Source organism: Lolium perenne, chromosome 6, assembly GCF_019359855.2.
Source record: "Lolium perenne isolate Kyuss_39 chromosome 6, Kyuss_2.0, whole genome shotgun sequence".
Classification (NCBI taxonomy): domain Eukaryota; kingdom Viridiplantae; phylum Streptophyta; class Magnoliopsida; order Poales; family Poaceae; genus Lolium; species Lolium perenne.
In genome coordinates, this window is record NC_067249.2 from 34,699,664 (window position 1) to 34,771,752 (window position 72,089).

General features: G+C 45.2%; 4 protein-coding genes and 1 pseudogene across 4 annotated transcripts; 2 read left to right on the top strand and 3 right to left on the bottom strand.

Annotated features, from left to right (window-relative positions):
* Positions 1 to 22,535: 22,535 nt before the first annotated feature.
* On the top strand, positions 22,536 to 25,570 carry LOC127308365 (eukaryotic translation initiation factor 5). The gene is made up of 2 exons (XM_051339168.2): positions 22,536 to 22,665; positions 23,652 to 25,570. Exon 2 carries the CDS (start codon positions 23,958 to 23,960, stop codon positions 25,302 to 25,304), a length of 1,347 nt encoding a protein of 448 aa, XP_051195128.1. The 5' UTR covers positions 22,536 to 22,665; positions 23,652 to 23,957; the 3' UTR covers positions 25,305 to 25,570.
* Positions 25,571 to 29,573: 4,003 nt separating this feature from the next.
* On the bottom strand, positions 29,574 to 30,692 carry LOC139832342 (protein ALP1-like; annotated as a pseudogene).
* Positions 30,693 to 36,276: 5,584 nt separating this feature from the next.
* On the bottom strand, positions 36,277 to 38,915 carry LOC127308364 (exocyst complex component EXO70A1). Its single transcript, XM_051339167.2, has one exon. It carries the CDS (start codon positions 38,725 to 38,727, stop codon positions 36,718 to 36,720), a length of 2,010 nt encoding a protein of 669 aa, XP_051195127.1. The 5' UTR covers positions 38,728 to 38,915; the 3' UTR covers positions 36,277 to 36,717.
* Positions 38,916 to 42,894: 3,979 nt separating this feature from the next.
* Positions 42,895 to 44,704, top strand: LOC127308363 (AAA-ATPase ASD, mitochondrial). The gene has a single exon (XM_051339166.2). It carries the CDS (start codon positions 42,973 to 42,975, stop codon positions 44,548 to 44,550), a length of 1,578 nt encoding a protein of 525 aa, XP_051195126.1. The 5' UTR covers positions 42,895 to 42,972; the 3' UTR covers positions 44,551 to 44,704.
* Positions 44,705 to 44,766: 62 nt separating this feature from the next.
* Positions 44,767 to 48,653, bottom strand: LOC127308362 (protein NUCLEAR FUSION DEFECTIVE 4). Its single transcript, XM_051339165.2, has 2 exons — positions 48,132 to 48,653; positions 44,767 to 45,966 (listed from the first exon to the last, which is right to left on the bottom strand). Exons 1-2 carry the CDS (start codon positions 48,573 to 48,575, stop codon positions 44,815 to 44,817), a joined length of 1,596 nt encoding a protein of 531 aa, XP_051195125.1. The 5' UTR covers positions 48,576 to 48,653; the 3' UTR covers positions 44,767 to 44,814.
* Positions 48,654 to 72,089: the final 23,436 nt, after the last annotated feature.

Genomic DNA, 72,089 nt, shown 5'->3' on the forward strand with positions numbered 1-72,089 from the left:
GCCACCGCCAACTTCAGATAACAATGAATCTCTTCGAATCTTAGTGCAGAACTGCCAAACTGAGAAGCTGAAGCTGAAGGAGATCTGTAAGAATCGCGGGAGGAATTCATCACCACCATCACCGAAGGAGTAATTCATCATCGGTATTGGCATCCCCTTGGTTTGTTCCAAGCTCGGGGGAGTGCCGCGGTATCACATCATCACTACCTTTTACTTTTTACTATCAAGTAGTGTCATATCATGAGTAGGGAAGTTATCATATAAGATGGGTTGCAGTGTGGAAGTATCTCTCCTTTAGTTGATTGTCTATGTATCCCTTGGTGTGAGTTATCGTTATGGAATATTAATGAGAAGTCTTATCATTTACATATTGCACATCTTATTTTAGTTTGCAATCCCTATTATATGATTGATCTTGTTATTAGTATTGGTATCACTTTGGGAGCATTGAGTAAATCTATTTGGTTTTGGCAAACTTAGCATTGGTCAATAGCAATAACACTATGAGGATTAAGTAGAAAAAAGAAATACATGTACTTGTTTCATTGTCTTCCTTTCTTGTTAGCTCATAGCTTATTATTCTGAAGTTAAAATTGTTTGTGCTTACAAGGAAGATGCATGATTGTTTCTATCACATGTATATTTGTTTGTTTCCCTCAACTCTTGTGCTTGCTAATTAACCTTGCTAGCCAAAAACCTGTACTGAGAGGGAATACTTCTCGTGCATCCAAACCTTAACCCAAACCTATGTCATTTGTGTCCACCATAACTACCTACTACATGGTATTTCTTGCCATTCCAAGTAAATACTTCGTGTGCTACCTTTAAACAATTCAAAATTTACTATCTCTTATTTGTGTCAATGTTTTATAGCTCATGAGGAAGTATGTGGTGTTTTATCTTTCAATCTTGTTGGGCAACTTTCACCAATGGACTAGTGGCTTCATCCACTTATCCAATAATTTTGCAAAAAGAGCTGGCAATGGGGTTCCCAGCCCCGATTAATTAACCTTCATACAAATAGACACTCCTCCATGGTATGTGATTGTTGGACGGCACCCAAGGATTCGGTTAGCCATGGCTTGAGAAAGCAAAGGTGGGGAGGAGTGTCATCTAAATAAAACTAAAATAAAAAGGCACTCCTTCATGGTATGAGATTGTTGGCAGGCACCCGAGGATTCGGTTAGCCATGGTTTGTGAAAGCAAAGGTTGGGAGGAGTGCCAACCTAAAATAAAACCTTATGGGAGCCGCTCTTCGAGAGTTTGTCTGGCAAGGGGGTTAGAGTACCCGCTACCATTCGTTGACAACAACAAACACCTCTCAAAATGTTACTTTTATTCTCTTTATATGATTTCAAAATTGAAAAAGCTCTAGCACATGATTTAATCCCTGCTTCCCTCTGCGAAGGGACTGTCTTTCACTTTATGTTGAGTCAGTAAACCTATTTCCTTCCATCTTAAGCAAGCATTTGAGTTGTTGTGATCAAACCATATATATTGTGATTTAATTCATCATGTCTCTTACTCTTCCTTGTTTAGTACAAGTTTTATCCGAATGAATATAGCTTTGAAAGTTATCAATGATTATGAGGAGATTATTATGATTGAGTATGCAAGTTGTGCCATATAAACTTTAACATGAGAGCGCTGCTCGATAGATAAGTATAACCTGTTAATTGTTCTCTGACCAAGAACGAAGTTTGCCATCACCAATTATGATTTCTTATGCACCTTTATTTGTGATTACCTTCTACTTGTTTCAAGTTGAATTATATGAGGAAGTTGTTTACTAGAATGTCTTGTGTTATATATTTCATATTTGGGGATGATACTTATGTTATTTCATCTATTTTGCATGTTTCATGATTATTGGAGGATCGCGCACCGGAGTCAGGATTCTGCTGGAAAAAGCGCCGTCAGAATGCAATATTTCGGAAGATCAACAATTGACGGAAATTATATGAAAATTCCTATTTTTCCAGAAGACGAAGGGAGCCAGAAGGGGGAGCCGAGGAGGGCCGCCATGGGCCCACCTCACAGGCCGGCGCGGGCCAAGGCCTGGCCGCGCCGTCTTGTGGGGAGGGGGCCCACAGCCCCCTCTGGCCTCCTCTCCTTCGCGTATTTCTTCGTCCCGAAAACCTAAGCTCCAGGGAGACAGTCGCGAAGAGTCACAGCCGCCTCTACGGGGCGAAGAACACCAGAGAGGAAAGAGATCTCCGGCAGGCTGAGATCCGCCGGGGAAATTCCCTCCCGGAGGGGGAAATCGACGCCATCGTCACCGTCATCGAGCTGGTGATGTCTACGGGAGCTTCTATTCTTGTAGACAGTGTTGGGCCTCCAAGAGCAGAGGTTTGTAGAACAGCAGCAAGTTTCCCTTAAGTGGATCACCCAAGGTTTATCGATCTCAGGGAGGAAGAGGTCAAAGATATCCCTCTCATGCAACCCTGCAACCACAAAGCAAGAAGTCTCTTGTGTCCCCAACACACCTAATAGGTGCACTAGTTCGGCGAAGAGATAGTGAAATACAGGTGGTATGAATAAGTATGAGCAGTAGTATCGGTGCCAGAAAAGTGCTTGCTGGCGTGTAGTTGATGGTGGTAATATTGCAGACAGTACAAATGCAGTAGAACAGTAAACAAGCAGCGATAGCAGTATTTAGGAACAAGGCCTAGGGATCATACTTTCACTAGTGGACACTCTCAACATTGATCACATAACAGAATAGATAAATGCTAGACTCTACACCCTCTTGTTGGATGATGAGCACCATTGCGTAGGATTACACGAACCCTCAATGCCGGAGTTAACAAGCTCCAGAATATTCAATGTTCATATTTAAATAACCTTAGAGTGCAAGATAGATCAACATAATCAAATAGATCACATCAATACCATCATAGTAATAGTTAACTTCACAATCTACAAGAGATCACGATCATAAACTACGCCAAGTACTACATGATGCACACACTGCCCCTTTACACCATGCAGGAGGAATAGAGTACTTTAATAACATCACTAGAGTAGCACATAGATGAATAGTGATACAAAACTCATATGAATCTCAATCATGTAAGGCAGCTCATGAGATCATTGTATTGAAGTACATAGGAGAGAGATTAACCACATAGCTACCGGTACAGCCCCGAGCCTCGATGGAGAACTACTCCCTCCTCATGGGAGACAGCAGCGTTGATGAAGATGGCGGTGGTGTCGATGGAGAAGCCTTCCGGGGGCACTTCCCCGTCTCGGCGGCGTGCCGGAACAGAGACTCCTGTCCCCCAGATCTTGGCTTCGCGATGGCGGCGGCTCTGGATGGTTTCTCGTACCGTGGCTTTTCCGTCTCGAGGTTTTAGGTCGAGGACCTTTATATAGGCGAAGAGGCGGAGTCGGAGGGGCGACGACGCGATGAGGGGGTATGGCGGCGCGGCCAGGGCTTGGGCCACGCCAGCCACCCTCCTGGGGCCCCTGTGGCCCACCTCTGGTCCTTCCCGGGTGTTCTGGAAGCTTCGTGTATTTCTAAGATGCTGGGCGTTGATTTCGTCCGATTCCGAGAATATTTCCTTACTAGGATTTCTGAAACCAAAAGCAGAAACAACAAGCGGCCCTTCGGCATCTCGTCAATAGGTTAGTTAGGAAACGCATAAATATGACAGAAAGTATGCCTAAAACAGGTAGATCTCATCAATACTGTGGCAGGGACCATGAGAAAGTATCGATACGTCGGAGACGTATCAGCATCCCCAAGCTTAGTTTGCTCGTCCCGAAAAGTGGTAAACGATAACAAAGATAATTTCTGGAGTGACATGCCATCATAACCTTGATCATACTATTGTAAGCATATGTAATGAATGCAGCAATCAAAACAATGGTAATGACATGAGTAAACAACTGAATCATAAAGCAATGACTTTTCATGAATAGTACTTTCAAGACAAGCATCAATAAGTCTTGCATAAGAGTTAACTCATAAAGCAATAATTCAAAGTAAAGGCATTGAATCAACACAAAGGAAGATTAAGTTTCAGCGGTTGCTTTCAACTTATAACATGTATATCTCATGGATAGTTGTCAATGTAAAGTAATATAACAAGTGCAATATGCAAGTATGTAGGAATCAATGCACAATTCACACAAGTGTTTGCTTCTTGAGGTGGAGAGAAATAGGTGAACTGACTCAACAATAAAAGTAAAAGAAAGGTCCTTCAAAGAGGAAAGCATCGATTGTTATATTTGTGCTAGAGCTTTGGTTTTGAAAACATATAGAGATCATAAAAGTAAAATTTTGAGAGGTGTTTATTGTTGTCAACGAATGGTAGTGGGCACTCTAACCCCCTTGCCAGACAAACCTTCAAAGAGCGGCTCCCATTTTATTTTTATTTTTGTGTGGCACTCCTTCCAACCTTTCTTTCACAAACCATGGCTAACCGAATCCTTCGGGTGCCTGCCAACAATCTCATACCATGAAGGAGTGCCTTTTTATTTTAGTTTTATTATGATGACACTCCTCCCCACCTTTGCTTTCTCAAGCCATGGCTAACCGAGTCCTTCGGGTGCCGTCCAACAATCACATACCATGGAGGAGTGTCTATTTTTATTAATTAATTTGGGACTGGGAATCCCATTGCCAGCTCTTTTTGCAAATTTATTGGATAAGCGGATGAAGCCACTAGTCCATTGGTGAAAGTTGCCCAATCAAGATTGAAAGATAAACACCACATACTTCCTCATGAGCTATAAAGCATTGACACAAATCAGAGGTGATAAATTTTGAATTGTTTAAAGGTAGCACTCAAGCAATTTACTTTGGAATGGTGGAGAAATACCATGTAGTAGGTAGGTATGGCGGACACAAATGGCATAGTGGTTGGCTCAAGGATTTTGGATGCATGAGAAGTATTCCCTCTCGATACAAGGTTTAGGTTAGCAAGGCTATTTGAAACAAACACAAGGATGAAGCGGTGCAGCAAAACTCACATAAAAGACATATTGTAAACATTATAAGACTCTACACCGTCTTCCTTGTTGTTCAAACTCAATACAAGAAATTATCTAGACCTTAGAGAGACCAAATATGCAAACCAAATTTTAGCATGCTCTATGTATTTCTTCATTAATAGGTGCAAAGTATATGATGCAAGAGCTTAAACATGAGCATAACAATTGCCAAGTATCACATTGTTCAAGACATTATACCAATTACCACATGTAGCATTTCCCGTTTCCAACCATATAACAATTAACGAAGCAGTTTCAACCTTCGCCATGAAAATTAAAAGCTCATGTGTTCATATGAACCAGCGGAGCGTGTCTCTCTCCCACACAAGCATTTATTCAAACAAAAACAAAAACAAAAACATACAGAAGCTCCAAGTAAAGTACATAAGATGTGACCGAATAAAAATATAGTTTCAGGGGAGGAACCTGATAATGTTGTCGATGAAGAAGGGGATGCCTTGGGCATCCCCAAGCTTAGACGCTTGAGTCTTCTTGAAACATGCAGGGGTGAACCACCGGGGTATCCCCAAGCTTAGAGCTTTCACTCTCCTTGATCATAGTATATCATCCTCCTCTCTTGACCCTTGAAAACTTCCTTCACACCAAACTCGAAACAAACTCATTAGAGGATTAGTGCATAATCAAAAACTCACATGTTTAGAGGTGACACAATCATTCTTAACACTTCTGGACATTGCCCAAAGCTACTGGAAGTTAATGGAACAAAGAAATCCATCCCACATAGCAAAAGAGGCAATGCGAAATAAAAGGCAGAATCTGTCAAAACAAGACAGTCCGTAAAGACGAATTTTATTGAGGCGCCAGACTTGCTCAAATGAAAATGCTCAAATTTAATGAAAGTTGCGTACATATCTGAGGATCACTCACGTAAATTGGCATAATTTTCTGAGTTACCTACATAGAATTTTGCCCAGATTAGTGACAGCAAAGAAATCTGTTTCTGCGCAGTAATCCAAATCTAGTATGAACCTTACTATCAACGACTTTACTTGACACAACAAAACACAAAACTAAGATAAGGAGAGGTTGCTACAGTAGTAAACAACTTCCAAGACACAAATATAAAACAAAGTACTTTAGCAAAATAACACATGGGTTATCTCCCAAGAAGTTATTTCTTTATAGCCATTAAGATGGGCTCAGCAGTTTTAATGATGCACTCGCAAGAATTGTAGTTGAAGCAAAATAGAGCATCAAGAGGCAAGTTCAAAACACATTTAAGTCTAACATGCTTCCTATGAAAAGGAATCTTGTAAGTAAACAAGTTCATGAAGCATAATGCAACAAGCATATAAAGATAAAACAAGTGCAACTTCAAGATTTTAAGCATATAGAGAGGTGTTTTAGTAACATGAAAATGTCTACAACCATATTTTCCTCTCTCATAATAACTTTCAGTGGTATCATGAGCAAACTCAACAATATAACTATCACATAAAGCATTCTTATCATGAGTCTCATGCATAAAATTATTACTCTCCACATAATCATAGTCAATTTTAATAGTTGTAGTGGGAGCAAATTCAACAAAGTAGCTATCATTATTATTCTCATCATCAAATATAGGAGGCATATTGTAATCATAATCAAATTTATCCTCCATAACAGGCGGTACTAAAAGACTACTATCATTATAATCATCATAAATAGGAGGCAAAGTATCATCAAAGTAAATTTCCTCCTCAATGCTTGGGGGACTAAAAAGATCATGCTCATCAAAACCAGCTTCCCCAAGCTTAGAATCTTCCATAGCATTAGCAACAATAGTGTTCAAAACATTCATATTAATAACATTCCCATTAGCATGCATATAAAGTTCCATGGGTTTTTAAATTCTCTCTTCAAACACATCATGTCCTAATTCAAGATAAAGTTCATAAAGATCTCTCATATTTTTGTTGTTTTCCATTATGCCTTACTAGTGTAAACAAGAAACAAAAAGATGCAATTGCAGGATCTAAAGGAAATAGCTTCGAGCACAAACACAATGGCGCCAGAAAAGTATGTTACACTGAACCGGAGTATGAGTGCCTTTTACCTTTCCTCCCCGGCAACGGCGCCAGAAAAGTGCTTGATGTCTACGGGAGCTTCTATTCTTGTAGACAGTGTTGGGCCTCCAAGAGCAGAGGTTTGTAGAACAGCAGCAAGTTTCCCTTAAGTGGATCACCCAAGGTTTATCGATCTCAGGGAGGAAGAGGTCAAAGATATCCCTCTCATGCAACCCTGCAACCACAAAGCAAGAAGTCTCTTGTGTCCTCAACACACCTAATAGGTGCACTAGTTCGGCGAAGAGATAGTGAAATACAGGTGGTATGAATAAGTATGAGCAGTAGTATCGGTGCCAGAAAAGTGCTTGCTGGCGTGTAATATTGCAGACAATACAAATGCAGTAGAACAGTAAACAAGCAGCGATAGCAGTATTTAGGAACAAGGCCTAGGGATCATACTTTCACTAGTGGACACTCTCAACATTGATCACATAACAGAATAGATAAATGCTAGACTCTACACCCTCTTGTTGGATGATGAACACCATTGCGTAGGATTACACGAACCCTCAATGCCGGAGTTAACAAGCTCCACAATATTCAATGTTCATATTTAAATAACCTTAGAGTGCAAGATAGATCAACATAACCAAATAGATCACATCAATACCATCATAGTAATAGTTAACTTCACAATCTACAAGAGATCACGATCATAAACTACGCCAAGTACTACATGATGCACACACTGCCCCTTTACACCATGCAGGAGGAATAGAGTACTTTAATAACATCACTAGAGTAGCACATAGATGAATAGTGATACAAAACTCATATGAATCTCAATCATGTAAGGCAGCTCATGAGATCATTGTATTGAAGTACATAGGAGAGAGATTAACCACATAGCTACCGGTACAGCCCCGAGCCTCGATGGAGAACTACTCCCTCCTCATGGGAGACAACAGCGTTGATGAAGATGGCGGTGGTGTCGATGGAGAAGCCTTCCGGGGGCACTTCCCCGTCCCGGCGGCGTGCCGGAACAGAGACTCCTGTCCCCCAGATCTTGGCTTCGCGATGGCAGCGGCTCTGGATGGTTTCTCGTACCGTGGCTTTTCCGTCTCGAGGTTTTAGGTCGAGGACCTTTATATAGGCGAAGAGGCGGAGTCGGAGGGGCGACGAGGTGGTGAGGGGGTATGGCGGCGCGGCCAGGGCTTGGGCCGCGCCAGCCACCCTCCTGGGGGCCCTGTGGCTCACCTCTGGTCCTTCCCGGGTGTTCTGGAAGCTTCGTGTATTTCTAAGATGCTGGGCGTTGATTTCGTCCGATTCCGAGAATATTTCCTTACTAGGATTTCTGAAACCAAAAACAGCAGAAAATAACAACTGGCCCTTCGGCATCTCGTCAATAGGTTAGTTCCGGAAAACGCATAAATATGACATAAAGTATGCATAAAACATGTAGATATCATCAATAATGTGGCATGGAACATAAGAAATTATCGATACGTCGGAGACGTATCACTGGACATCATCTCCATCACCATCATCATCATCTCCATCATCATCACCGCCGTCGTCACCGCTGCACATCGTCACCGCTGTAACAATTTGGGTTTGATCTTGATTGTTTGATAGGGGAAACTCTCCCGGTGTTGATTTCTACTTGTTATTGATGCTATTGAGTGAAACCGTTGAACCAAGGTTTATGTTCAGATTGTTATTCACCATCATATCACCTCTGATCATGTTCCATATGATGTCTCGTGAGTAGTTCGTTTAGTTCTTGAGGACATGGGTGAAGTCTATATGTTAGTAGTGAAGTATGGTTGAGTAATATTCAATGTTATGATACTTAAGTTGTGGTTTTATTCTTCTAGTGCTGTCATGTGAACGTCGACTACATGACACTTCACCTTTATGGGCCTAGGGGAATGCATCTTGTACTCGTTTTCCAATTGCGGGGTTGCCGGAGTGACAGAAACCTGAACCCCCGTTGGTATATCGATGCAGGAGGGATAGCAAGATCTCAGAGTTTAAGGCTGTGGTTAGGTTTATCTTAATTACTTTCTTGTAGTTGCGGATGCTTGCAAGGGGTATAATCACAAGTATGTATTAGTCCTAGGAAGGGCGGTACATTAGTATAGGTTCACCCACACAACACTTATCAAAACAATGAATATTAATTAGCCGTATGTAGCGAAAGCACTAGACTAAAATCCCGTGTGTCCTCAAGAACGTTTGGTCATTATAAGTAAACAAACCGGCTTGTCCTTTGTGCTAAAAAGGATTGGGCCACTCGCTGCAATTGTTACTCTCGCACTTTACTTACTCGTACTTTATTCATCTGCTACATCAAAACCCCCTGAATACTTGTCTGTGAGCATTTACAGTGAATCCTTCATCGAAACTGCTTGTCAACACCTTCTGCTCCTCGTTGGGATCGACATTCTTACTTATCGAAAATACTACGATACACCCCCTATACTTGTGGGTCATCAGCTCATCATTGGAATATACAACCCAAGTTCTATAGTGTAAATTCCCCACATAGTTATACTAGTAAAACATGAAAACTCTCTCATATGGAGTGTAGGTGCTAAACATGAGCACAAGTGTGGATAAAAGATAGTAATGATGCCCCCTTTTTCTTTATTCTCTCTTTTTTTTTTCTTTTTTCTTTTTTCTTTTTCCTTCTATTTTTTCTTTCTTTTCTTTTTCTCTTTTTGATGGCCTCCATGGCTCTTTTCACTTTTAGGGGCAACATCCTAATATGACAACACACTTTTTGGTACAAATAACTCATAATGAATGAAACATGATGTATAAAACTGTATGCCTCTGCCAGTGTAGAAGGATGTGCAATGATCTAGCGTAACATGGGTAAACCACACATCAGCTGTATATGATCATGCAAAGCAACATATAAATAATAAATGACAACATGGCATGTAATGTAAAATGGAAGTTGCATGGCAATATATCTCGGAACAACTATGGAAATGCTGTGGTAGGTAGGTATGGTGGCTGTTTTGAGGAGATGCATGTATGGGCTTATGTGTAGGAGAACAAGAGAAAGTCCTCCCACGGGTTTGGATGTACTGGCGAAGTATGCACAATTCTAAATGTGAGCAAAAGGCAATGCACAGTACCGAAGAGGCTAGCAAATTTAGATGGTGGAAGTGCCAAAAATCGTAGCTTAACATTAGTCAGAAAGAACTCACAAGCTTATTGCAAACATCTAGCAGGTTCAACATTAAGAGCATGATTAAAATTTACTCCAAGGAGGGCCGTTCACGGTGGCACAAGTACCCCGCTAGCTCCCTCGACCTTCAGCACAACTTAGTTATTACGATGAACTCTCAGACATGGAAAGCTATCAAGTCCAACTACACCTTCAACTATTTAAATAGAGTTTGTAGGACGGCACAAGCTTAAAGACAACAATCCACTACTAATTTTAACTTATTTATCCAGCAAGCCTCACCATCTAAATACCTCAAAACGTTTGCAAGGAATCAAATCATCAAAGCTCAATGATCTACAAGTATTTCATTATACACTACCACATGTAACATTTCCTGTTTCCAACCATATAACAATTAACGAAGCAGTTTCAACCTTTGCCATGAATATTATGAGTAAAGCTAAGGACATATTTGTCCATATGCAACAGCGGAGCGTGTCTCTCTCCCACACAATGAATGCTAGGATCCAACTTTATTCAAACAAACAAAAATAAAAACATACAAACGCTCCAAGTAAAGCACATAAGATGTGATGGAATAAAAATGTAGTTTCACTAGAGGAACCTGATAATGTTGTCGATGAAGAAGGTTAGTAGTTCCAAGTAAAGCTTAGATGCTTGAGTCTTCTTGAAATATGCAGGGATGAACCACCGGGAGCATCCCCAAGCTTAGAGCTTTCACTCTCCTTGATCATATTGTATCATCCTCCTCTCTTGATCCTTGAAAACTTCCTCCACACCAAACTCAAAACAACTCATTAGAGGGTTAGTGCATAATCAAAATTCACATGTTCAGAGGTGACATAATCATTCACTTCTGGATATTGCACAAAGCTACTGAAAGTTAATGGAATAAAGAAATCCATCAAGCATAGCAAAACAGGCAATGCGAAATAAAAGGCAGAATCTGTCAAAACAGAACATTTCGTAAAGAACAATTTTTTAGGTGCACCAGACTTGCTCAAATGAAAATGCTCAAATTTAATGAAAGTTGCGTACATATCTGAGGATCACTCACGTAAATTGGCAGAATTTTCTGAGTTACCTACAGAGGCTACTGCTCAAATTCGTGACAGCAAGAAATCTGTTTCTGCGTAGTAATCCAAATCTAGTATGAACCTTACTATCAAAGACTTTACTTGGCACAAAAATGCAGTAAAATAAAGATAAGGAGAGGTTGCTACAGTAATAACAACTTCCAAGACTCAAATATAAAACAAAAGTGCAGAAGTAAAATCATGGGTTGTCTCCCATAAGCGCTTTTCTTTAACGCCTTTCAGCTAGGCGCAGAAAGTGTGTATCAAGTGTTATCAAGAGATGAAGCACCAACAACGGGGTTTGGAGTTTCCTCAACTATGCATTGTATCTTGTATATGTAAGTTTCAGAGGCTCCCTTTTCATTAGTCTTAGACTTGCTATTCTCATCAAACAAATTTTTAGGGACAAGCCAAGCATAGTTATCTTCTAGAGCTTCATGCATTCCTAGGAGCTTACTAGGTATCGATGCTTTAATCTCCCCACCATCATTAACATTATTAGTGTACCTTATTCTATCCATGTCCATTTTTCAAGTGTTTTCTTAAAATCAGTGAACAAACCAAGCCTCTTATGCTTAATGAAAACTTTTCTAGCTTCTTTAGCTACCTCTTCAAATTCTCAAACAAGGACTTTTAAAACAAAATCTCTCTTTTCTCCCATCTCCATATCAGAAAGTGTAAGAAACATATGTTGTATTATGGGATTGAGATTAATAAATCTAGTTTCTAACATGTGTACCAAACAGGCAGAGGCACTTTCATAAGTAGGGACAGTTTTTACCAAGGGTATATCTTCAAAATCTTCATCCATGCTAACATGGGTGAAAAATTCTTCTATATTATCTCTTCCAATGATAGACCCTTGTCCTACCGGTATATCTTTAAGAGTGAACTTAGGAGAAAACATGATGAAATAAAATAAAGTAAATGCAAGTAACTATTTTTTTTGTGTTTTTAATATAGAGAACGCAAACAAGACAACAAATAAAGTAAAGCTAGAAACTAATTTTTTTGTATTTTGATATAATGCAGCAAACAAGAAGTAAATAAAATAAAGCAAGACAAAAAAACAAAGTAAAGAAATTGGAAGTGGAAAACTCCCCTTGCAGCGTGTCTTGATCTCCCCGGCAACGGCGCCAGAAAAAGCTTGTTGTCCACAACTGGCGCGTGGTTGACGTGGGAGGTAGAAATCTCTGTGGTGTAGCTTTTCTTCGTTCCCCGGCAACGGCGCCAGAAAAAACTTTGCTGCTTGTGACGGTAAAGCACACGTCCGTTGGGAACCCCAAGAGGAAGGTATGATGCGTACAGCGGCAAGTTTTTCCCTCAGTAAGAAACCAAGGTTATCGAACCAGTAGGAGTCAAGAAGCACGTTGAAGGTTGATGGCGGCGGAGTGTAGTGCGGCGCAACACCAGGGATTCCAGCGCCATCGTGGAACCTGCACAACACAACCAAGATACTTTGCCCCAACTTAACAGTGAGGTTGTCAATCTCACCGGCTTGATGTAACAAAGGATTAGATGTATAGTGTGGATGATGATGTTTGCAGAAAACAGTAGAACGAGTATTGCAGTAGATTGTATTCGATGTAAAAGAATGGACCGGGGTCCACAGTTCACTAGTGGTGTCTCTCCCATAAGATAAATAGCATGTTGGGTGAACAAATTACAGTTGGGCAATTGACAAATAAAGATAGCATGACAATGCACATACATGTTATGATGAGTAGTGTGAAATTCAATTGGGCATTACGACAAAGTACATAGACCGCTATCCAGCATGCATCTATGCCTAAAAAGTCCACCTTCAAAGTTATCATCCGAACCCTCCAAAGGTATTAAGTTGCAAACAACAGACAATTGCATTAAGTATGGTGCGTAATGTAATCAACAAATACATCCTTAGACATAGCATTGATGTTTTATCCCTAGTGGCAACAACACATCCACAACCTTAGAACTTTCTCACACACATCCCCCATTTAATGGAGGCATGAACCAACTATCGAGCATAAATACTCCCTCTTGGAGTTACAAGTAACGACTTGGCCAGAGCCTCTACTAATAACGGAGAGCATGCAAGATCATAAACAACACATAGATGATAGATTGATAATCAACATAACATAGCATTCATTATTCATCGGATCCCAACAAACGCAACATGTAGCATTACAAATAGATGATCTTGATCATGTTAGGCAGCTCACAAGATCCAACAATGATAGCACAATTAGGAGAAGACGACCATCTAGCTACTGCTATGGACCCATAGTCCAGGGGTGAACTACTCACTCATCACTCCGGAGGTGACCATGGCGGTGAAGAGTCCTCCGGGAGATGATTCCCCTCTCCGGCAGGGTGCCGAAGGCGATCTCCTGAATCCCCCGAGATGGGATTGGCGGCGGCGGCGTCTCTGGAAGGTTTTCCGTATCATGGCTCTCGGTACTAGAACTATTACCGATGAAGGCTTATGTAGGCGGAAGGGTAGGTCAGGGGGCGCCACGAGGGCCCCACACGCTAGGGCCGCGCGGCCCAAGCCTTGGCCGCGCCGCCCTGTTGTGTGGGCGCCTCGTCGCCCCACTTTGTATCTCCTCCGGACTTCTGGAAGCTTCGTGGAAAAATAATATCCTGGGCGTTGATTTCGTCCAATTCCGAGAATATTTCCTTACTAGGATTTCTGAAACCAAAAACAGGAGAAAACAACAACTGGCTCTTCGGCATCTTGTTAATAGGTTAGTGCCGGAAAATGCATAAATATGACATAAAGTATGTATAAAACATGTAGGTATCATCAATAAAGTAGCATGGAACATAAGAAATTATAGATACGTTTGAGACGTATCAATGCACACACTGTCAACATTACATCATGGAGGAGGAATAGATTACTTTAATAACATCACTAGAGTAGCACATAGATTAATAGTGATACAAAGCTCATGATCACATAAAGATCACACCATGGGAGAGAGAGATGAACCACATAGCTACCGGTAGAGCCCTCAGCCTCGGGGGAGAACTACTCCCTCCTCATCATGGGAGACAGCAACGACGATGAAGATGGCGGTGGTGTCGATGGAGATGACTCCGGGGGCAATTCCCCGTCCCGACGGCGTGCCGAAACAGAGACTTCTGTCCCCCGAAACGGAGTTTCGCGATGGCGGCGGCGCCCCTGGAGTCTTTCTGGAGTTTCGTCAATTGTTGTAGGGTTTTCACGTCGCGAGGGATAATATAGGCGAAGAGGCGGCGCGAGGGGGTGCCTGGGGGGCCCACACCATAGGGTGGGGCGGCCACCCTCCTGGCCGCGCCGGCTGATGGGGAGGAGGCCCTGGGCCTCCTCTGGCCTGGCCCTTCTGGCTCCGTGAGTCTTCTGGCCAAATAGAATTACTGTGATTTTTCTGGATTTTTCCGAGCAATTTGGTTTTTGGGCCTTTTCTGCAATAAACAGACATAATAAACGACGGCCTTTGTGGCATCTTGTTAATATGTTAGTCCAATAAATGCCATAATATGATATAAAGTGCATATAAAACATATAGCAATTGGTATAATATAAGCATGGAACATCAGAAATTATAGATATGTTGGAGACGTATCAAGCATCCCCAAGCTTAGTTCCTACTCGCCCTCGAGTAGGTAAACGATAACAAGGATAATTTCTGAAGTGACATGCTACTATCATAATCTTGATCAATACTATTGTAAAGCATATGAGATGAATGAAGTGATTTGAAGCAATGGTAAAGACAATGATTAAACAATTGAATCATATAGCAAAGACTTTTCATGAATAGTACTTTCAAGACAAGCATCAATAAGTCTTGCATAGGAGTTAACTCATAAAGCAATAAATTCTTAGTAGAAAGTTTTGAAGCAACACAAATGAAGATATCAGTTTCAGCAGTTGCTTCCAACTTCAACATGTATATCTCATGGATGTATATCTCATGGATGATTGTCAACACGAAGTAATATGATGAATGCAAATAAGCAAATATGTAGGAATCAATGCACCCAGTTGACACAAGTGTTTGCTTCTAAGATAGAGAGAAGTAGGTAAACTGACTCAACATAAAGTAAAAGAATGGCCCCTCGCAGAGGGAAGCATGGATTACTATTTTTGTGCTAGAGCTTTTATTTTGAAAACATAGAAACAATTTTGTCAACAGTAGTAATAATTCATATGTGTTATGCATAAGACATCCTATAAGTTGCAAGCCTCATGCATCGAATACCAATAGTGCTCGCACCTTGTCCTAATTAGCTTGGATTTCCATGGATTATCATTGCATTACATATGTTTCAACCAAGTGTCACAAAGGGGTACCTCTATGCCGCCTGTACAAAGGTCCAAGGAGATAGATCACATTTGATTTCTCGTTTTTGATAGATCTCAACTAAGGACATCCATACCGGGATAACATAGAAAACAGATAATGGATTTCTCTTTAATGCATAAGCATTCAACAACATATAATATTCTCATAAGAGATTGAGGATTAATGTCCAAACTGAAACTTCCACCATGATACATGGCTTTAGTTAGCGGCCCAATGTTCTTCTCTAACAATATGCATACTCAAACCATTTAATCATGATAAATCACCCATACTCCAGATAAGACGAACATGCATAGCAACTCACATGATATTCAACAAAGGTGTAATAGTTGATGGCGTCCCCAGAAACATGGTTACCGCTCAACAAGCAACTTATAAGAAATAAGATACATAAGCTACATATTATTTACCACAATAGTTTTTAAGGCTATTTTCCCATGAGCTATATATTGTAAATACAAGGAATGAAATTTTAAAGGTAGCACTCAAGCAATTTACTTTGGAATGACAGAGAAATACCACATAGTAGGTAGGTATGGTGGACACAAATGGCATAGGTTTTGGCTCAAGGTTTTGGATGCACGAGAAGAATTCCCTCTCAGTACAAGGCTTTGGCTAGCAAGATTGTTTGAAGCAAACACAAGTATGAACCGGTACAACAAAACTTACATAAGAACATATTGCAAGCATTATAAGACTCTACACTGTCTTCCTTGTTGTTCAAACACTTTACCAGAAAATATCTAGACTTTTAGAGAGACCAATCATGCAAACCAAATTTCAACAAGCTCTATGGTAGTTCTTCATTAGTAGGTTCAAACTACATGATGCAAGAGCTTAAACATGATCTACTTGAGAGATCAAAACAATTGCCAAGTATCAAATTATTCAAGACCATATACCAATTACCGCATGAAGCATTTTCCGTTTCCAACCAAATAGCAATAAATGCAGCAACTTTTAACTTTTCTCATGAACATTAAAAGTAAAACTAAGAACACTAGTGTTCAAATGAAAAAGCGGAGCGTGTCTCTCTCTCCCACACAAGCATGATAGGATCCAATTTATTCAGAGAATGAAAATAACAAAACAAAAATAAAAGCACACATACGCTCCAAGTAAAGCACATAAGATGTGACCGAATAAAAATATAGTTTCACTAGAGGTGACCTGATAAGTTGTCGATGAAGAAGGGGATGCCTTGGGCATCCCCAAGCTTAGATGCTTGAGTCTTCTTGAAACATGCAGGGATGAACCACGGGAGCATCCCCAAGCTTAGACTTTTCACTCTTCTTGATCATATATCATCCTCCTCTCTTGACCCTTGAAAACTTCTGCCACACCAAACTTCTCATAAACTTCATTAGAGGGGTTAGTACTCAAAAAAACTTTAATCCACTTTAGTCCTGTAGTGACACATTTCAAGAACTCAATAAAACATTAGCTATAGCTCTCCATGTCTAGAAAGCCTCACTTAAAGTCCACAAGAGACAATGCAAAAAACAGAGACATGATCTATCAAAACAGAACAGCCAGTAAAGACGATTTTTTAAGAGGTACTTCCGTTGCTCAAAACTAATAAAAGTTGCGTACATATCTGAGGAACACGCATGAAAATTGGCAGAATTTTTAGGTTCTCCTACAGAGAGACCTACTCAAATTCGTGACAGCTAAAAATTTGTTTCTGCGCAGAAATCCAAATCTAGTATCAACTTCCTATTAGAGACTTTACTTGACACAACAATGCAATAAAAATAAAGATAAGGAGAGGTTGCTACAGTAGTAACAACTTCCAAGACACAACAAAACAGTAGCAAAATAAAGACATGGGTTATCTCCCAAGAAGTGATTTCTTTATAGCCATTAAGATGGGCTCAGTAATTTTAATGATGCTCTTGCAAGAAATAAGAGTTGAAGCAAAAGAGAGCATCAAAAGCAAGTAAGAAACACATTTAAGTCTAACCCACTTCCTATGCATAGGAATCTTGTACACAAATAAATTCATGAAGAACAAAGTGACAAGCATAGGAAGATAAAACACGAGTAACCTCAAAATTTTCAGCATGTAGAGAGGTGTTTTAGTACCATGAAAATTTCTACAACCATATTTTCCTCTCTCATAATAATTTTCAGTAGCTTCATGAACAAACTCAACAGTATAACTATCACATAAAGCATGCTTTTCATGTTTTACAAACACATAATTTTTATCAAGCTCAAAAATAGTGGGATTAAAACTTTCAAACCCACTTTTATCAACAATATAACAAGATGATTGATCATTCTCAAGAGATATGGACTCCTAGATAAAGTCAAGAACTCTCCAATCCCATTTTCATTAGTAGTACAATTAATATTATCAAATAACATAGGACCATCATCTAGAGCTTTATCATAAACATTTGCTAAGCAAAACTCTTTAGTACCATGCATTTCGATATCATGCACAAACAAAGCATTATCATAAGATTTATCAAAGTAGCATGGATTATCATAGATAGCAGTAGCATAATTATTCTCACAAGTTTTACTCATAGGGAATATTTCAATAGAATCCACAGGAACATAACATTCATCCTCCTTTGGTAAGCATGGAGGACAATCAAATAGTGTAAGAGATAAAGAGTTACTCTCATTAGAAGGTTGGCATGGGTAGCTAATCTATTCTTCCTCCTTTTGTTCATCACTCCCCTCTTCTTTTTCATCCAATGAGCTTTCAGGTTCATCAATCTCCTCCTTTTTTTCATCCAATGAGCTTTCAGGTTCATCAATTTCTTCTTTCACAGGTTCCTGCAAATTGTGAGTGCATTCTTGTGCATTAATGAGTCTCTCTTTATAATCAATGATATAAGGATTATCGCTGTAACTTTCTATGCAAAAATTAAGGATAGAAGAGACATAATCTTTAAGGTCCTTACAAGCAACACAAGTTTCGTAATTTTTAGCCATGAAGGATTCTATCTCAGAGGCTCCCATAAATAAGACAAATTGTTCTACCTCTTCGAACCCAAAATGAATATATTTATTCCAATTATAGTTCTTAATTAAAACTTCTTAACTAAAGCCACATTGGAATTTCAGATGTTTAGTATCCTGTTTAGAGCAACAGTTTATATCATGGCGTTTAAGCAAAATTTTAGCAATTGTATTCAATTTTTCTATCACAACACTCATGACTTTACCCGTTCTTGATTCTCTATAATTCATATATATTTCAATAAGCTCCAAATAGGTTGTGGGTTCTCCCATAACAACAATTTTTAATTTTTTTGGTTTTTCAAATTTTTATGGATTTTTGGGTATATAAGAAAAATAAAACAAGACAAAAGCAAACTAGACAAAAGTAAACTAAGCAAAACAAAATAAAATAAAATAAAAACAGAGAGAGAGGTAGAGTGTACTCCCCAGGTGAACTTATGAGTAGAGCTATGCCTATCCGGCAACGGCGCCAGAAAATAGCTTGATGTCTACGCACACTTCTATTCCTGTAGACAGTGTTGGGCCTCCAAGAGCAGAGGTTTGTAGAACAGCAGTAAGTTTCCCTTAAGTGAATCACCCAAGGTTTATCGAACTCAGGGAGGTAGAGGTCAAAGATATCCCTCTCAAGCAACCCTGCAATTACGATACAAGAAGTCTCTTGTGTCCCCAACACACCTAATACACTTGTCAAATGTATAGGTGCACTAGTTCAGCGAAGAGATAATAAGATGCAAGTGATATGGATGAATGTACGTAGTAATTGCAATCTAAAATAAAGATGGCAGCAAGCAAACATGTAGCAGAACTTGTTGGAAACGGTGTTTCAATGCTTAGAAACAAGGCCTAGGGATCATACTTTCACTAGTGGACACTCTCAACAATGATCACATAAATAAATAACTTCTCTTCACTTGTGCTACTTTCTCACACTCTCTTGTTGGATAACAAACATCATTCATTGTGTAGGGATACAAAGCACACCTCAAGCCGGAGTAAACAAGCTCCACAACGTCCGGAGTTCATATTAAAGTAACCTCTAGAGTGCATAATAGACCGTTGCAATTTAGACCGAGTAGTAACATAGCATACACACTGTCAACAATAGCTATGAAAGGGGAAATAGATCGCATCAATACTATCATAGTAATAGTCAACTTCATAATCTACAAGAGATTACAATCATAACCTACGCCAAGTACTACATGATGCTCACACAGTCAACATTATATCATGGAGGAGGAATAGACTACTTTAATAACATCACTAGAGTAACACATAGATTAATAGTGATACAAAGCTCATGATCACATAAAGATCACACCATGGGAGAGAGAGATGAACCACATAGCTACCGGTAGAGCCCTCAGCCTCGGGGGAAAACTACTCCCTCCTCATCATGGGAGACAACAACGACGATGAAGATGGCGGTAGTGTCGATGGAGATGACTCCGGGGGCAATTCCCCGTCCCGGCGGCGTGCCGGAACAGAGACTTCTGTCCCCCGAAACGGAGTTTCGCGATGGCGGCGGCGTCCCTGGAGTCTTTCTGGAGTTTCATCAATTATTGTAGGGTTGTCACGTTGGGAGGGATAATATAGGCGAAGAGGCGGCGCGAGGGGGTGCCTGGGGGGCCCACACCATAGGGTGGGGCGGCCACCCTCCTGGCCGCGCTGGTTGATGGGGAGGAGGCCCTGGGACTTCTCTGGCCTGGCCCTTCTGGCTCCGTGAGTCTTCTGGCGAAATAGAATTACTGTGATTTTTTTGGATTTTTCCGAGCACTTTGGTTTTTGGGCCTTTTCTGCAATAAACAGACATAATAAACAGAAACTGGCACTGTGTCATCTTGTTAATAGGTTAGTCCAATAAATGCCATAATATGATATAAAGTGCATATAAAACATATAGCAATTGGTATAATATAAGCATGGAACATCAGAAATTATAGATACGTTGGAGACGTATCATCTACCACCCCGCACTTGAATGTAATGAAGGGGAGGACTTGAAGTCGAATTCTTGAAGACATGTTCGGGGAACCTAGAGTCGAATTATAGAAGTGTTGTGTGGCACATATTGACGTTGAGTAAGAGTATCTTGAAGTCGGTCTTGAGAAGTCGTGCACAACCCAAGCCTTCTCCGAAGGTTCCTTTACGCCATCCTAGCGTAGAACTAAGTTGTTATCCAACAAAACGACGAAACATATCCAAGAAAACAATCGTTGTGTTAACTTGTTAGTGTATGCCAATCTTTAGAATAAAAGCCGTCATCGTCTGCTTTACTACTCCGTAGGAAAAGACACCCATACTCCATTGTTGTTTCTATAACAACAGTAAAAATTAGGCGTGATAGGAGAAGACTTCTGCCTAGTTTGGCAACAAGGTTTAGTGCCACACAACCATATCATTTAGTGTGTGGAGTTGTTTCTCCGATGCTCCAAAAATAGCATGTTTTGAGAGATTTAGAGGCCTATAATATTTGCGCCTATATGCCTTTTCCTAGTAGTGTAAGTGGAGGGAAATATGGACCGGTCTAACATAGACTATACACCACACCTTCTCACACCTAGTCCTTATTATACCTGGTCGGGCAGCCCGAACCGAGGCCCAGCCCAAAAATTCCGTGCCTAGGCCTGAAAATATTGGTCCGACAGCTGGGTTAGGCATGGGTTGACCGAAACAACATTTAACGAAGCGTCCTATCCCGTGATCCGATGGACCAACAGGCTTTTCGGGCTCCCAGGCTTTTTGGCCAAGCCGGGCTCGGCCCTGGTTTTTCACCGTCGGGTTTTTTCTCGGCCCGGCCTGGCCCGACACGACCAAGTATAGTCCTTATAGACCCATGTACCAAAAGCTATTTCCACTACCTCTCCTAGTTACCACAACAATGGTAGCTGTTGTCATTTGCAAAGGACCCCTAGGCTATAAATAAGCCAGAATGGCCATGTACTCTACCACCCCCACTTGAATGTAATCAAGGGGAGGACTTGAAGTCGAATTCTTGAAGACACATTCGGAAACCTAGAGTCGAATTCTAGAAGCCTTGCGTGGCACAGATTGACGTTTGAGTAAGAGTATCTTGAAGTCGGCCTTGAGAAGTCGTGCACGACCCAAGCCTTCTATTGAAGGTTCCTTTACGCCATCCTAGCGTAGAACTAAGTTGTTATCCAACGAAGCGACGAAACATATCCAAGAAAAACACCGTTGTGTTAACTTGTTTAGTGTATGCCAATCTTTACAATAAAAGCCGTCATCGTCTGCTTTACTACTCCGTAGGAAAGGACACCCATACTTCATTGTTATTTTTCTATAACAACAATAAAAATTAGGCGTGATGGGAGAAGACTTCTGCCTAGTGTGGCAACAAGGTGTAGTACCACACAACCATATCATCTACTGTGTGGAGTTGTTTCTCCGATACTACAAAAATAACATGTTTTGAGAGATATTGAACCATTATGATGATATTGAACCATTATGATAGTACCATAATCTAGTCATAGCGAAACACATTTAAACATTTGAAACCGTGATGTTTTATACTTTTAGGATATCCCCAAACGAGCCAATCAAAGGATGGGATGGGTGACGAATTTGCTAAAGATCCAGACGGAAATGGGATTGCACCAAATCGGACCTGAAACAAGATATGTCCACGCAGCACGGCATCCACATAAATTTAGACGATTTTCGTTTGATCGTTTCGTGCCGAGTACTTTTCCGCTCTTTCTTTCTTCATGAGTTATCCTAATATTTTTTGTGTACGCGGAAAGCCGTTGAGGAACCAGACGAAAAGGCCAGAGCATGACACGATGCAGAAACAATCGAATAAGAAAAAGAAAAAGAAAAAGAAAAAAAAGGAAAGCGGTGGGAGAGGGCGAGCCGGGGACGGCAGCCCTAGGAGCCTCCTTTACTCCTCTGCCCCCGGCCTATAAAACGCGCCCGCCTCACCTTCCTCCCCTTCCCAACCACTCCGTCGCCTCGCCGCCGCCGCCGCCGCCCGTCCGCCCGCCCGCCCGCAGCATCTCCGATTGGATTCATTGTAATCCCCCCCCCAACCCGAGGTGAGAACTCGCGCCCCTCCTCCGCCCCCCTGGGTTTCGTCTTCGTCGTCGGTCTCGATTCGATGTGTTCGGAACCGATCGCTTTGGTTGGTAGGTAGGAGGATCCGATCTGGATGCGCTCGCGCTCGTAGGCGTCGATTGGGGTAGCGTGCCGCTGGTTTTTGTGGACGCGGCGTGTACTAGGGTTTGGGTGAATCTATGGTAGACATTAGGGTTCGGTTCTCGATTTGGATTCCGTGGGTGGTGTTGACTTGTTGTTCCAGTTCGGTCAAAAATCGTGCTACTGTGCGTATCGGTTGAATTAGACTACCTCTGCTTATAGTTATGGAATGTTTTCATTCGATCTCGTTAGATGCTACTTCTGATTATGGTTCAGTGCTGTCTGTCTTGAATTATAGCGTGTGAGGCCAGATTAGATGAACGGGGCCCTTGCGTTTATTTTGTTGCCAGCTAGTTAATGGGCTGTGGCTACACTACTGATTATTGTCTAGTCACGTGGCACTTATTTAGTTGGTGAGCTAAGGTGTAAGTTAAGTGATTGTTCTGAGCATGATTCAACACGTGTATTGATTTCTTCAATATAAATTGAATGAATTGTAATGATGGGGATGCTTTTGGTTGAGCCAACAGAAACATTGAGGCGTGTGCATAGCTGTCTATAACTGTACTGGACTGGATTAGTTTTTATATTCGATTTTGATTTTTGTTTTGTTGGTTCACTCATGTGCTGTCTAGAATGTTCACTTAGCTGCTGATTACATTGTTCAATTCGCTTGTTTAATTAGTTGCTATGCTTATCTGGCTTCTGAATATGTTTGTTTAATTTGGTTGTCTCTATTCTGCCATGATGTTCAGTTCAACCAGTGACTGGTGATAAATGAGTTGTCCTGGTCTGCATTCTTGATGTTACCTATCATTCACTTTGTTTCCAGTATAACCACCTTTACATGATATAGATCACTAATGTTTGATTTGTTTTGATGCAGATAGCAGCATCAGTTCTGCTGCAATCTGACAAAGTGGAGTTCCTGGAAGGTGAAGCTTCTTTTATGTCTGAACAAGCATCGGTATATTTGGGATCAGTTGGATTGCTGGGAGAGTATTCTCGTACAACGAGAAAAAGGCACAAGTTTGTGCTCCCCTGTATGCATCAAGAGACTACTGGGTTCTCTGGTACTGAGAGTTCACTTGCTGCAGAAAGTCAGCTCAGTTTCCTTCAGGGACCGGCAGCTACTATTGCTCCTGAACTTCGCTACATCTGATAGCATCTGCTGCAGAAATCTTGAGTCAAGATGGCGCTGCAAAACATTGGTGCATCCAACAAGGATGATGCCTTCTACAGGTACAAGATGCCCAGAATGTTGACCAAGATAGAAGGCCGTGGTAATGGCATCAAGACAAATATCGTCAACATGGTTGATATTGCAAAAGCACTTGCCAGGCCTGCTTCGTACACAACCAAGTACTTTGGATGTGAGCTTGGGGCACAGTCTAAATTTGATGAGAAGACGGGAATCTCCTTGGTTAATGGTGCTCATGACACTTCAAAGCTGGCTGGGCTTCTTGAGAACTTCATCAAGAAGTATGTCCAGTGTTATGGTTGTGGCAATCCTGAGACTGAGGTCCTCATTTCCAAGAAAGAGATGATAACTCTGAAATGTGCTGCCTGTGGCTTCCTCTCGGATGTGGACATGAGAGACAAGCTCACCACATTCATTCTGAAGAACCCGCCAGAAGCGAAGAAGGGAGGCAAAGACAAGAAAGCTATGCGAAGAGCTGAGAAGGAGCGGCTGAAAGAAGGTGAGGCTGCTGATGAGGAGATGAAGAAGCTCAAGAAGGATGCAAAGAAGAAAGGTGCTTCCTCAAAGGATGGTGCAGCGAAAGGTGCTACGAAGAAAAAGGGTGCTGGCTCTGATGAAGAACATGCAACCTCACCAACTCACAGTGGAGACGCTGACTTCATAGTTGCTGCAGATGATGATGAGGATGATGACGATGTGGAGTGGGCTACTGACACCTCAGCAGAGGCTGCGAAAAAGCGCATGCAGGAGCAGCTGAGTGCAGCAACTGCTGAGATGGTTATGCTTGCCACTGAAGAGACAGAGAAGAAGAAGAAACAGGCAGGCAGTACCAATGGGACAGCGAAGACTGAAGATAAACCCAATGGCAACCATGCCGTTGCCAAACCCACTCCTTATGATGAACTGGTTGCAGAGATCAAGGCGAACCTGGGCAACGCTGCCACAGCAGCTCAGCTCAAGGGGGTGCTCTCGTCCTCAACCCTACCTCAGAAGGATGTAATAAGTGCTCTCTTTGAGGCACTCTTCCATGGTGCCAGCAAGGGGTTCGCGAAGGATGTTATGAAGAACAAGAAGTACCTTGCTGCTGCTGTGCCTGATGAAGCTGCACAGATGTTCCTGCTCCAGGCTATTGAGGCATTCTGTGGCAAGTGCAGTGCTGAGGCCCTCAAGGAGCTGCCTGTTGTCCTGAAGTTCCTCTACGATGGGGACGTCCTCGAGGAAGACACCATTGTGCAGTGGTACAATGAAGCTGTTGCTGCCGGCAAGGACTCCGAGGTCGTGGAGAAGGCCAAGCCGGTTGTGGAGTGGCTCCAGAGCGCTGAATCTGACGAGGAGTGAGAGGCCTACCGCCCACTACTTGTTTCAAGTGTTCTTTGATAGAAGTTGCAAGTGACAGTTGTTGTCAGTGCTTGAAGTGTTATGTGTCTGCGTTGCTGTTCAAACTGAGTTGTCGTTTGGTTCTGTGTCGAGTCAGTTGAAAACATTATGTGTTATGTTGCGTCTGGTGTGTCTGTTCTTTACTTGTTGGTTATCTTTCGAGTCAGTTCAAACTATTATGTGATCTATTGCATCTGGAGTATGTTTCAATAAATTACTTTGTGATCTGATGTGATGTTCGTTGCATGCATTGTGAATTTTACATTTCTGCTGCTACCCAGAAGCATTTCTATGCTCCCATCTTGTTGCGCTGCTCTTTTTCTTTTTTGAGATCTCTCTCTTTGTTTGTTTTGAGATGCCTTCAAGGTTTACTGCAGTGCAGATGATCCGTGACCGTGATCGATCCATAGTGACCAATGCAATGCAATTTGTTGACAAGGTTGACAAATAGGGCACCTCAAAACCTTTTTCATTAGAACATTTTTCGGTAAGAGTAGCTTATAGGGAACCAAAAAAATTCCTGTCGTTGTTGAAACTAGTAAAAAAAAAAAATGCAAACTACAAACACCATGTAGGACAAGGGGAAGGAGATCGTCTAACGTTGAGAAGTGTAATTTGATCTAATTTTTTTCCTGTCAGGTAAGCTACACCTCCCTAACTTTTTTTCTCCACATCTGTATGATTAAGTTTAATTTAATCTAAATTAACTTGCATAATATATGTAAGTTATATCCATTTACAATAATTACTTACAATCAACATTATGATTGTCTCTTTTTTGGTTTATACTATTTATTTCTACAGTAAATATATACAGTAATTTGCTATATTAAAATACATATAATATTTGCTACGGTTTTCTGATTTTTCTTCTACGTTTTGCACTAACTGATCACTGTGCTTGCCTGACTTTTCTCCTCTATGTTCAGGATCTGGTTCCGGACAAAGGTAGTAACCTTATTACTAGACGAATGAAGTACTAGTAGTATCATCAGTCATCATCAGTATCATAAAGTTCAACCCACTTAACGCTGTCAGAGTCATCGCCTAAATCAACCTTGATCATTGTGGGGTCAGTCTCGTATGTCTTGTTCCTCTTCGCATCCCTCCACAAAGAATTCACAATTCGCATGCACAAGTTGAAGATTTGCCTCGGTGAACCTCGCCATTACCACCTCATCACTTTCACGGGCCACATGCTGCACGACGAGGCAGTCTTCTCCTTACCGGACACTATCTGCATTTTGGGAGCGAGGAACTCCGCCTCCTCTTAGTTGTTAATGCCGGGGAAATTGAGCTTTTTTTTTTTTTGCGAAAGAGGGTGGATTTATATAAACACTGCGTTCTTACAGAAAGGTCCAAGAAAAACAAGGAAATTACAAAGAACTCCTTCTTCCTCCCTACCCCGACCTCGCCGGCGACCTTGACGAGAAGGCGTCGCGCCACTGCTGCCGTTCGTCGAACCTTGGATAGACGAAACCAGGCCCTGTGCAGATGGGAAGACTCCATTCACCGCCCCTGGAGGGGTAACGCCGAGATCCATCGGCTCCGCCGCGCATCTTCTGTCCACCATCTTCAAGCTCAAGATCCACGCCGGATCCGGAGCGGCAAGCAAAAGCTCGGGGGCCTCCGAGCACCTAGAGGCCAAGAGCACGACGCCGTTGCTCCGAGGAACAGCGCCGCCAGAGGAGAAGTGCCTCAGCCACGCACACCACACCGACAGCCGAGCCGCCACCTCCCAGCCGCCGACCGCCTCCAAAGACCTAGCTAACCCTACTATGTACAAGCCGGGAATCGAGGATCCCCCACCCTCCCGTCGCCGCAGCGACCGCTGGAGGACGGGGAATCCGTCGATTCGCCGGCGAGCTTCGTGGATTTGCCGGTCGCGCCCAAAAATCGCCTGCGATCTACTGTAGCAGGGAACGCGTCCAAGTCGCTACTGCCATTTTGGACTTGGGCCGGTGGTACCTCCAAGCCAAGGTGTTGTACGAGTGCACGACGAGCTCTGGCGCCTCGAATGTGGCGAGCTGGTGCCGCATGCCACTCCCGATGGTGTTCTGGCCTTGTGTTGGATGCGTTGTGTGATCTTAATTATTGTGTAGTCCATGTATAAGAGCAATGATTGGTACAAAGATTGATTCCACAATGCGAAGTTTTTCTTCTTGTACCAGCTTTGCACTTAACATAGCTTGTAAGACTGTTAGAAGTAGATTACTTAACATTTTTTTTTGTACTCTGGTGCTTTGATTGTGCCGTAGGACAATATGAACTCGCCTGATCTGTCGGCGAACTCACTGCTACTGGTAGTGCCGGTTCAATATATGCTAGTGCCTGATAGGTACAACCCAACTCACAAGAGGAACATCATGACATGGCTAGCTGCTTTATCCACCTTCGTCCTAAATAGGTTGTGTGAGCTCATCAAGAATCCCCCCCCCCCCCCCCCCACATGGATAAGGGATTCAGACTGAAAGAACTTAAAGTTGTTGCAGAGGTTGTTCCCATGTTCTGTGGGCGTGAAGTTGACACGTCATCGATGTACAACCATCTGAGACATTGGAGAGAAAGGTGGGTTCATGTCCCCAATCTGAAAAGGCTTGCAGATGTACGCTGGGTTGAGGAGACATCAACTATCATGATGGAGGACAATGTCTACCAACATCAAAATTAGATCAACGTAGCACTACTTTTAGTACATTCAATAAGTCGTAGGCGGCTACCACATGACAAACAACTAATTAATTTCTTGCTTGCAGGATAACCAACCTGAAGGACACTGATTTCATTAACAAGCCCATAAAGAACTATCGTCTGATGAAGATTATCTTTGTTGATCGTGCTGCACCCATATCCCCGACAACGATCCACTGTACTCTCAGCCACCTCACGGTGCATAAGGCACATATCACTAGGTATCTTGCGATGAGCCCTGAGAACGGGATGAGCTGGTTTATCCTTCAAGATGTATTACCTTTGAGGAGCCCACACATGGGGTTCTGGTGATGATGATGATGATGAACACCATAATGATGATGCATATTTTGGGAGTAGCTAGGTTTGATGAAAACTGATACCAAGTCTGTATATATTGCGAGGTGGTATGTACTAGCCTCTCAACTGATGAACTTGTGTTGCATCACGAGCAGTTGTTCGTGTACTCATGATGCAATACCGTAATCACTTCTATAACTATGTCAGTCCTGCTGATTATGTGTTACATATTAGTCGTCGCGTGATTGCTATTTCATCAAACGCGCATTGCAGACAGTGTTTCTTTGCTGGGTAAGCTCACAAATGGTTACTTATCATGGAAACGGCTTGTAACCAAACAACGATCGATTAAACGAAACAGAACATATGAGAAACCAATCGGCGTGGGCTAGTCTTCTCCTATGATGTTCGAAAGAAATTGCTAGCAACTAATTTAGATGCACAACGTAAATTAGATGTTGCATTTCCACACGCAGCTTCCAGGAAGTCAAGTTCTCCTGATTCATGAAAAGATTGCAAGTATCCAAACACACCCATGGCAGTGGCGGACCTGTATTGGAGCAAACCTGGGCCATGGTCTGCCCAGCCCAGAGAGATGTAAACCTATATACCAGTAAAATTCGGCCCAAAAACATCACATTTTGGTCTGATTCAGTGTACTGGCCTCCCAGGTTTTTTGGGCTAGATCCCCTGCTGGCCCATGGTGTACCAGGTGTTGGCCAAACGAACAGTAGATGCTGCATGCATCATATAATAAATCAAATATCTCCCACGTTTACAAACGCTTAGGGTAACACCACACATCAAGCAGCTTAGCATTATGTTGACAAACGCAAGCTCAGCCAAGGGTATGCTACATTATTACCCAGAAAATACCTCATAGACCTGCATCCTAGTTATTATACCAAATACACCACTGAAAGTCTGGAGCATAGAGTGGTTAGGCTGGTGCCAATGCACCACTTCACTCTAACCTGCCACGTTAGTTTTTTTCCTCACTCTCACCCCACTCTCACCCCACGGTGCCAATGCACAGGCTATAGTGCCAGCTCTCACTTCTCTTTCCTCCACGCCAGTTTTTCTCTCTCCTCGACATCAGCATTTTTTTTTTCAGATTACAACAATATAAATAATGCAAGGAAATTATTTTATTGAACTAAAATTGTTACCGATTACATCATAAAAAAATTACATAAAAATTTGAAAAGATTACATAAAAATTTGAAAAAATTACATAATCTAGAAATTAGCCCACACATGCTCAATCAAATCATCTTTGGAGAGTTTGTGTATACATCGTGACTCCCTCATTTCGGCGTCCATCTGAATCCTGTCTGCTAGGCTTGGTGGTGCATGGTGGTGTATTGCAGGGCCGACATTTGAAGCAACTGTCTCATAGATGTTGTCCAAATTTGTACCACGCTCATCGTCGATGATCATGTTGTGCAGAATGACACATGCACGCATGATCAACCCAAGAGTACGCCTCGAGTAGGAGCGTCCCGGAACTGCTAGAATGTTGAACCTAGCCTTTAGCACTCCAAAGGCACACTCGACATCTTTGCGATGCGCTGATTGAGCAGCAGTGAAAACTCGATGCTTTTCACTTTGTGGAAGAGTAACACCTTTCATGAACACCGGCCAGGAGGGGTAGATGCCGTCGGCAAGGTAGTAACCATAGTGGTACTCGTGTCCATTCACCGTGAAGTTCACTACGGGTGCTTCTCCCCTGAGCACATAAGTGAACAACGGCGACTGGTTGAGTACATTGATGTCGTTGTTGGAACCGGCCACTCCAAAAAAGGCATGCCAGATCCAACGATCATACGACGCAACGGCTTCTAAGATTATGGTAGGGTGTTTGATGTCTCCCCTTGTGAATTGACCAGCATGAGCCACTGGGCAGTTCCTCCACTGCCAATGCATGCAATCGATGCTCCCTAACATGCCCGGAAAGCCACGCTCCTCGGCTTTCGCTAACAGACGCTGAGTATCCTCCACAGTTGGGCGACGTCAAAACGTCTCCCCGTAACAGTCAATGATGCCTTCACAGAATCTATCTAGACAATCTGATGAAGTTTGTCTAGCTAACTTAAGCCACTCATCTATCGTATCTGCAGCGGCTCCATAAGCTAACAGACGCAAAGCTGCAGTACACTTTTGTAGAGGAGAAAAACCAGCACGGTTGAGAGCATCAACTCTTTGGGTGAAACACGGAGAGTATTCACCCAATCTATCCACAATGCGCAGAAAAAGGGATCGCCTCATCCGATACCTTCGCCGAAAGTAGCTCGGAGGATAATTGCAGTCGTCGTCCTCGCGAAGTAGTCCTCGAAGAGCCGATCGTGGGCACCCAGACGATCACGCCTGATGAACTCTCGGCAGCGTCGCCGTCTTGGCACCACCTCCTCGTTGAGCATCTCCTCCTCATACTCCGCCTGGAACTGCTCGATCATATCACCCTCCATTCCGTCGCTCGAACTGCTGCTAGACGAAGACATGGCGTTGAGAGGAGTGGAAATGGAGAGTGGAGCTGATGAAGTGAGGTGTGGAATGAGTGAAACCATATGGGGGGGTATTTATAGGGGGTTTTGGCATTTTTTCCGGATTTTTTGAACCCCAACGGCTAGCTGAGGTGGACGAATCAGATCGCGCCACCTCAGCTAGCCGTTACCCCTCACTCTCGCCCCGCCTCTCGCCCGCTCCCGCCAGCGCTCTCGCCCTGCTCCCGCCCGCCTCTCGCCCCCCTATCGCCCCCAACGCGGGCGGCAGCCGGGTGGTAGCGGGCGCTACCGCCGGCGCCCGCGCCACCGCCCCGCGCTGGCCTCTCGCCCCACTCCCGCCCGCCTCTCGCCCCGACGTCGCCGCTACCGCCCGTCCTCACGCCTGCGTTGGAACCAGCCTTAGGCCTGATCCTGCAGAGTTGATGGACTATCAATGGCGGCGACGGAATCGCTTCGGAGAGCCGAGCTCGTCGATGCGAACATCGCAGAGATGGTTGAGTGTCAATTCCTCACTTGTGATTTTACAGACCAAACCAACTTTCTCCTTGAATATTTGGAACCGATAGCCCCTTTCCACACTGCCGCTTGCCAGATTGAAGTAGCGCAGCACCAAGCGTACAAGGCCCACAAGGTTTCCTCGGACTCGAGGTCTTTCTTCTCAAAGGGCATCCCCTTCTTTTCTAACCTCATGTCCGAATTGAAGAGCATCCAACTGAGCGCCTGCTGTTGAGGATGGGTGAGAGGGTGCAACCGTGCGTGTACCTTTGATCGTCGAAATAGGCTTTCGCCCCGCTTTATAAATAAAGCCACACACGGCCAAACCGATACAAGGTAGAGAGGGAAACCTCTTACAAAGCAGACCACAAAAATAAAATGAAAGTACAGGAGATGCCACACCCTCCACAATACAACCGAACCAACTAAAGTTGAGACCCCGCCTCCTTGTGAAGTCACCGGACATCGTCGTCTCGTACCACCAAGTTGTTGCTGGGAAGGGCCGCCTGCCCTCCCGCTCCGGGCCGTGGAGCGCCGATCCTGCCAGCAGTCAACAAGTACCGAGAACGAAGACCACAATGTCACGTGTAAAAGATAGGAGGCCGCCGAGTCCGCCCTACGTCGGGACGGAGAGCACCAAAAGAGGATCTGAGCATGCCCGCCGGTGGCGACGAGGGCAAGCCGAAGGTACCCAAGCTCCACGACGACGCCCCCAAGAGGGTGACGACGCTAGGCGCCGCCGCCGTCGAGACCGAGAACAGTCAAAGGTTTTCACCCGGAGCTCTAGCGTGGGGGAGCGACCACAACGGTGCCCCCAAGAGGGACACGACACCCACAGGCGCCGTCACCGTTGGCGCAAAAGCGCTGGGCTTTCGCCCGAAATCAACTCCCACCACACCAACGGAACCAAGGGCAGCCCGCCGACACCAAACAAAGCCTCCGAGACATGGTCTGGGAGCCGCCACTGCCGAAGCAGCACCAACGCCCGGAAACCCCGCCGCCCACTCCACGCCATCCCCATGACCTAGGAGTAAAGCCACCACCACCGCTACGTCGCCCGCCGAAGAGCCGACCGTGCAGTTTCCGGGGCCGCCGCCCCGGCATCCAAGCTCATCCCATCCGCCGGCAGCAACCTCCAGCCAGACCAGTAGAGAGGGCAAGAACGGCAGTGACCGGACAGGGAACGAGAGAGCATCCAACCCGACATGCGGTGGGCTGCCAACCGAAGGCCCGCCCGGCCCCGGTATAGCCTGCGGTCGCGCGGTAGTCGGAGGAGAGGCACGCCACCTCCCGGACTCCGGCGCCACCGTGAGATGCCGACCGGCGCACACCGCGAGGGCCCGCGAGGCCCGGATCGGGCCCGGATCTTGCCCGCCCGGCCCGGATCGGGCCCAAATCTCACCCGCATCGACCCATCGCTGCACCGCGCCGCCGGAGGTCGCCGCCGTCCCAACCGGACCGTGCAGCTCCGCCACCCCGCCGCTAGGCCGACCCCGCCGCCGGAGAATGGGGCCGAGCCCGCGCCGCTCGAGGAAAGCCACCGCCGCCGCGGCCGCAGCCCGGCCGCACGCCCTCCCGAGCACGCCCGCCCGAGCACGAGGTCACCACGCCGCCGGAGATCCGGCCGCGCCGCCGCGCCCCTCGCCAAGCACGCCGCCCTCGACGGCCGCCACGACCCGTGCCGTTTCTCCGCGCGAGGGGGAAGGAGAGCCCCGCCGCCGCCAGCGCCCAGGCTTTGCCCGGCGACGCCATCCGGCGGCGGCGAGGAGAGGGGAGGGGAGGAGGAGGGGGGCCGGAGGTGGGGCAGGCTAGGGTTCCCTCCCCGTCGCCCACGGGAGCGACGCAGGAGGGCACGGGGGGAAAAAAGCCGTGTACCTTTGATCAGCGGGTATGCATGCTATATGAGAAGCAAAAATGTAGATAAGCTGGCTTGGATTTTCCAGGACTTGGATTTATATAGATGTGCATAGTTTTGTGCTGGTAGGGAAATTCGACAAGGGGAGGGGTTACCTGCCAACGAGGGATCGCCGATGAGGTGGTACCAAGAGGAAGGATGCTTGATGGCGCCGCTTCCAGCGTGTGACCAGGCTGCAGCGGCAGAGCGAGCGGCGGACAGCTTCCACGCAACGGAGGGCATAGGGAGGCAAAGAATTGGAGGACTGGAGGGTTTCGATCGGCTGACTGCAGGCTCTTTAAGACCCCCAGGTTGAAAAACTTTTGAGCCGTCGAATCATATTCGGGTGACCAAGATAGCCAACATCCTGGGCCTCCTCCTCGAGGGCATCTGATCTGAGATCGTTCTATCTTGCTGGCCTTGTTTTGTTTGCCTAATCATTACTGTATGTCGATGACGATTTTAAAATGAATTCCGGTTTCTTCTTATTCCTACAGTTTTTGAAAGTCAGTCCAGAAGCCATTATCGTGGAACAGAGAAGCTACAAGGCAGAGATGAACTGCTGCTGAATAAGAAGATGGACATATTAAGCAGACGAAGAGTACTGTGGCATGAGAAAGAAAGCTGGAGCTTTCACCTGATGGCTTCCGTTTTTATGCAAGTCCAGTGTCTACCGGGGAATATAAAAGTACTCTAATTTACAGAATCAAAGAACTGCTTCACAGATAAATCCAGGAACTGATGGTAACCATACAGCTCCAGGTGATACTTCATCTTCATATGCATTGCACATTAGAGCTCAGTTTGTAGAACACAGAACTGATAATGATAAATGTCTAAAGCCCTCCTGAAAAACAAAGGCAATTTTACATACATTACGCAGCTGATTTGATATCCTCCAATCCCAGAAAACTTGCTACAGAAATGATTATGGTAGTACTAAATACAATACCAAAGAGAAGGGGAGGCAACATCTGAAATATACCCGGGGAAAATGTTTCCGTCTTGTTCCTTCCTTGTTCTGTCCACCGTCAACAAGGGCTTATTGATATGCCAGCACTGCCTTCATCATAGGTTTATCATTTATTCCAGCTCACATCCACTGCGGCGCAGCTGCTTGCCAACAGTTGAAAAATGAATTATTATCACTTATCAGTTTATTTCATCTCTTAGTTTTTCAACTGGATTTATTTCGCTGTGGAAGCAGTCCAATACAACCCTGCCTTTTGGGCCAAAAAAAAAACACAACAAGTTCTGGTCTATTCTACAATGCCTTTGACAACAACGTATAAAAGAAACTGCCTAAGGATGAGCTGTGCTCGCATCATTTTTATATGGCAATTCAGCTTCTTCACTGAGAAAACAAGGAAATGAGTTAGCGCCTGATGGTACATCAAACACTAATTCCTCATATATATTGCATACCAGAGCTCAATTTGCAGCACAGGGAACAATGACAAAATGCCTATAACTCCTAAACTACAACCAATTTTACATACACCCTGCAGCTATCTGGATATCCTCCAGTCAGCAAACAAGCTCCTGAACAAAACACTACATGGTACTAGGGATACTAACAGAATCACAGGAAAATACTTAAAAAGTGGAGAAGGTAACCTTTAGGTAACATCTCAAATACGTGCAGAGGATATACTCCAGCAGTCTTGTGTTCACAATCAAGAAGAGTTCAGTCTTCATATGCCAGCACTGCGCTCATCACAGGTCCATTATTACACCTCACACAAATGCGGCAGAGCTGCTTGCCGACTGGTGAAAAATGAATTGTTCACCCTTCCATTTATTTCATAAGCACTCCAATACAATCCTGCCATTAGAGTACCTGATCTGGAAGTTCCCAGCCATCTTGGGACGGGGAATGAAGAGCGGACCAAGCATCTTTAACAGAGCATCACGGTGTACTTGAGTATTTGACATACTTTCTAGCGCTCACATCCTGCTCCACGAGTGGCCCGTAGTTCTGTATGTAGCTCCGGTGAGCAGGGACAATTGCAGTAGTATTGTCTGCATCACAAGGTCACACGTCTCCCTCCTCAAGTTTTGTCTGGTAAAATCCACGTCGATTGTTCATGAAACACCTCTCCAGACCTCGCATTGAATTTTTGGAATTGGTCCTGCATCATGAGCAACCAATCAAAACAACTTGCAAACAAGTACTGGACCTCCAGTTACTGAATCACAACCATCACGCACCACTCGATCTGAATGAAATATGCAAAGAAGCCATTACAGATCGAAGTTATTCCTCCATGTACGTCAGCACTAACATATGGCTGGTTTCAGCCTATCCCGAAAATCCGACTTGGCCGGAACAAGTCAGTTTTGGGCAAAAAACTAAAAACAAACAGCAAGTTTTGGCCTATTCTACGATGCCTTGACAGCAACATCTATGTAAAAAACTGCCAAAGATGCACTGTGATCGCGTTAATTTTATATGGAAGTCCAGCGTCTATTGAGGATATGTATTACTCCAGCTAAGTAAACCAGCCAACTTCTTCACTGAGAAAACGAGGAGATTACATAACCAGTTAGCTCCTGACTGTATACCAAACTCTAGTTCTTCATATATATTGCATACTAGAGCTCAATATGTAGCACATGAAACAATGATAAAATGTCTACGACTCTCCTGAACTACAACCAATTTTACACAGCCCACAGCTATTTAGATATCCTCCCGTCACCAAACAAGTTCCTGAACAAAAGACTACATGGTACTAGAGTGCCAACAGAATCATAGAAACAAGGGTAGAAAGTGGAGGAGAAGGTAACTTTGGTATCATCTCAAATATGCGCGGAGGAAATACTCCAGCAGTCTTCTGTTCACTATCAAGAAGGGTTTATTCTACTATGGCTTTACACCAACATCATGTAAAATAAACTGCCAAAGGATGCACTGTGATTGCATCATTTTTATATGAAAGTCAAGTTTCTATTGGGACTTTGGGAGTGTGCATTACTCCATCTCAGTAAACCAACCAGCATCTTCACTGAGAAAACAAGGAAATGGTAACCAGTGAACTCGTGACGGTACCTGAAACTCTAGTTCTTCATATATATTGCATACTAGGGTTCAATATGCAGACCATAGAACAATGATAAAATGTCAACAACCCTCCTAAACTACAACCAATTTTACATACACCCCGCAACTATTTAGATATCCTGCAGTCACCAAATAAGCTCCTGAACAGACTGCATGGTACTAGGGATACTAACAGAATCACAGAAAGAAGGGTCGAAAGTGGAGAAGGTAACTTTGGCGACATCACAGATATGCGCGGAAGAAATACTCCAACAGTCTTCTCTTCACCATCAAGAAGGGTTTATTGCTCACATGCCAGCACTGACCTCATCAAGGGTCAGTTATTACACATCACTGCTTTGCTGACTGGTGAAAAACAAATTGTTCTCATTTTTCTCCAGTTATTTCATAAATAATAGAAGCAATCTCTTGGCGCTTCAAATCGAATTATTTCACTGTGGAAGCACTCCGATACAATCCTGTCATTGCACTACTCATCTTGCCATTGGAGTGCCCGATCTGGAAGCTCCCAGACCTCCTGGGACGGGGAGCAAAGAGTGCGCCAAGCATCTTTTCCAAACCATCGACGGTGTACTTGACATACTTACTAGCGCTTACATCCTGCTCCACAAGCGGACCATAGTTCTGCATGTAGCTCCGGTAGGGAGGAACTATTGCCTGCATCACATGGTCACACGTCTCCCTCCTCAAATCCTTGTCTGGTATAATCCATGCCGATTGCTCGTGGAACATCTCACTGAATCTCGCATTGAAGGTTTTGAGACGCTGCTTCACGAGGTCCTTTGCCGTGGCCCGGCCCTTGGAGAACAAGATGAGCCCCTCCCGGTTGAGCAGCGGCGAAAGTGCCCCCCAGCTATCCCTCATAAACATTGTGATGTAGTAATCCTTGAACTGTTCATGGTCCCTGATCCACACATCGCCCAAGAGCTCGGCTAGCTTAGTACCTTTCACGTGCTTAAAGAGATGCCAGCGAGTGTTCATCATGAAGATATAGGATAGAGTGTTGTTCCCGTACGCCCTCGACCAAACATTGAAGTTGGCCTCAAGGGCCTTGACAATGTTAAGCACCGCTGCAGCAAGCATCTTGTCAGTGAACACCTCCTTGCGCCAGCTGCGGTGGATGGCGAGCACCTGCGCAAGCACGGGCCTGTACTTCTCGCTGAGGAGCCGGTTGCAGTACTCAACGATAAACGTGACCAGGCGCGGCACACCCCCATCGGCCGGGGGAGGCATCTGCCGCTGCAGCTCCACCTGCACGAGCAACTCCTCAAAGATCTCAACAGCACCATCCACCAACAGCTTGACAAGGTCCCTCGTCTGGCACTGGATATCCGCGCACGCCTTCCCGCCGAACAACCGGTTGAAGTCCATCCTCAGCCTGTTGAGAGAATCGAACACCTCCAGCAGACGCATGAGCTTGATGGGGTCCTTCTTGGCGTCGGCAGCCGCGCGGCCAAAGCTCAGGAAATCGAGAACGCTGGCCCGTGCCGCCACCTCGGTGAAGCACGCGGATGCATCGGTTTTGTGCTGCTCCCCGAACACCTTGATGCAGAGCTGCCGCTCGGACTCGAGGAGGCGGCGCACCACGAACTCCAAATGCTGGCCCCATAGCTCGACTCTGGGGCCCAGCGCCTGCGCGTCGTCGGCCGGGTTGCGCAGGTAGTCGAGGCCGAGGTCGCGGAGGCTGGCGCTCACGACTGAGCCGCGCGCGTCGATGTAGAGGGAGATGCTGGTTTCTTGCCGGCCGTTGGCTAGGAGGCGGTCGAGGATCAGGCTGAGCTTGCGGACGGCGGCGGCGGGGACGCGGGACTTGGCGGTGGAGGTTGTAGAGAGTGGGGCGGAGTGGTCGGCGAGGAGGCGGCGGAACTCGGCCTGGAGCATGTCGAGCGCGGCGGCGAGGAGGCCGCCGTCGAGGTGGGCGGAGGAGGGGTTGTTGTTCTCCCGGAGGCCGCGGAGCGCGACGCCGACCTCGGCGAGGAAGCGCGGGTCGGCGAGGTCGCGGTCGCCGAGGTACTCGACGATGTCGGCCAGCCACTGCGCGGCGAGGCCGCAGTTGCTGGCGAGGAAGCCCAGGGCCTCCTCGAGGCGCGCGAGCACGGCGAGGTACTCGGGGAGGTCCCCCGCGCCGCCGCCGCCGCCCTGGAGGAGGAGCGGCGGCTCGAGGCCGTGCACGGCGTCGAAGACCTTGAGCACGGCGGCGGCGGGCCCCACGGCGCGGTCGATGTGCGGGCCCGCCGCCGCGAGCTCGGCCATCGGCGCCCGGATCGGGCGCACGGCTGCCTCGAGAGCTGGCAGCGCCGCCTGGATCTCCTCGAGCCGCGGCCCCGCGCGCGCCAGCGCGTGCCCCAGCGCGCGGGAACGGTCCAGGCCGGCCCGCAGCGAGCGCGCCGCCGCCGCCAGGCTCGCCGCCGCGCGGTCGTCGACGTCCTGATCCATCGCGCCGGAGTGTGGAGACAGGGAGAGGGCCTGCTGGTCGGACGGAGTTGTGAAGTCCTTCGCCGCCCACGCGCTCTCCGCCCCTCTCGCTGCAAACGGAAACGGCTTGCCGTTCTCGGTGGGGAAAGAGAGTGGGGTTTAGGTTGGCACCAGGCAGGAAGGAAGAAGACGCTGATTCGATGGGAAAGAAAGGAGAATGGAGGGGAAGGGCGGCGCCACTACAAATCTCCAATTTTCCGAGTCACTGACACGTTGGGGATGCATCGGAAAAATGCCGTCATCAGATGATTTAGAGTATCCAAAGGACGGACGGCTGTCGTCAACGGCTCAGATGCAAAAGATTTTCTATTCGCTGACGCACGGCGCATGTGGTGAATCTGTTTTTCTTTACCGCGCGGTTCTTGTTAAATTTGCTGGCGTAAATAGGCATGGAGTACACGTGTAGTGCTAGTGTGAAGAATACAAATGTTGTTCGGTCTAAATTTAGATATACGAAGGAGAAATTTAATTCGGCTTTCGGGTGTATATGCTTCCCCCACCCAAAAAGCATATTACTAGACTAGTTGTTAAAAATTTCGTCAAAAAAGTTTCAAAATAAAGGATGGTTTTTCTTTATTTTTGCGCATGTTTAGTGTGTCAGCTGTTCGAATTGTGGTGTTCTTGTAGTTGTATTTTTTTTTGTCTTTTGTGAATTATAGTTGTACTTGTTGCGGATTGCAAGTATGTATCAGTTAGACAAGAGTTAGCCTGAGAACCAACCACGGGTTGGATGGTTAGAGGGCAATAAGACTTCCCCCACCGTAGCTCAAATCCTGCATTTGACACTTTGGTGTCTCATAAAAGCGGAATATTCTTCGATGGGAGGCGACGTTCCCGTCGACAAATGGCCTTCGTGGTGACTTCGTCAATCTCAAGACCCGCCGGATCAGTTATTCAACGCAGTCTCTTGGAGGTGCTCATAGGGGTAGGGTGTGCGTGTGTGCGTTCATAGGGGTGAGTGTGTACGCGTATGTATGAGCGTCTTTGATTGTACTGTGTTTCGCAAAAAAAAAAAAAAAAAATAGACAAGAGTTAGCCTATGTTTGGGACTTTTTCGATCGAAATGTTTTTCGTACTAGTTTTTCTTTGATCCAACATTTCGTCAGGTGAATGATGGGCGGGAGGAGTAGGTCTTAAGATTGACGAAGCGATCGCGGACACATCGCTGTCAATGAAAAATGTTGTCTCACCCTCAATAAGCATTTCACTTAAACCGGAGATTTGATCCTTGATGGGTTGATGGGTACCACTGTTCTCATAACTATCCACCATAAGTTGGATCTCAGTTTTTTTGTTTAGTTTAGAAAAGTAATAAAAATATATAGGCACATGAATCTTGCACAAATCATGATGGTGTTGAATAGAGAAGGAAAGAACGCACGATCATTGCGCGTGGAATCTCGTACGCGAGATCTAACGGGGGATGGCCCATGCACGTGCACCCGTACGAGCAGCACCTGTACAAACTACAAAGTGACAAATCGAAACTGGCCTGATTGCAAGCATTCACCTGTCGTAGATTGGTAGTTGGGATTCTGATTTCGATCGCATTGTGCCTTTTCTTTTAGATTGTGATCGAATTCTCCTTCTATACCATATATGTATAGCATTCAGATTCCAGTTGAGGCCATAAGAAAGCAATGTTAGTCATGAATTTAGGTTGTAATTACGAGATCTCGTTGGGTCCTACATGTTGCTGTAGTATCATGTTAATTCCTTGTGAAACTAAGTTGCTAGAATCCACCCAGGTCGTTGTCTCAGTGTTGTGTTTACGAGGCTCGTGCCAGACTGAGATAGTATTGTCCCACACCGCCACACGGACCAGTTAAATACCAATCCTGCAAATACTACCTTGATCCAAAAGACGTTTTGATTGTGGTTTTTTTTTTCCTATTGTAGCAAAACCAACTTTTATCTGAATCCCGCAAATGCTTCTATGAACAGAAAAAATGCTCCCACGACAAAAAATAATAGATAAAGACCCATCGGACATGAACCATGCCGGAGACCTCATAGCATATTTTATGTGATAATGTAACACTGTTGCAGTAAAATTTCCTGTGACGGTTAAAACATACAAGATCCTCCCGATGGACAAAAAGCCCGACACGACATCGCCAGAGATCACGTCCCAAATAATTTGGCTATTGTAGCAAAATCAATGGACAAATGTAGCAAAAAAATTCCCATGATGCGTATCCACATAAGTATGTAGCATAATATTTTTTTCCTATGATGCAAATCCAAAGAACGTATCTAGCAGACACTTTCTTCATGTGTGATGCAAATCCGAAGAACGATTGTAGCAAAAAAAAAAAAACTCTTCCTATGATGCAAATCCACATAACAATGGTAGCGCCGTTGATACCCGCTCGTAGCCCACACCTGCGGTTCGGGGCACCGCCCCCAATTCCTGTATCACGCACGACGGGCTAGCCCACCGTCCTCGACAACGGCATGTCGCATGCACAGCGTGCTAGGGTTAGCGACAACGACAACTCGTGGAGGATACATGGAAGTATGGCGTCGGGAGGGACTCAACTATCAGGGAGGACGTGGACCACCAGCTAGGGCGGCGTGCACACTGATAGAGGAGCGAGACGACAACTGGACGCATCGATAGAGAAGCATCATAGGGACATCGCGCCGACGGTGGACAACAAGATGCAAGATGCGAAGGCTACCTTCTACCCCCTTTACGCATCCGAATCTGTTTGAATAGAGTCCACTTCTTTACCACTTTGCCAGCTTTCATTGCCTACATCCCAAAAGAAGAGAAGGGTCATGGTGCATGTTCTAAGGATTGAGGCACCAGTTCTGTGCACGGAGAGAACAAAAGAACGAAGAAGTTGTGATTTGGCGCCACATGAGGGCATCTCCAATGGTGTTTATCAAATCTTGTCCACATAGGGAAGGGAAGGGGTGGGCAAATGAGGATGTACATTCCACCATTGTAATCCAAGGGAGCTTCTCGTTTGTCCAACCCTATTTGTCTAGACATTTTCCTCTACATCTTTATACACATCGACACGTCACACGTGGATCTACTTGTCATAATTTTCGATCTCGTCGAGCCACGTCCTGCATATCTAAGTCACGGTTGTCACCGTCATATACCCCATTGATCTGATACAGACACCACCACCTGCATTGTCAATGACACAAGAGCTCGATGACCTGGAGGGCTGGCGTGAGTTGTAGCTGTTAGGGATGCGCACAGGCTAGAGCAGTGAATCACGGCGTGAGGGACAAGCGGTGGGTGGAGAATGTTGGCGTATGAGATAGCCTGCACCAGCCTCTCGGCGAGCTCCCCGGGCCATACAAGGTGTCGCGACAACCGTCCTATCTGGCCTCGGGAGGGCACGGCATGTTCCGAGAGGATCTCGTTGACGCTGACAATGTTTGGTGAGCCAGATTCGACGTGGCGAGAGAGAGAGGAATAGATGGAGGAGTGGGCCACTGACGGGTGGGCTGTGCTGAGACAAAACGATGACATGGAGACTAAAATGGGAGAGCTCCTCAATTTTTCCTCAATTCCGAGGATAGTTTGAGAAAAGTAGACATGGTTTTAGGAAGGCTGGGTATTTAAGGAACATCGTTGGACGGTGTTGTCCGTTTTTGACAAATGGAGAATTGAAGAACAGCCTTGGAGACGCCAATATTGGCCCAAATGCACAATGTTAACGGTAGTCCTGGCCAAACAGTCTGGCTTCTAGGCCCAGACTGAAAGATCTGCTAGGTACATGACGACGGGCGTCTTCACCAACACATGCATGAAGTCATCCGTCCGTTCGTCACCATATTTCGTCCTGCTCACGACTCACTCACCGATCATGATATCGTCACACACGTAAATTATACTCGTCTGCCAGCGGCAAGATGCATTAACAAACGCAAAATGACGCATCTGGTTGATACTTGGCACCAGGTTAAGCTTGCCAAATCTGCATTTGCCACTGCATCCACCAATCAATCTCGTTTCCTTGGAGTCATCGATCGCTGCTTCTCAGTTCCGACAAATCCTCCTGACCTGCTCCGACGCCGCCCGACGACCGGCCGCGCTCAGGTCAGTCAACCTAAGAACATCACCACACAAATGTCCAGCAGCACTATATAAATACACACACAGCGTGCGTCCAGTCCAATCCAGGTCGAGCTACAGCTAGCTTTCCATCAGGAAACAGCAGGAGGTACATCCAGCCAGCCATGGCGGCAGCGATGATGATGGAGAGGTGGGCGGGGGTGGGGTCTGTGCTGGCGAGCGCCATCTTCCTCTGGTCCATGGTGCAGAACCACATCCCACCCACCCTCCGCCTCTACCTCACCACCTGGGCAACCAAAGTCTCATCCTACTTCAACCCCTACCTCCATATCACCATCTCCGAGTACGGTGCCGAGCGGTTCCAGCGCAGCGACCTCTTCCTCGCCGCCGAGGCCTACCTCGGCGATGCCTGCTCCCGGCGCGCACGCAGGCTCAGGGCCGAGCTCGGCAAGGACAGCAAGAGCCTCCAGGTCTCCGTCGACGACAACGATGAGGTCGTCGACGAGTTCAGCGGCACCACCATCTGGTGGTACGCATCCAAGCGGCAGTCCAAGGCCAACGTCATCAGCTTCTACCCTGGCGAAGACGAGAGGCGCTTCTACCGGGTCGTCTTCCACAGGCGCCACCGCGACCTTGTCGTCGACACCTACCTGCCGTTCGTGCTCGGGGAGGGCCGCGCCGTCACCGTCAAGAACCGCCAGCGCCGCCTCTTCACAAACAATGCTGGCAGCAGCTGGAGCCCCTACCGGGCCAAGAGCGTCTGGAGCCATGTCCCCTTTGAGCATCCGGCGACCTTTGACACGCTCGCCATGGACCCTGATCAGAAGGAGGCCATCCTCGATGACCTCGCTGCGTTCCAGGAGAGCAAGGAGTACTATGCAAAAGTTGGCAAGGCGTGGAAGCGCGGGTACCTCCTGTACGGCCCTCCTGGCACCGGCAAGTCCACCATGATCGCCGCCATGGCCAATTTCCTCGACTATGACGTCTACGATCTCGAGCTCACCGCGGTCAAGAACAACACCGAGCTGCGGAAGCTCTTCATCGAGACAACGGGCAAGTCCATCATTGTCATCGAGGACATTGACTGCTCCGTCGACCTCACCGGAAAACGCAGCAAGTCCAAGAAGGGTGACAAGGACTCCGATGACAACGACAAACCGAAGCTACCGACGGACCCAGAGAAGGACGACGCAACGAAGGTGACACTTTCGGGCCTGCTCAACTTCATCGATGGGTTGTGGTCCGCTTGCGGGGGCGAGAGGATCATCATCTTCACGACCAACCACAAGGAGAAGCTGGACCCTGCGCTGATCCGGCGAGGCAGGATGGACAAGCACATCGAGATGTCCTACTGCCGCTTCGAGGGTTTCAAGGTGCTGGCAAAAAATTACCTGGATGTCGTCATTGAGCACGAGCTGTTTGGCGAGATCCGACAGTTGCTCGAGGAGACCGACATGTCGCCTGCCGATGTGGCAGAAAACCTGATGCCCATGTCCAAGAAGAAGAAGAGGGACCCTGACGTCTGCTTGTTAGGCCTCATCGAGGCGCTCAAGAAGGCCAAGGAGGACGCAGCTGCGGCCAAGGCCAAGGAGGAAGAGGAGGCCAAGGAGGCTGAAGCGAAGAAAGCCAAGGAGAAAGAGGAGGCAGAGACGAACAAATCTAAGGAGAAAGACGAAGGAAAGGACAAGGCAACAGAGGAAACCAATGGAGACATCAAGCAATCCGACAAGAAACAGGAGTAGAGCGAGCTTGTTCACTAGTGCTCCCTTATAAAAAGATGCAGTATTTGTTGAAAGAAAATATGTATCACCCAGCTGAAATAACTTTGCTTTCTTTTCTTAGACCACTGTAATGTTGTTAATCCACATAATAAGGGACCACTGTAATGTTTTTTTATATAGAGAGAGTACTAGAATAAAAAAAAAATGCTAACATGACATAGTTGTAAGAACACAAAGAAAACTAACATCGTTTGTATATATATATATATATATACACACACTTTCTCATTTCTCTACAAAAGACATCAGTCTGACATATATAATCCGCCTATAGAACTTCCTCGTTCTGATGAACAATACCGACGCCACAACAGACCCAAAGACGCAGACACATGCCATGATCACGAAGGAGAGCGTGAAGCAGTGCTTACCGGTGCAGGCAAGCTCACCTTGTGGCGACTCCTTGTCGTAGATGTACCCGACAACGCGCACTGAGAGGATGTAAGAGCCAATGGGACTTGCAACGGCCACTGTGTTGAAGATGGTGCCAAAATGGTTCAGCCCGAATATCTCCGACGTTATGCTCGGCATCAGAGCCCACTGAGACCCATAACACAGGCCGACAAGCACAGATCCGATGTATAGTGATGCGGGGAGGCCTGAGGAGATGATGGCGTGACCTGCGCTCATGACTAGAAGTGTTGCAGCTATGAAGAAAGGCCTCCCAACTCCTCGTGACCGAAGGAAGTGATCAGAGATGTAGCCTGCTCCAAACCTTCCTGAGAAGTTCCAGATACTCCAGAGTGACACTAGAGTGCCGGTCTCCCTGCTTGTGTAGCCAAGGGATCCCCCAATCTGGCTGATGTTGTTCACCGTGGCTAGCCCCGATCCCATCCCGCAAGCCATCGCGAGGAAGAGCAGCCAGAAGTTCAGTTCACACATGGCCTGCACTACATTCAGGTTTACTTTGTCCGCCGACATGTCCTGACCAGATCCCACAAGTGCAGTGCTAGAGCTGGCATTCTCAGAATCCTCTGCAGTCTCCTCACTAAGTAATCCAGTTCTTTCTCCCAAACTTAGTTCTTCTCGCTGCTTCGATTCCGTCTTCTGTGCCTTTACAGCAACAGCTACCGGAGACATGACCAACAGCAGGAGTACCAGGAAGCAAACACTCTGCACGGCTGAACTTATCACAAATACTTGGTCACAGATTATGGCAACCATTAAGTACCCAGCAACAGTAACGGCAATGAGAGAGAAAGCATCAAGGAACTTCTTATTGTACCGTCGTTGCGCGCTGTAGACATCGACAAAATACATGAGCAGCAACGTGATGGCTGTGGGTAATATTGCCAGCATAAGTATGAAACTGCCAGGATCAATACTGAGAGTGCGCTGTACTTGGACCAGTATTGCTCCACTCAAGCCCAGAAACCCCTGTTTGAAAGTTGCATAGATGGTTTAATGCCATAGGAAGGATATATCTGCACTTAAGTAACAGGGGGAAAATGATGTGATAACAAATAAATGCACCGTAAAATTGCTAATTTGTTACGTTGCTGAAAAAACAGAGTACATGTAAAGAGTACGGAGCAAAGTGTGCGCAACCCTGGATGCACACAAGTTCACATTATCAGAACTATCCATGTAACTGGGTGAAAACTCAAGAAAATGGAACACAAATATTCTACTCCTGGTAGTGCCTCGCGTCTCCCTCGCGTCGCCCCTCCAGGCGACAGGGGGGGGAACCCTAGACCGCGCCGCCGCCGCCTCCCCCCTCCCTCTCCTCCTCCCTCGTCGCCCCCGGAGGCGGCCGCCGGCAAGGCCGTGCGACGCCGGTGATGGGGGTGGCGGGGATCTCCCCGCCGCCCCCCCCCCCCCCCCCCGTGCGCTGCTGTAGGGAGGACAACGGCCGCGCTGGGGTGGTCTCCGCCGCTGGTGAGGTCGGCCCGATTCCTCCCGTCCCCCTCTCCGGCGCGGCCTCGCCGGCGCTGGGAAGTGGTGGCCGGGGGCTTGGTGCCCTCCGACGACCGGGTTGAGGCCAGGTTGCCTTGGGCACAGGGTGGGGCACAGCCGGCCTGGCGGCGGGCGGCGGGTGCCGATGCTGCGGTCTGCCTTCTTCGGCCGCGCGGGCGGTGAAGGGGGCAGCGGGTGTGGGCTTGGTACGGAGGTCTGAAGACGAAGGCTTCTCCTCCCTGCGGTGCTCGTCGCACCTCCCTGGTCCCGGACTTCCTCCGGTGGCTGGGGGGTGTGGTCGGATGTGGGCTCTGGACCGGGGGAAACCCTTGGCCGACGGTGGCGGCCGCGACGTCGACGACGCTGACGGCGCCGTTCTCCTTCTTGAAGGCGACATCGAGGTGATATCCCCTCCCTCCCTGCCCTATCTATCTCGGGTGAAAACCCAAAGCTTTGGTTTGGACGGTGGCGGTGCCCAGGTGGTGCCGTTCCCTCGTTGGAGGCGCCGTTTTGAGATAGTGGGTTTGGGTGGACGAGCTCGGCGGAGGTTGGTATGCATCGGCTTCGCTTACGCCTGGCAGCTTGGTCCGGTTTTGGTGGTTTATGCTCCGGGTGGCTGTGATGTTCGTGGGTGGCGGCGCGGCGAGGCGAGGCGAGTGCTCGGAGTCTTTCTCCCTGGCGGTAACTTCCATTATCCATGCGTGCTCAGGGAGAGCGATCTACCTCCACAGGTACGGTGCCCTCCGATCCGGGGCGAGAAAGCAGGGAGCTTTCTTTGGAGGTGGAAACGGATGGTGCCTGGGCTTTGCTTGGCCTCTGGAGGTTGACGATGGTGCGAGTCCCTCAATGGTGGCCTTCTTCACCAGCTTCGACGCCTCTCTAGTAGGATCGCAAGACTGGACAATGGTCTCGGAGGCTCAAGCTGTGTTTCACTCCTTTTTCTTCTTTTGCTTGTAGTTTTCGGTTCCTGTTAGCTGGTTTTCAGCATCTTGTATCATCTTGCCGGCAACGGCCTTATTAATTTAAGGCAGGGCTACGGCCTAATGTTTAAAAAAACTCAAGAAAATAGCAAACGAGGTAATGAAACTAAGAGTTCCTTCAGAAGTGTCCAACAAAAAAAAAAACTGAAGCTTCATTCACCTTTGGACAAATGTGCCACATGTTTTGGGTTAAATATTGAAGGGATTTGGGCCTCCACCATTATCGCACAAATGTATCAAAATTCTCAAATACAAGTCCAAGTCCAGTGCTTGACTCGCCGAGGTGAAATGAGGAGACATAGTTGGAGGCAATGGAGCTGTACCTCTAAGAACTGTTTATTTGTAAGGTTGCGTTGCATCAAATCCACTTTCCCTAACTATTGCTTTCATGAGCACATTGGTGAGAATCTATATACTGTGTTATACCACCACCAAAACAGATACCCCACACGGTCACGCCCTACGGAATGGAACCGAACAAACGTTCTTTCACAAGATTGCTTTTGTTTTGATGGAGCAGAGTAGATGGTTGTCCTAGATTCTTTTGGTTTCACAATTACATGGTTTTATACTAAGCATATCATTTCACTTGATGCGCGAAGCAACAGACCACCAAGAAACGAAGAGCAGAGCAATAATCCAAAAACTGAACGAGGGGGAATGGACCTTCATGATCCCGATGACGGTGCCGCGGCGGTCAGGGAAGTTTTCGACAGCGGTGACGACGTCGGCTGTGTTGAGGAAGGTCTGCGCCTGCGCCCCCAGAAACATGTAGAAGCAGACGAGCGGGAGCGGCGCCGGCGCGACCCCGGCGACGGCGAGCCACATGGGGAGGTACCCGGCGGCGCAGAGCGCGGCGCCGGCGAGGAGTACGAGCCAGGGTCGGCGGAGGCCCCCGGGCGCCCAGGCGGCGAGGAGCCCCGAGAGGATCCCCACGTTGGCGCCGACGTCCTTGAAGAAGGCGACGGCGTCGAGCGCGGACTGGTCGTAGCCCTGCGAGGATTTGAGCGCCGGGGAGTAGATGCCGAAGCAGTAGGAGCTCCCGGCGAAGCACTGGATCAGCGCGCTCGCCGCCAGCGCCGACCACCGCGTCCGCGCGCCCGACGCCATCGCCGCGGGCCAGGCGACCAGGAGGAGGGCTGCTGGGCCCGATGGAAAAGAAGAGGAAACAAAAACTCAGTTTTTTTTTTTGTTCGTTGACGTATCTGTGGCTTCAACAAGGCTCCAATGATGTGGCGAAAAGGAGGGATGGAGGACCCTTTCGTGCTCACACGTCGTGGCATACGTGGGCAGCACTAGCCGCCTCATGTGATTGTGTAGCTGACATTATGGGACCACCAAGAATAAGCCATTTGCCTTGGAGAACATGGATGATGCTTTGCTAAAAATCTGGTGAGGGTGACTGCTTTTAATTCGAGCATAATAGTGTGCACGATGACAACTGTGAATAATTCTATCGTTTTATGTACCTTTCGCGTCTTTAATGTACGTGTTCATGGAAATGGAGATGATGCCAAAGTACCTTGGAAAAGATCACATGCTTCTTTTTTTGAAGAAAAATGTCTCTATCTTAAAGCATCTCCAACAGAGCGCTATAATAGCACACATTAAAAGGCTTTTACAATACTGTTTTAAGCTATGATGCGCGTTAAACCGGATGCTCTATTTTTCAGGCGCGGCAAAACAACGCTCCACTGGACGCTGCGTTTTACAGCGTGCGTGCTACCGCACAAACACAAATCTCACAAGCATCTATTCACATAAAGATCAAACACAGAAATAAAATGAATAATAAATAGTTCAATTATTATTACAACACAAATAACATCAACAATGATAGTTCAAATAAATAAAATGAATGTCTAAATAACAATACAACAATACAACAAATGCAACAAATGGTAAATTTAACTGAATTTGTTCATGGTTGCCCATGCCACTTCCACCACTCCACCACCACTCCACGATGATATCAAGTTGAAGTTCATCATGCGCTCCCTCCACAACTTCCGACGACTGGAACATGGAACCACCATGCTTCGACCGCTTTGCCCCCATAGCCAAAATCATCAACATATTTTCTTCCTCTTCTAAATCCATCTCCTCATCGGACGAATCATACAAGGAGCTCGTCTACGAATGGTAAAAATCCTAATTTTGGGCATCGAAATCACCTCTACAAACAATGGAAAATCGATTTGATCGGACGCCACATACCTGCACGCGGCTCATGGAAAATCGATGGGTTTAAGGTTGTTTTAGAGTCGAATAAAGTAGTTGTTTCCAAGTTTGGATAATTTATTGGTAAAGGCTATGAGTGCGGAGGCTTGTTCCGCTTTCTGCTTTCTGATTCAGTAATAAATCTGTGAACCATATTTGTGGCAATGTTAGTGATGATACCAGTGTTTGGTATTCTCGTTTATGTCACATTAATTTTGGTTTAATGTCTCGGCTATCCAATTTGAGTTTAATTCCGAACTTCTCCATTGCCAAAGGTTCTAAGTGTCATAGTTGTATGCAATCAAAGCAACCTTGGAAGCCTCACAAGGCGGTAGAGGAGAGAAACTTGGCACCTCTAGAACTTATACATTCTGATCTATGCGAGATGAATGGTGTGTTGACAAAAGGTGGTAAGAGATATTTCATGACATTGATTTATGATGCGACTAGATTTTTCTATGTTTATTTGTTGCAAACTAAAGATAAAGTTTTAGACTACTTTAAAATTTATAAGGCCGAAGTTAAAAATCAACTAGAGAGAAAGATCAAGCGTCTTAGGTCGAATCGTGGTGGTGAATATTTTCCTAAAATCTTTGATAAATTCTGTGAGAAACATGACATTATTCATGATAGGACGCCTCCCTACTCACCCCAATCAAACGGGGTTGCCGAGAGGAAAAACCGCACGCTGACTAACTTGGTGAATTCCATGTTAGCTACAACTGCTTTATCAAAGGCATGGTGGGGGAGGCTTTGTTGACTTCATGTCCTGTCCTGAATAGAGTTCCTAACAAGAATAAAGATAAAACCCTTTATGATAAGTGGGTTGGGAGAAAACCATCACTTTCGTATTCGCGCACATGGGGATGTTTGGCGAAAGTAAATATCCCAGTTACTAAGAAGCGCAAACTCGGACCAAAGACAGTGGATTGTATCTTTCTAGGTTATGCATCGCGGAGTGTAGGCTATAGATTTTTAGTAGTTCAATCTGAGGCACATATATGCATGTTGACACTATTATGGAATCTCGTGATGCAACATTTTTTGAGAATATGTTTCCTATGAAAGATATGCATAGCATTGCTAGGATTTCTACTGAGATAATTCCTGAATCTAGCACATATAATGAGTATTTTGAACAATCATATGAAGATGTTACTGAGAAGGATGACAATGAAGCTAATAGGTTAATAGGTTAGTGCCAGAAAATGCATAAAAATGCCACGAAGTGTAAACAAAACATATAGCAATTGGTGTAAAATAAACATGGAGCATAAAGAATTATAGATACGTTTGCGACGTATCAACGAGCTCGGTGAGGATGCTCCAGGATGCTCTAGCTCGATTCCTCGTGTAGGAGGAGCAATTCGAGGATGGCGATGACGACGGTGTCTACGATGGTGCTCGGGGAAGCTCCAGTTGACGGTGACAAGAATCGACCCAAGGCTAGGGTTTCGGAACTTTTTGGGAAGGAAGAACAGAGAAGGGGAAATGGAGGGTTAGGGTTTTCGGCAGCGGCGAGCTGGTCCTTATAGCCGTCTAGGGTGGAGGCGTGCATCTCAACACGACCGGTGGCAGAGGAGCTGCCACCGAGCTGCTTCCAGTAACGGGAGGTTGAAGATGAACTCCCCTTGTGCTTGAATATGACGCGAAGGGGTAAGTTGGGCCGGGCCGGTGCTGGGCTTGCTTGTTGGGCTGCGTGGCCTACTTCGGTTGCCTCTCTTTCTCTCATTTTTTGTTCCTTTTCTTTTTCTATTTCTATTTCCTCATTTTGAATTCTGTTTTGAACTCTGGTTTCAAAATTGAACTAAGTGAAGATTTGGCATCTTCAAATAATTCATCATGTCTTCCTACTATTATTGTTGTTGAATATTTATTAGCTAACTATTTCATGGAGTTTTAAAGAAAAGTAAATAAAACTTAGGGTTATTAATTGGGATTTTGTTCTAATAGATCCCCAAGCATGATTTGATAAGAATTTGTAGTAACTCAAATTATTGAGTAATATATGTTGCAATAAAGTATTTGAATGCTTTGGTTATAACAGATTGAGAAGGTAATTCATGTTTAAGGAAATGTAGCATGAAGAAGGTATTTCTTTATGCTATTTTAGGAAAATCAAGATGTAGTGATGTGGGTCACTTTATTCTTAGGTTTTAATTTATTTCTTGTTTTGTCCAACTATTCAAAACGCTTGTATGGAAAGTTATGATTTAATACTAAGGTTTATCACTAGCGACCAAATTGGTACTTAAGTTTAAGGTATGGTCTTTAGGTTTTACTTGTGATCACCCAAGTGATACACACGTTAGGATTGAAACATGGTTCTAGGGTTTGAGTTCAGTTGATCACTTGGTTGAGGTTTACCTTTGATTCTAAGGCTGTGTTTGGTTGTGATTTCTGGGCCAGATTCACTACCTGAAAGCCAAAATCTGAACCAAAGGGGTACCAGCCTGAGAGAGATTCTGGAAAATCAGCAGATTTTGGTAGTGAAATTTGGAAGTAGGCCAGACCCCAGATTTCACTGCGTTCGCATCCAACGAAAAACCAGGTATTTACCCACCATGCCATTCCCAGGTGGAAACTGGCCGGTTAGATTTTCTTCTAACTCACCCGAGCGACTCGGCCTCCATATCCCTTTCTCTCGCGTACTGCCCGTACGAACACAGGCAAGGCGAGCCTAGGGTTCCTCCACCCAGCCGCCACGGTCCGGCGACTCGCCGGCGACTGGAGCGCCGCCCCGCCGCAGAGCTCCCCCACGCGCCTCTCCCCTCCCTCACCCCGTTCACGTCGCATCCCTCTCGCCCCGACCCCCGACCCCTCGCCCAGATCGGACCGCCGCGTCCCTCCGCCGCCGCGCCAATTCCTAGCGCCACCAGCAGGTATTCGTCCCCCTCCTTCCTCTCCTCCCAGCACTCCTCTTCCTGATCCATGGCCATGTATATTTCGGTTTTTTCTTATATATTCTGTGAGTTGCATCTTGCAAATTGTATGTGAGCGTGGGTTACATGTTTGTACTGCTGGTCCTCTGCGTATATTTCGGTTGGCTACTGCTATATAGAACATGGTATGAATATTGCTTGCAAATTGTAGGCAAAATAGCATGAGTAATACATTGTGTGGTGTTATAATTTTCTGCAAGTTGTGATGTTATATTCTGCAACTTATTGTGTTATGGTATTGTTGCATAATAGTTGAATCAATTGAATTTTCTATGTGTCAAGTATGGCTGAGAAGGCTGTATGGGATAAGACAACCGTCAAGCATTTCTGTGACATATGTAGAGATGAGGTTCTGGCTGGGCATAGGCCCTTAGGTCATTTTAAACTGAGGGATGAAGAGTTTGATAAATGTGATGAAGATGAAGACTATATGCCCGAAGCGGCACAAGCAACGGCACAACCACAAGGGGATGATGCTCTAAAGGAGGAGAACGAGGTTACCATGAACACCATTCGTGATAGGATAACGAATGCTTTGCTTATTGCGAGAGCGACATAGGATAGTTACGTCGATGGCGAACATCATGTTGTGAACCATATGTCTTTTGTGTAATCGGTATGTTTTTCGGAGTAACCTTATGATACCACTTTGTAAGCTATGTATATATAATATTAAGACATGGTAAATTTCCTTCCCAAAATTATCATTTGCATGTCTATCAGTGTACAAATCATTGTTCTGCGATCAATTAGCATGGTAATATTCACTCATGGTCTCAGGGGCATTACAGATATTTCCTATCGAATCCACAGTTGACAGTTGCTACAACCAAACAACTTCCAGCTTTCCCACAGTTGTCAGCTCACAGCTGATTTTCCACAGCTGATTCCCCACAGCTGATTTTCAGGAATCTACAGCTCAACCAAACACACCCTAAAGATGCATAATTGATTATATCAATGGAACTTATGTGTATGGTTTAGCACTAGGGTTAATCAACTAATTATTTTACTGATGCTTGAGTTTAGGGCATGGTTTCAGGGTTTACTAGCGATCTCCCTATGATTTTATGTAATGGATGATATCTGCTTATCATATTAAGGTTTAATTTATTATTCTACATCTCCAAAGCATGATCATGTGCTAGATATGATCATTTCATTAGTTTACTACAAGTTCTTAGGGTTTATGATCATTACCAAGTTGTGATGATCATGGTATGGCTTCCTAGGATAACACTAGTGAGATATGGTTCCCACCTGTAAGATCAAATGTTTACTCCAATTAAGCTAGAGGGTAGCACTTCTCTTGTATTCTTTAGGATGGACATGGTTATGGTCAGCAACTATAACCTCTCTCACTTCTAAATGTCTTGGAATATCCTAAGGCCCTACTAAAGAGATGATGATATGATCATCTAAATATATGGCCTGCCTAGGAATTCTACCTTGCAATCTTCTGTAGCTTGTTCTTCAGGAAATCTGATAAACCTGCATCTTGTGGTATGTCTCCACCTCCTAGCTGCTTCATCTTGGTCCTATGCAATGTATGGAGTGGTCTAATCCTTTGGTATGCTTGTAGTATGATACTAGATGATCAAATGGCTAAGGTACGGGGTTACTTTTATAGGCTTGGGTATGCTCTAATATCATGACACATAGGTGGGTAACTCTTGTTTTGGTTTGATGAGTAAGGTGCTTGGTTGTCATGCTCTCATCCATAGCAATCCTTTAAGCATGAGGTGGCATAGCTTAGGGTGCAAGCTATGCATATATTTTCATCCTATTTGGCATTATCATTATCTTGTAGTTTTCTTTATTTTTGGATAGCCAAGTGGCATTTGACACTAAATGGTTGGTGGATGATTTTATATTTGTGGAGGAGGCATTATATCATATGTGTTTGTCGTCATATTATAATTGTGGTCACAATGTCAAAATTGAAGGTTATACCCCAAATTTGAATGGTGATGTTTGATTTCACCAAGGCATGATCATATGAGTTTCAAAATACCCATAGAGTTTTATTTAAATAGTTTGAACTCTAATTTGTAATGTAAATGAATTTAATTTTGTGATATTCCAAATATTTAATAAGTTATGATTTAAATAAGAATTAGTGGCTTTTATGCACTTAGGTCCTTGTTTTTTTTACCATATTTGGTAATAATTTTTTTAAAGTGAATTCAATTATACCCGAAGGTAGTTGCTCAGCTTTTAAGTGTTAATCATTTAGAGTTTGTTTCTTATCTATTTGATGAGTATAGACCCTCTCATCTAGGGTTTAATGATGAGCTTATGTTGGTGTTGAGTTCAAGAGTTTAATTCAAGAAATACCATGAGGTTCATGGTAGAAATATTTATTGGTTTAAAGTCTATATTAGTTTCCTAATTCTTTATTGTTATTTCATTTGTAGTTGAATAACTATCCATATGTTATTGTAAGGAATACCATATTATGATCCTTTATAAGATCTCGTATTGGATCCTTACTTAAGTGTGGTTGTAATACTTCTAGTTGCATTTGATCTAACCCATAGATCAATTCATATCTACCCCAAAATAAGGTTTTAGCAAAGGTTATATTGAGGTTTATAGCGCTTAAATTGATGATCTACTAAAATTTCATCAACTCAAGTGGAACTTCAATTACTGTGACAAGTTTTATTTGAAAGCGCAAAAATTACTCGGATTTTCTATGCATGAATGCAATGCACACATATGTTTCCCCTTTTTTTTGTAACCCCAAATCTTGGGATCGATTCGAGTTTCAACCATCATTGACACACCTTCTTGCAACTTGTGCGAGAACAACTGCATCTTCACGTGCATCTTACTGGTTAGGTCTTTGGACATGCAGATCGATTCCAGTTTCAACCACAGTGCCGCTGCAGTTTTTTCAGCCAACACTTCATGCAAGATATTATTAGATAGATGCAGCTGAATTAAAGATAAAGCCTTACGGTCTTTCCGCTTTTCATCATCGGTCCAAGCCTTTGCATGGGACTTGCCGAATCCTTCGAGAGCTTCATCCAGATCAGAAGTTTGGGCAAGGATCGCTCTCATCTTGACTTGCCACAGAGAAAATCTCGTGGTGTAATCTAGCTGCGGTAGATCGAACTTCAAAGAAGACATGTCGCAAACCCTAGATTGAAACACGGGCTCTAATACCACTTGTTATAAAAGCGACAAGAAAATAACAAAGAACGAAAAGAAATCGCAACGGGGACACAATATTTAACGTGTAAACCCCACCAACACAGAGAGGGGAAAAGCACGAGTGCAAGCGAGCAAATACTTCACTATATTGGGGAGTATTTACAAACGCCGGTGGTTAGTCGGCGGGTTACAAAAGGTATATATAGGCGGTGACATCGATCCGTACCCGGCTGAAAGAACATCTCTCAGTTTATGTTTTGAATGTTTGATGACAATATGTGTGGTACACTAATGTTTGATGAGATGGTGCAGATAATATATATGTTTATGGTTGTGGTTGTTTTGTGTGGAAAAACACGTCAAAAGGCAGCAGAATCAAATTCTCCAGGCCGGATTATCCGGCCCCTGAAAACGGCTAAGAATTTTCTGGCGACGAAACATTGGATAGGGGCCGGATTTTTGGCCGGAATTTCCCAGAGGCCGGATTTTTCAGGGGGGACGGATTATCCGGCCCTCACTTACACCGGATAATCCGGCCCCCAAAATGCCCCAACGGCTGGATTTTGATGGGGGGTATAAATACCCCCCTTCTTCCTCCTCCCCAAGCTGCTCAATCATTGCCCAAATTCTGCCAAGCTTCACCACCATTAGAGCCACCTCAAGAAACACAAGATTTGCAAGATCTCCTCCTCCACCCAATCAAAGCTCTTGATCTTTGGAGATTCGAAGGAGAAGACCCCGATCTACATCCTCACCGAAGCGATTTGCATTTCCCCCTCATATGCTTGAGGGCCCTCTTGCTAGTGTTCCTATTTGGAATCTCTAGTTGTTTGTTGTTGATGTGTTCTTGTTGATTGTTGTGTTGTTACAGATTTGGGAGCCTCCAATTTGGTTGTGGATGTGTGCCCCAAGAACCTTGTAAAGGCCCGGTTTCCGCCTCAAGGAAATCCCTTAGTGGAAGTGGGCTAGGCCTTCATGGCGTTGCTCACAGGAGACCTGAGTGAAGCCTTCGTGGCATTGGTTTGGCTTTCGTAGCAACCACACTCCTCCAAACGTAGACGTACCTTCTTGCAAAGGAAGGGAACTACGGGAATCAACTCCGTGTCTCTGCGTGCTCCACTCTCGGTTACCTCTATCCAATTACCTCTCATATATATTGCGTAGCTATATCTTGCTTAGTTGTTAGCCTTGTCATATAGGTAAATTCACATAGTTGCATATCTAGAGAATTTACCTTTGTGTCAAGCCTAAATTGAAAAAGAACTAAAAATTGGTTAGCACCTATTCACCACCCCCTCTCTAGGTGCGGCATACGATCCTTTCAATTGGTATCAGAGCCTCGGCTCTTATTTCGGGCTTAACCGCCTAAGAGTATGCCGGACGATGAGGGTACGGAAGGGGCCGCTAAGCCGGTCTCTATGGATGATCTCAAGTTGATGAAAACATCTTTGAGGTCCTCCATGGAAGCTCAAATGGAAAGCATGAGAAAAATGATTTCCGAGCTTTTGCCGCGGGCTCCCTCCGTCCTCCCCGTCATAGAGGGAAGGGACAAGAGTGGGTTAGAAAAGGGAGATGCTTCGGGCTCACCCTCCGCTACCACACCCTTGGAGAGTGATCACTTAGACAATAATAAAAACCCCACTACTTCTCCTAGAGCAACAAGTGGTGGTGTGAGCTACCACAACGTGGCTCCACCTTTCCGCTCTCCCGATATTCCGGTTCCCCATCCTCATATAAACATTCGGGGCGACCCACCTAAGTTTAATGATAAAGATTTTGATACATGGCAATTTAAGTTTCGCTCTCATGTTCGCAGTGCCTCCAATGAACTTTGGAGAATTATCTTGGAAGGCTACAAGCCTTACAACCCCGACAAGTTGACTAGAAGAGAAGAGGTTGATAATCAACTCAACGACATTGCCTTGCACATGATTCAAACTAGTGTGGGGACAAAGAACTTGTCTCTTGTTCGGAATTTCTCCACCGCCAAGGAAGCTTGGGAGGGCTTGGCCGCTAGTTGCACGGGAAGTGAAAGCATGAGAAGAAACAAGTATAATGCCCTTCAGAATCAAGCCGAAGGATTCATGAGGCTACCGGATGAAGATCATCAAGTCATGTATAGAAGACTTATCACCGTTGCCGATGCTTTTCGGAATGTGGGTGCCAAACACATTGATGATTCTTGGATCAAAGATAAGTATATTGACTGTATGATGCCATTTGAACCCGTTGATGTCAAGACTCTAGTTGGGAGAGAATGCTTTTCCTCTCTCACTTCTCAACAAGCGGTGCACGAGTTGCAAGCTCTCAAGGTGCTCGAGCAAAACTCTCATGATTCTCGCAATCGAGCTATTGGGATGTCAAGAGGGACAAATCTTGCCTTGACGGCCAATACCATGGAAGAAGTGAACCCTCAAGAACCATATAGGACATCTTGGAGTATGTCCTATCCGGATGATTTGGAATACCACTACAATGATCACATGGCATTCCATGCAAAAACCTTTTGGGTTGATCCATCCAAGGCAAAGGAAGATAACATCAAGAGGAACTACTCAAGCGGGGTCAAGGGTTTGGGCCCAAAAACAAGATCGTGCTACAATTGTGGTGACAAGAACCATTTCATCGCCCAATGCCCCTATGAGCATAGGGAAACTCGCGGTGGAAGGCTCATTCCCAAGGACAAGAGCAAAGATTCAAAGGCTCCCAACAAGAAATTCTACAACAAGAGTAAGAAGGACAAGAGACCTTCAAGGATTGTGCTAATGACTAAGGAAGAGTATTCTTCCGATGAAGTGGAAAGTGGTAGTGATGAAGAAGAAACCTCAAAGGAAGTGGCCGCCATTGTCACCACCAATATTCCCTCTTCATCTCTATTTGAATCCCCCAGTGAGAACCCTCACATCAAGAATGCACATTGCTTCATGGCAAGGTCCTCCTTGGACACATCTATTGTGCTATCAACTCAAGAAGAATATACATCCGGGGATGATTATGATGATGAAGAAGATGAAACTTCCAATGGATTGGTGGCTCTTGCTTCCCTCTCCAACAACTCTTCATCACCAATTGAATCCCCCAATGAGGATATTCACATGAATGAAGAAAGTTGCCTCATGGCAAAATCTTCCGAGGTATCTTCTCCTAACCCCTCTATGCCTAACATATCAAATGATTTAGGGGTTGATCATGCTAGTTTAAGAGTGAAACAAGAAATGCTTGATTTTGATGAGTTCATTCTTAACTTGAAAGGTGACACTAAAAAGCATGTTTCAAATCTCATGGTTCGTCTAGCACAACTAGATGATGCTCTTGATAAAAAATGTCAAATAGAAAGAGAAGACTCTCTTGAAATAGCCGCAATTAAAAATGCCCTTGAGGAAGGACAAGAAACTATAGCTTCTCTTGAAGAGAGACTAGAAACTCTTGAAGAGCCTCAAGATGAAATTAATAAGCTTACTAAAGCAAGAGATCTTGCTAGGGCTAAAACAAAAGTGCTTAAAAAGGAAAAGGCCAAATTTGGTGTTGATCATGAGAAACTTGTGAAGGATCTAGATGAACTAGACAAAGCTCACAAAGCTTTGATGAGTGAATACTCACTCCTCTCCAAGTCAAATGAGTAACTTCAAATTAGGCTTGCTAAATATGATGTGCCTAGCTTCTCTACCTCTACTTGTGATCATGCAAATATTATTGAGGAAAATGCTAGGTTAAAGGATGAACTTGCAAAGGCCTCCTCTCCCCAAAGTAAGTTGTCTTTGGATGATCTTTTGAGTAAACAAAGATCAAACAATGGGAAGGAGGGCATTGGTTTTATTGCCAAGGCAAAGAAGGCAAACAAGAAGAAGGCCAAGCCCGCACAAGAGAAGAAGAAGGTCATCACTAATGATGAAGCCCCTAAGGCCAAAATCATTAATGATGATGATGCGGGAATTGCTAACCCTCACCATGTTTTATTTAAAGATTATTATGGTGATGTTTATGCAAAATATTTTGGCCCATATGATGGATATGTTGCTTGGTCTATTTGGGTCCCAAAGACCCTTGTTGCTAACAAAAGAGGACCCATTGAAAAATGGGTACCTAAATCCAAGATTTAATCTCATGTAGGACTATGCCGCCGGTGGGTCGAAATGGGTACTTGATAGTGGATGTACAAGTCATATGACCGGCGGCAAGAATCTCGTCAAGGAGTTGAGGCCCAACATTAATGATATCACCGTCTCCTTTGGCGATAATTCTACATCCAAGGTATTGGGTTTTGGCAAGGTTGTGGTTGCACACAACGTTACTCTTGTGGATGTCATGCTTGTCAAAACCCTTGGTTACAATTTGTTATCCGTTTTCGCCCTTGGCAAGATGGGTTTCGCCATCTTTATTGATAATGATATTGTGGTCCTCTTGTGGAGCAAGACTCTAAAAGTCGCATTCGTTGGGTATCACGAAAATAACTTGTATGTGGTGGACTTCTCGGGGTCCACCACGACAAGTGCGATGTGCCTATTCGGAAAGGTGGATGTGGGTTGGTTGTGGCATCGCCGCTTGGCCCATGTCAACATGAGAACTTTGCAAAGTCTTCACAAGGGAACCATATTGTGGGTCTAATGGAAAATGTGTCTTTTGCCAAAGATCGTGTTTGTAGGGCTTGTGTTGAAGGCAAAATGCATGACTCTCCGCACCGAAGCAAGACTATTATCTCTTCCAAGAGGATCTTGGAGCTCCTTCATGTGGATCTCTTTGGTCCCACCACTCATGCTAGTCTTGGTGCGAAGAAACATTGCTTGGTGATTGTTGATGACTACTCAAGATACACTTGGGTCTACTTTCTCAAGAAGAAAGATGAGACTCAACAAATCTTCATTGACTTCGCCACCGAGGTGCAACGTCAACACAATCTCCTTATAATGGCAATAAGAAGTGACAACGGCTCCGAGTTCAAGAACTATACACTCAATGATTTTCTTAGTGATGAGGGGATTATACGTCAATATTCCGCTGCATACACCCCTCAACAAAATGGTGTTGCGGAGAGGAAGAACCAGACTATTATGGATATGGCAAGATCTATGATGGCGGAGTACAAATCCCGCTATAACTTTTGGGCCGAAGCCATCTCCACCGCTTGCCACTCTTCTAACCGGCTCTATCTCCGTAAGGGCTTGAACAAGACTCCATATGAAATACTCACCGGGAACAAGCCTAATATCTCATACTTCAAGGTGTTCGGGTGTAAGTGTTTCTATAAAATCAAAGGAGTTCGTTTATCTAAATTTGCTCCTAAAGCTTTGGAGGGTATATTTGTTGGTTACGGTGCCGAATCTCACACTTATAGAGTCTTTGACATATCCTCCGGGATTATCATCGAATCTTGTAGTGTGACGTTCGAGGAAAATGATGGCTCCCAAGTGGGGCGAGTTGATGTTTGTGCAGGTGATGAAATACCTCAAGATGCCATAGTAAGAATGGGTGTGGGATTTTTCCGCCCCATTGAGGGACACGGTGTGGCGTCTCGGGAAGGACTATGCTCTACCATGGTGGAGCCCTCATCTTCTCAACATCAACAAACTCCGTCTCTTGAAGCTAATGATGCACCAACCCAAGAACAAGAACAAGACCCTCCCTCTTGTGTGCAAGATCAAGGACAAGATCAACCAAGGATTCATGATGGCTCCGATGAGTATCTATTTGATATTTGGGCCTCACCGAATGATGTCCAAGATCAAGCACATGAAATTGAGCATTCTCAAGACATTGAGGAAGCTCAAGTTGAAGGTCAAGATGGGGACCCAAACGATCAAGTTGATCAAGTGATACCTCCAAGGCCTAGAAGGACCAAGGAGGAGATCGAGGCCCGTCGTCTTGCAAGAAGAGATAGGAACTTGGAAATTCTTGAACACACTCATGAGAAGGTCCTAAGTGATGTAAGAGGAAGGGTTTCCACAAGAAGGCAATTGGCTAACTTTAGCAATCATCATGCTTATATCTCCTTAGTGGAACCCAAGAAAGTATTTGAGGCTCTTGAAGATTCGGATTGGTTGGAAGCTATGCACGAGGAACTCAACAACTTCAAGCGCAATAAAGTATGGTCGTTAGTAGAGAAGCCAAAGGGGTGCCGCAATGTTATAGGCACTAAATGGATTTTCAAGAACAAGCAAGATGAGTTTGGAAATGTTGTGAGGAACAAGGCAAGATTGGTGGCTCAAGGGTTCTCTCAAATTGAAGGAATTGACTTTGGTGAAACTTATGCTCCCGTGGCTCGCCTTGAGTCCATCCGTATCCTTCTTGCTTATGCATCACATCATAACTTTAAGTTACAACAAATGGATGTGAAAAGTGTATTTCTTAATGGTCCTTTGCATGAAGAGGTTTATGTTAAGCAACCCCCGGGGTTTGAGGATCCCGACTTTCGTAACCATGTCTATAAGCTTGATAAAGCACTTTATGGTCTCAAACAAGCTCCTAGAGCTTGGTATGAGCACCTTAAAGAATTGTTGATAGACCGTGGGTTTGATGTTGGGCTAATCGATCCCACTTTTTACTAAGAGGGTCAATGGGGAGCTTTTCGTTTGCCAATTATATGTTGATGATATTATCTTTGGCTCTACTAACAAAGCTTTCAATGATGAATTTTCAAAGCTTATGACCGATAGGTTTGAGATGTCTATGATGGGAGAGATGAGGTTCTTTCTTGGTTTTGAGATCAAGCAATTGAGAGAAGGAACTTTCATAAATCAAGCAAAATATCTCCAAAACATGCTCAAGAGGTTCAAGATGACGGAGATGAAGGGTGTAGCCACTCCTATGGTTACTAAATGCCATCTTGCACTTGATCCCAATGGTAAAGAGGTGGATCAAAAGGTATATCGCTCCATGATTGGATCCTTGCTTTACCTTTGTGCATCTAGACCGGACATAGTGTTGAGTGTTGGTGTGTGTGCAAGGTATCAAGCTTCTCCTAAAGAGAGCCACATGATGGCTCTCAAAAGAATCTTTCGATATTTGGTTGATACCCCAAGATATGGTCTTTGGTATCCTAAAGGCTCAAGTTTCTTTCTCAATGGATATACCGATGCTGATTGGGCGGGAGACAAGGATGATAGGAAATCAACCTCCGGGGCTTGCCAATTCCTTGGTAGGTCCTTGGTGTGTTGGTCATCTAAGAAGCAAAATTGTATATCTCTCTCCACCGCCGAAGCCGAATATGTTGCCGCCACAAGTGGATGCACTCAATTGTTATGGATGAGGCAAACTTTAAAGGAATATGGTGTCACTTGTGACAAAGTGCCTCTTTTATGTGACAATGAAAGTGCTATCAAGATTGCTTATAATCCGGTGCAACATTCAAGAACGAAGCATATTGAGATCCGGAATCATTTTATTAGGGATCATGTTGCCCGTGGTGATATTGAGCTATGCTATGTTTCTACCAAAGACCAACTTGCCGATATATTCACGCAGCCTCTTGATGAAGCAAGGTTTTGCTATTTGAGGAATGAGCTAAATATCATTGATTCAAGGAGTATAGCTTGACCATCTTGCAAACACAGCTCCGTCTCAAAACTTTATTTGGTTTAGATGTGGGCATGGATATAGGGGGAGTGCGGTTTAAACTATTGAGCTATCTCTCCCCCCATAATGCCGACATTAATATATCATTCTCTTTATATCATATGGTGATATGTGAGCTTCAATGATGAGTAGTGGTTTTGGGCCCAAGATATATCTTCGCCGTGCCATGCCATAACACTCATATACGGTGGCCTAGGCCACCACACTCTTCTTTGTGAAGAGTTGAGGTTATTTGAATCTTAAATGAATTTTATTTGACATCTTCTTGTTCTTATGGGAAATCACTCTAGTTTGGCCTTATTTGCTCGTATCTTGCAAACTCGAGTGATCATGTACCATTAACGGTTTAACCTTTCTAAACCCAAGCCTACACTCATCTATAAGCCTATTCCATCTCGCTCATATGTCATGTTTTGGTAAAAAACTTCGAGTTGAGTTGTTTCGGTCGGATGATCTTGGTTGTCTCATCTTATTGGTCAAACTGCATCTTATATGTGAAGTGATGCCTTATTGCATCACATATGGGCATTGGCAATTAACCAACAAAAGATGGGCAGGATTTCCGGTGTTCTGGAATTTTCCAGAAAACCGGATAATCTGGCCCTTGGACACCCCGGAAAATCCGGCCAGGCCGGATTATCCGCCCTAACTTAGGGCCGGATTATCCAGCCTGGGCAGGTTTCAACGGGTTTTGAGAGGGAGGCCGTGGGGTGAACGGTTCCAGAACCAGTTCCCCCACGCGCCTCTCTCTCTCTCTTCCCTCAACTCGCCGGAGCTCCTCCTCCTCGCCGGAGCCACCCCGTCCGCTCCCTCTCGGAGTTTTTGGGTGGATCGGGTGCTCCTCCTCCCTAGCTTTCATCCCCTCCAAGCGGCTCCTCCAATGGAAGAGGTATGGCTCACAATCCCTAACCCTAGGTGTTGTGAATTATATGTGCTATTTTCTTGATGGGGATGTTGTCTAGTTGTTCCAAATCATGTGTTGTGTACTACATTTGCATGCTATGAGGCCGATCTATGATTCTAGACATTTTTTGCTTGAGATTCCTACAGATTCGCAGGGCCGGATAATCCGGCCGGGCCGGATTATCCGCCCCTCGGGGACACCGGAATATCCGGCCTGGAGCTATGTTGCTGCTGCAGTTTTGTTCAATCTATCTTGTCTAATCGTTTACCGACTCATAGTATGCTTCTAGAGTACACTACTGTATCAATACATGACTTATGAGTATTCTTTTCTCCATGCTATCAATCTTTATCTGTCACAGGTACCGGTTCTCGGAGACGTCCTCAGACTCAAAGGTCAAGTGATGAGTTTGCTCAGACCGCTCCAAGGAAGTCCGCAACTCTGAGGCGGAAAGGCAAGGTACCAAGGGAGAACTACAAGACCATGGATAGTGTCTCATATGCTGCAATCAGACAGAAGAACTGGTATGAGGATGTTGAGAGGGATTTTGACATTGAGGATCCTCGTTTCTGGTGCATGGAGCAGCTCTATGTCTACAAGGATATCTATGAACCCATGAAGAAGGTGAGGCCTATGCAAGCCATTGATGTGGAGCTCCTCTCTCAGAATGATCATTTTGAGGACGCTATTTGGGTCACCGAGAGGATGGGATTGCACAAGCTTATGAAGGTCCAGTGTGACTACAGTCCTGATTTGATCAAGCAGTTCTATGCTACACTGGCTTTCAAGAAGGATAATGAGCGCACAATGCAGTGGATGACTGGATCTTCTCCCTGTGAGGCCTCCTTCCACCAGTTTGCTGAGATTCTTGGCTATCCACCTCAGGTTGGTCACCGTCTCCATGGCCCACAGAAGACTGACAAGAATGTGTTATATGATCTATATGACCAGTCAGGGGCAGTTGGTTCTACCACTGGACTTCTGCCTATCTACAGTCAGCTGCTCCGTTTCTTCAGAGCCACCATTGCTCCAAGTGGTGGGAATAATGATGCTCTTCGAGGTGCTCTTGTGGACCTTATGCGTCACGCCTTTGATTGTGCTCAGGATGGTGATGAGACCGCTGACTTCACTCTGGATGTCATGGACTATATCTTTCATGAGATTCATGATGCCATGGTGTCCCGGACGACTATGCCTTATGCTCCCTGTATACAGCGTCTCATCAACAGCACTGCAGTGGCAGAAGATTTGAGTCAGTTTCCTACAGAGAGTCACACATTCAAAAAGGCTTATAAGAAGAAACCAGTTGCCCGTGCTGCACCAGCTTCTGGCTCATTTATGGGAGATGCCCGCTCTAGTGGTTTTGCACCCGGTCATCCTGTTGCTACCCCTGTGATTCAGAAGCAAGTGAAGAAGCTCAGTTGGTTTCAGCGCAATGTTCTGTGTATGAACATTGAGATTCACAAGGAAAACTATGAGGCCAGCCGTTAGCGCTCAGAGATTCAGCATACACTACTAGGAAAAGGCTTATTGCCGGCGCACCAAAATTGCTTATTGCCGGCGCACTAGCGCCCGCCGTTGGGAACAGGCCGGTGATAATGGCTTACCGCCGGCGCACCTGCTGGTTCGCCGGCAGAAACTCGATTTATCCCCGGCGCACCTGCCTTGTTCGCCGGCGGTAAGTTATACCAGAAAACAAAAAAAATTTAAATCTAGATCTAGATCTAGATCTAGATCTCGTGAGCTGCGGTTGTGGTGCCGTTTTTGCGTCATTCTAGTAGGCTGAGGTTGTTGTTCTTGTTGCTGCGCCGGTGTAGGAGGTGGAGGAGTGGGAGGCCGGAGGTGGAGGAGGCCGGAGGAGGTGGTGGTGGCCATGCGGAGGAGGCCGGAGGAGGTTGAGGCCGGTGGAGGAGGCCGGAGGAGGTGGACGACACCGGAGAGGAGGTTGAGGCTGTTGGAGGTGGCCGGAGGAGGCCATGCGGAGGAGGCCGGAGGAGGAGGCATGCGGAGGAGGCTGGAGGAGGCCATGCGGAGGAGGCCGGAGGAGGCCATGCGGAGGAGGCCGGAGGAGGCCATGCGGAGGAGGCCGGAGGAGGTCGACGGTGCAGCAGTTGGTGGAGTCCGTCGGAGGTGGAGGAGGAGGAAAAGAGAAGGAAGAGGGGAAAGTGAGGAAAGTGAGGAGGAGGTCGACGGTTTGCATTATATATAGGAGATGTTACCGCCGGCGCACCAAGTAGGGTGGTGCGCCGGGGGTATTTTTTCTTTTTTTTCACCCAAATCTTAAACCTCAAAAAAGTCCTGTTTCTGTTTTCCAATTGACGAATCCATTTTTTCTCCAAACGGCCGTAGGCGGTTGAATTCGAATAGGAAATTTCGCGTAGATCGATTTTGATATAAAAAAGTTTTTCATCGGAGGTCGTATGCAACCAGAAATCCCGTTTTACCGAAAGATGACGCCATTTTGCATAATACATCGAAATTCAAATTTTCAAATTTTTACTAAAACTAGATCACATATTACATGGGCATTTCAAAGGATTTTATTTTTTGAATTTTCTATCATTTTCTATTATTTTTTCGAAAACTGAAAAGGCGATTCCTGGGGGTGGAGAGAAAAATCTAGGCGGCTTACCCCCGGCGCACCTCTATGGTGGTGCGCTGGTGGTAAATTGTCTACCACCGGCGCACCACCATAGAGGTGCGCCGGGGGTAAGGTGCCCAGATTTTTACTGTTCAGCCAGATCTCTTCGAATTTTATCCCCGGCGCACTAATTTTTTTTGTGCGCCGGCAGTATAGGTCCATCGCCGGCGCGGCGCTTATTTGGTGCGCCGGCAACATGTTCCACCGGCGCATGCCTATGGTGGTGCGCCGGCACCACTTGCGTGCAGCTATAGCCCTTTTCCTAGTAGTGATATGATGACCCACAAGTATAGGGGGTGTATCGTAGTATCTTCGATAAGTAAGAATGTCGATCCCAACGAGGAGCAGAAGGTGTTGACAAGCAGTTTCGGTGAAGGATTCACTGTAAATGCTCACAGACAAGTATTCAGGGGGTTTTGATGTAACAGTTGAATAAAGTACGAGTAAGTAAAGTGCGAGAGTAATAATTGCAGCGAGTGGCCCAATCCTTTTTAGCACAAAGGACAAGCCGGTTTGTTTACTTATAATTACCAAACGTTCTCGAGGACACACGGGATTTTAGTCTAGTGCTTTCGCTACATACGGCTAAATAATCTTCATCGTTATGATAAGTGTTGTGTGGGTGAACCTATGCTAATGTACCGCCCTTCCTAGGACTAATACATACTTGTGATTATACCCCTTGCAAGCATCCGCAACTACAAGAAAGTAATTAAGAATAAATCTAACCACAGCCTTAAACTCTGAGATCCTGCTATCCCTCCTGCATCGATATACCAACGGGGGTTTAGGTTTCTGTCACTCCGGCAACCCCGCAATTGGCAAATGAGTACAAGATGCATTCCCCTAGGCCCATAAATGGTGAAGTGTCATGTAGTCGACGTTCACATGACACCACTAGAAGAATAACACCACAACTTAAATATCATACCATTGAATATTATTCAACCATAATTCACTACTAACATTTAGACTTCACCCATGTCCTCAAGAACTAAACGAACTACTCACGAGACATCATATGGAACATGATCAGAGGTGATATGATGATGAATAACAATCTGAACATAAACTTGGTTCAATGGTTTCACTCAATAGCATCAACAACAAGTAGAGATCGATACCGGGAGAGTTTCCCCTATCAAACAATCAAGATCAAACCCAAATTGCTACGGCGGTGACGGTGTCCAGCGGTGGAGACGGCGGTGATGATGGTGGAGATGATGATGATGGTGATGGCGATGATGTCTAGCTCGATGACGGTGACGATGGCGTCGATTTCCCCCTCCCGGAGGGAATTTCCCCGGCGGATTCCTGCCCGCCGGAGAGCTCTTTTCTCTCTGGTGTTCTCCGCCCCGCAGGCGGTCAGAACTCTTCGCGAGGTACCCTCTGTGGCTTAGGTTTTCGGGACGAAGGATTTCGCGAAGAAAAGGAGGCGAAAGGGGTCGTGGGCCCCCCAAACCACATGGCGGCGCGGCCAGGGCATGGGCCGCGCCGCCCTAGGGTGTGGGCCCACCTGGGTCCTCCCGGGCTCCTCCTTCTGGCTTCCTTCGTCATCTTGAAAAATAGGATTTTTGGTATAATTTCCTCCCACAGTTGATCTTCCGAAATATTGCATTCTGACGGTGCTTTTTCCAGCAGAATCCTGGCTCCGGTGCTTGATCCTCCAATAATGATGAAACATGCAAAATAGATGAAATAACATAAGTATTGTGTCCCAATATGAAATATATCAATGAATAACAGCAAATTATGATATAAAATAGTGATGCAAATTGGACGTATCAACTCCCTCCAAGCTTAGACTTCGCTTGTCCCTCGCGAAACTGAACTCGATAGACAGGACCACATGTTTATGGAGTGAAGAGTCGATAAATAAAATACGGACAAGAAGCATCATATTCATTCACACAAGACATTATAGTAAACAACCTCTCATAACTCATCTTGAAACAAGTATAAGGTAATCACAAGTAAAGGTGCATAAGAAATCATAATTGGTGATGGCAAACTTCGTTCTTGGTCAGAGAACAATTAACAGATTATATTTATCTCATTGAGCAGCGCTCTCATGTTAAAGTTTATAAGGCACAACTTGCATACTCAATCATAATGGTCTTTTCATAATCATTGATAACTTGCAAAGCTATATTCATTCAGATAAAACTTGTACTAAACAAGGAAGAATAAAGGACATGATGAAGCAAATCACAATATAATGGTTTGATCACAACTACTCAAATGCTTGCTTGAGTTGGAGGGAAATAGGTTTACTGACTCAACATAAAGTAAAAGACATGCCCTTCGGAGAGGGAAGCAGGGATTAAATCATGTGCTAGAGCTTTTTCAGTTTTGCAATCATATAAAGAGAATAAAAGTAACATTTTGAGAGGTGTTTGTTGTTGTCAACGACTGGTAGCGGGTACTCTAACCCCCTTGCCAGACAACCTCCAAAGAGCGGCTCCCATATTAATTCCATTTTGTGTGGCACTCCTTCCAACCTTTCTTTCACAAACCATGGCTAACCGAATCCTCGGGTGCCTGCCAACAATCTCATACCATGAAGGAGTGCCCTTTTTATTTTAGCTTTATTATGATGATGACACTCCCCCCAACCTTTGCTTACACAAGCCATGGCTAACCGAATCCTTCGGGTGCCGTCCATCAATCACATACCATGGAGGAGTGTCTATTTAGTTTGATTAATTTGGGACTGGGAATCCCATTGCCAGCTCTTTTTGCAAAATTATTGGATAAGCGGATGAAGCCACTAGTCCATTGGTGGAAGTTGCCCAACAAGATTGAAAGATAAAACACCACATACTTCCTCATGAGCTATGAAACATTGACACAAATAAGAGATACTAAGTTTTGAATTGTTTAAAGGTAGCACATAAAGTATTTACTTGGAATGGCAGAAAATACCATGTAGTAGGTAGGTATGGTGGACACAAATGACATAGGTTTGGGTTAAGGTTTGGATGCACGAGAAGTATTCCCTCTCAGTACAGGTCTTTGGCTAGCAAGGTTAATTAGCAAGCATAAGAGTTGAGGGAAACAAACAAATATACGTGTGATAGAAACAATCATGCATCTTCCTTGTAAGCACAAACAATTTTAACTTTAGAATAATAAGCTATGAGCTAACAAGAAAGACAATGAAACATCTACATGTATTTCTCTTTTCTACTTAATCCTCATAGTGTTGTTGCTATTGACCAATGCTAAGTTTGCCAAAACCAAATAGATTTATTCAATGCTCCCAAAGTGATACCAATACTAACAACAAGGTAAATCATATGATAGAGATTGCAAACTAGAATAAGATGTGCAATATGTAAATGATAAGACTTCTCATTAATATTCCATAACGATAACTCACACCAAGGGATACATAGATAACCAACTAAAGGAGAGATACTTCCAAACTGCAACCCATCTTATACGATAACTTCCCTACTCATGATATGACACTACTTGACAATAAAAGTAAAAGGTAGTGATAATGTGATACCGCGGCACTCCCCCAAGCTTGGAACAAACCAAGGGGATGCCAATACCGATGATGAATTACTCCTTTGGTGATGGTGGTGATGAATTCCTGACAAGCTTCTCAATAAGCTCCTGAAGCTCGTCAATCCTGTATATGAGGTTGCGAATCATCTCTGAATTGTGCTCGACGCGGTTAAAGAGTCTGTCTGACGGTGAGTCCCAGCTCTTGGAGTTATTTCCCCACTCTTCAGCCTCAGGCTCCTTCTCTCCTGCAGTGTTAGAGCGATCTATATCCCACTGGGTAGGCAATGCTGCCTTGGAAGTCCCTTCAATTTGATTATTGAAAATTAGATTGTGGAAGGGGTGATGAGTGCCTGATAGAGATGTTTTCGAAGCTAGGTAATGACGTGGAACCCCTCCTCCAGTGCGAATTCTTGCGCTCTTGTTTGCACTAAAAGGGTTGTCCACCACCTTGATGCTTGCGATAGTAGCACGCGGGCGTGCGCGCGAATCTTCCTCCACCTCTTCCTCATCCTCTTCCTTGACGTCCCTGTCTTCCTCTTTCCACCCAAGATCTCGATCTTCTTCATCCGGAAACTCCTTGCCCTTGTTCTTGGAGACCATGGTGCTTTTCTGAAACAGATCCTGGCAGAAACAGCTCGAAACAAAACACGTCGAGAACACGATATACGGACCTCCAGGGGTCCGGGGGATTATATAGCAAAAAATTTCTCGACAAACGGAAAGTACCAGATCGAAACAGAGTCGGAAAGGGGCGACGGGGCGGCCAAACCATAGGGCGGCGCGGGCCCTGGTCAGGCCGCGCCGGCCTATGGTGCCACGCCCTCGTGCGTCCTTTCCACTCCGTTTCGAACTCGTAATTTTTTATATTTTCCAAAAACAGCAAAAATATTGTTCGGAAAGTAAATTGCGTACTTTTCATTACCGATCGTTACCTATTCAAAGTCGAGTTCATGGACTGTCAATTTGCCCTTTGATGAAAGCTTCCGGTGTTTCCACTTGAATAATATCAACATCAACATTATAGGAATCACCTGAGATATAATGCTTGAGTCTTTGTCCATTCACCACTTGCGTAGCATTGCCTTGGAGAGAGCTAATCTTGATTGCTCCTGAACGATACACCTCCTCGACAACATACGGTCCTTCCCATTTCGAGAGTAATTTCCCTGCAAAGAATCTGAGACGAGACCGATACAATATGACTTTATCCCCAATATTAAATTCTCTTTTGATAATCCTCCTATCATGCCATTTTTTAACTTTCTCTTTAAAGAGTTTAGCATTTTCATAAGCTTCACTTCTCCATTCATCTAGAGAACTTAATTGCAACAACCTCTTATCACCGGCAAGTTTAGGATCTTTATTTAATTCTCTAACAGCCCAATAAGCTTTGTGCTCTAGTTCTAAAGGTAAATGACAAGCTTTCCCATAAACCATTTTATAAGGTGACATTCCCATGGGATTTTTATAAGCAGTTCTATAAGCCCATAGTGCATCCTTCAATTTACTAGCCCAATTCTTTCTAGTTTTATTAACAGTCGTGCCCAACATAGATTTAATCTCTCTATTTGATAATTCTCCTTGACCACTAGTTTGAGGATGATAAGCGGAAGCAATTCTATGATTAATACCATACTTAGCAAGAGTTTTTCTAAAACCTCCATGAATAAAAT

Excerpts from the sequence above, each read along its gene's own strand:
- LOC127308364 (XM_051339167.2), bottom strand. The coding sequence starts at position 38,727 with ATGGATCAGGACGTCGACGACCGCGCGGCGGCGAGCCTGGCGGCGGCG.
- LOC127308363 (XM_051339166.2), top strand. The coding sequence starts at position 42,973 with ATGGCGGCAGCGATGATGATGGAGAGGTGGGCGGGGGTGGGGTCTGTG.
- LOC127308365 (XM_051339168.2), top strand. The coding sequence starts at position 23,958 with ATGGCGCTGCAAAACATTGGTGCATCCAACAAGGATGATGCCTTCTAC.
- LOC127308362 (XM_051339165.2), bottom strand. The coding sequence starts at position 48,575 with ATGGCGTCGGGCGCGCGGACGCGGTGGTCGGCGCTGGCGGCGAGCGCG. Across the intron at positions 45,967-48,131 it reads CCGTCATCGGGATCATGAAG|GGGTTTCTGGGCTTGAGTGG; the intron begins GTCCATTCCCCC and ends ACTTTCAAACAG.